We start from the raw sequence: 72,089 nt of genomic DNA, 5'->3' as shown, positions 1-72,089 counted from the left end.
GCCAACACTCAAATATATGCTCCCTACAAGAAATGTACTTTAAACATAATGATACAAATACATTAGAAAGGGTAGAAAAAAATATGCTGACACAAGTGAAAAGAAAGTTGAAATAGCTAAATCAGAGTAGAGAATACTACTAAGAATAAAGAAGATCATTTCATTATGATAAAAGGGCCAATTTATCTAAAGGACATAACAGTTCTAAACATTTGTATACCCAGTATCAGAGCTTCAAAATACAGGAAGTAATAACTGACAAAAATTATCAGAAAATTGAAATCTATAATTAGTCAAAGATATCAATATCCTTCTCAGGGATTGGTAGAACAAGTATATAGAAAATCAGTGAGAATACAGATTTGAAGACAATCCACCAACTTGATCTAACTGATGTTTTTTTAAAACACTGCATCCAAAAACAGAGTACACATTGAAAATTTACCATGGTAGACCATATTCTGAGCTACAAAACAAGGCTCAACAAATCTAAAAGGGTTTCATTCATACGAAACACTCTTTTCGGATCATAATGGAATTAAATTAGAAATCAAAACGATTTCTGGAAAATTCACAAATATTTGAAAATTTAATAACACCAAAGGAAAAAAAATCAAAATGGAAATTAATATTCTGAACTGAATGAAAACGAAAACACAACAAAATGTATTTGTGGGATGCTGCTAAACCAATATTTAGAGGAAAATTTATAGTATTAAATGCCTATATTTGTAAAGAAGAAACGTCTATCTAAATCAATGATCATGACATGAACGGCCTTCAACATAATTATGCTAAATGAAAAAAGCCAGGCAAAAACGATTACATACTATATGAGTAACTTTATAACATTTTATAAAATTCTAGAAAATACAAAATGCTCTTTGGTGACAGAAAGCAGATCAATGTTTCCTGGGACCTGTAAGAGGGCGCGAAGGGATGATAGGAGGCATTACAAAGGTGCATGAGGAAACTTTTGGGAATGAAAAATAATTTCATTTTCTTGATTGTGGTGATTCATTCATATGTGTATATACATGTAAAAACTTCACAAATTTTATAGTTTGCGTAAGTGCAGGGTTTTTTGTTTTAAAAATATATACTAGAAAAAAAATAAAAAATATTTAAAGTACATGCTAGATATTAACCCAGGTTAATATAGGAGGGGTGCTGATATGTGAGGATGGAGGACCCAGGCAACAAAGTAGAATAAAAAGACTAAAGAAAGGCATGCATGACTTGTTAGTATGCAGGAATTTACATAAAATTGGAAATGCATAGGTGTTAATGAAGAAAAACATTTACTCATCCATTTTGTTTTGAAGGAGTCCAAATATGCTCCTAAGTGTCCCATAACCTCCTGAAGGGCTGATAACATAGTAATAAAACTGGCATAGCTTATGGAGTCCCTTTTATGGAACAGACACTGTGCTATATGCTTTGCATATGTATCCCCCCATTTTATTTCTACTGCAACTTTATGAGGTAGGTATGAATATTATCCCTGTTTTCCAGGTGAAGGCATCTGCTAACCAGCCTAGATTTTTCTCAGTCACTGGCTTCCTACTTCATTCTACCACCTGTTCAATGCTTTCAAAGAACTATCTATGTTTATGAATGCTAATCCCTAAAGATTATATATGTGCCAGAATACAAAATGACCCACCATCCCACCCCCAAAGCAAAACTTTATTCTTAATGAAAAGATTGTAAAAGTAAGTAAAAAAGCATTTGGGCCAAATGGTATATCTAAACTATACAAGTGAATGGTTCAATGTCTATGTTCATTTCTTATGTTAGCTATATATCCATTTAAAATCATACATATGTAATAAAGTCAGTTTGAAATATAATCCACTCTTTTATTGCATAAAATAACTATATTCAAAGTTCTCATGTCAGACCACATTTTGAGTGAACTGATACCCTACCACTCAAATCGTCATCCCAAGACAATTCCCCAGGAGCCTATTAGAAAGGCAGCATCTCAGGCCCTACCCCAGATCCACCAAATCAAAACCTGCACCATTACAAGATGCCCTGATGATTTCTGTGCACATTCAAGTTTGAGAAGCACTGATTGAACAGTGATTCAGAGCCGATTGCTTTCATTTTTATTTAAATGAATGATGTTCCTCCAGGTAAGATCCTGCAGCAAGTCACCAATCACGTGACATTAGTAAAATTCTTTTTCCTTTATCTTGCAGGTAGCGATTCCTGACCACCACAGAGATGCTTACAACACCCACAAATTGCAATCATGAGCTCCTGCTGAGAATGACTAGGTCTGGGTTCAATGTCTTTGCCTCCTTTTCTACATATTATATAAGGTCCCCCTCCACACATCTCCCGTTAGCATGGATTGCAAAAGCTTCAGGCAGCAGTGAGTAAACCCTAGCTGCACCTGGGGAACAATGAAAAAAAAATACCACTGCCCTGCCTCCATTCCAAAAGGATTGAATCAAACTCTCTCATGAGGGGCCTGGATAATAACCATAGTTAAAGGAAATAAAGTAATTCTGGTGCAATTTGACTTGAGAATCAGTTGTACTTCCATTTGGCTGCATAGTAGGATCATGTGGGGAAAACACCAATATCTAGGCCGTACCCAAAAACAAATCTATCAGATTCTCTGGGACTGAGGCTTCTGCAGTCATCATTTATAAATATAACAAAAATCTTCAGATGATTCTAATCTGCAGCTAAAGTGAGCAACAAAGAGCTATTCGCTGTGCAAAAAAAACCAAAAATTAGAAAATACGTTTTCTGGAATATGAGAGACTTTGGAAAGACTTGGAAGTAAGAGGACTCCCTGAGGTGAGGGAAACACAAAAATTTGCCTGCTAGTTAGATATTTATGATAGATCACTTTATGTACCCAGAAAAATCTCTGGAATCAAAGTCAAGCTTATGAACTCTCTCAGGGGAACCAGGGAAGTTTGGAGACTTTCTAATTTCTACCCTCCTTTTCTGTTGATAGTTGTAACCACAAGCATGATTGTCCTTTAATCATAAAAGGAAAAGACAAGAAAGAAAGGTCACCTTGAGCCAGTGGGATGCGCTCGGTTTCCCTCCACCTGCCTGTCACCCGCAGCTTAATCTTCTTTGCCGACTCCAGAGCCTTGGCTCTTCCCAATAACAGCACCACGATTCTGATAATTCGGCCACCTCCTCCTCTCCTGCCTCTTAAAGCCCTGGCAATTAACCTCACGCCTCCATCCCTTAATTCCCATAGAGATGTTGGCAATTGTCATATCTCCGGATGAGCTCTGCAGTGTGGCCTCCAACGTTCAGTCTTTCCACAAATAGTCTCTTACCAGCATATCAAAGTTGATCTGTTGAAATCTGGACCATCATGCACCAGTGATGAATATTCCTAAGCATAATTCTTTTTCTGTTTTTAATGGAGACAGACCGTGTATTCATTTTCACCTAGCTTTTTGTCTGCGTTGTTGGCACTCTTTTTTTTTTTTTTTTTTTTTTTCCACTTGGGAAATGATGCCAGTGGCAGAGGTTCCAAAGAGCACAATCTTCAGAGCACCCATTTGGTCCACACTTTGTGCATTTGCCCATTCATTCATTAATTCATGCATACACCTTCATGGGGCATGTTCTCCGAGGCTGGCATTAGCTAAGTGTTCAGGCCACAAAGCTTAAAGACACAATCTCTATCCTCAAACAGCTTACCAACTCATGAAGAATTCAGACAGCCAAATCAACGATTATACTAAAGGATGATTTACAATGAGAGAAGAAAATAGAAGCAAAGTTCCATCAATTACAGGCTGTGTGACCCTAGGAAATCTACTTAACCTCTCTGTGCCTCAGGTTCCTTGCCAAGAAAATAGAACCATTAGAAGCAGATGCCATGAAGGTTGTAATGAGTGCTAAATGAGTTATTATTTGTGAAGTGCTGTTCACTGTGTTTGGTACATGTAAGTGTTTGCTCAAGAAAGTAGATACAAAGAAAGCTGCCATAAACAGAATACAGAATAGAAATAAAGCTGCATACATATTGTCAGTTAACTTTTGATAATGGTGCAAAGGTAATTTAATGAATAATGACTATGTTATTGAGCAGTCAACTCATGCCTGGTGTGCAGAGAAGGCCCTATTATGGCACCAGCTTTTGAGACAAGAAAAAACTTCACTGCAAGTTGACTGGCAAGGAGGTAGAGGCAACGCTGAAATTTGTCTCCCTGATCTGGAGGTGGGTCAAGCTCTATGGCGTTCCTAACTAGTCCCAGGTGCTGCCGATGCAGCCAGCCTGCCTGGCTGGTGATACTAACAAGAGGTTAAAGCTGTTTTTCATTGGCATGCCTGGGCTATATGATTGCAATTTTGGCCCTGTGCTATCCAAAACACCTTCAACAATAGTTACTCAGTTTGAGCAGGCCCTGCAACTTACGATTGTTTTTTTAACAAATTCTGTTGGAACAGTTGGTCATCACATACAAAAATAAGAGACCTTGACTTATACCTCAAACTATATACAAAACTCAACATGAATCATAAATCTAAATGTAAAATCTAAAAAAAAAAAAAAAACTGCTAAAAGGGAACTTAGGAGAAAAAAATCTTTATGACCTGGTACTAGACAATTATTTCGTACATAAAACACAAAAAGTACAAATTATAAAAGAAAAAATTGATAACTTGGACTTCATCAAAATTATAGGCTTCTGCTCTTTGAAAGAATATTAAGAGAATGAAAAGACAAGCCACAGCTAGGAGAAAATGTTTGCAAATTACAAATCTAATAATGGACTTGTATCCAAAATATATCAAGAATTCTCAAAACTCACCATGAAAACAGCCATATTAAAAAGCGAGCAAAAGATTTGAATAAACGCATAACCACTGAGGAGATATGGATAGCAAATAAGCATATTAAAAATGCTCGACATCATTAGTCATCAGGGAAATGCAAATGCAATTTTTTTTTTTTCCAGTTAAGTTCTTGCTCTGTTTCTCAGGCTAGAGTGCAGTGGTACAGTCTTGGCTCACTGAAGCATCCTCCTCTCAGGCTCAAGTGATCCTCCCGCCTCAGCCTCCTGAGTAGCTGAGATTATAGGCATGCACCACCATGCGTGGCTAATTTTTAAGTTTTTTTTTTTTTTTTTGTACAGACAAGATCTCACTCTACTGCCCAGGTTGGTTTTGAACTCCTGGATTCAAGTTATCCTCCCATCTCAGCCTCACAAAGTGCTGAGATTACCAGCATGAGTCACTATGCCTGGCCACCACTGACAATTTTAAGTGGTTACAGAGAGGTGAAGTGGCTGGGACTGTCATCCATTGCTAGTGGGATGGTGAAACAGCACAAGCACTTTGGAAAATAGTTTGGCAGCTTCTTATAAAGTTAAAGATGTACTTAGCATAGACCCAACAATCTCACTCCTATTTTACAGGAAAAACAAAAATGTATGTCCCAATGAAACCCTGTATGCAAATGCTTAGAGCAGATTTATTCATAATCTCCATCATCTCCAAAAACTGAAAGCAAACCAAATACCCATCAACTCATGAATTGATAAAGAACCTGTGGAACATCCATACAATGGAATAAAAAGCAATAAAAAGAACAAACTATGGATACCTCCAACAACATAGGTGAACCTCAGAGGCATTAGGTGAAGCAAAAGAAGTTAGACATGAAATACCACACACTGCTATATGATTCCATTTCTAGAACATTCTGGAAAAAACAAAAGTACCAGCTCAGAAACCCATTGGTCAGGTGCTCTCAGGGCCTCGTGGTGTGAAGAGGGAAGGGGCTTAACTGCATCTGGGTGTGAGAAAATGTTTAGAGGTGATAGAAATATTCTTCATCATGAAGGTGGTAGTGATTACATGATTGTAGACATTTATCAAAACTCTTAGAACTGCAAAGAGTAAATTTTATTATATGTAAATTATGTCTTGATAGACCAGACAGAAAATACTTAGAAAACTAAGACAGACTTCTTGTAAAAAAAAAAAAAAAAAAAAAATTAGGCCAGTGGCTCACGCCTGTAATCCCAGCACTTTGAGAGGCCGAGGCGAACAGATCGCTTGAGGTTAGGAGTTTGAGACCAGCCTAGCCAACATGGTGAAACCTCATCTCTACTAAAAATACAAAAATTAGCCGGGCCTGGTGGTGTGCACCTGTAATCCCAGCTACTCGGGAGGCTAAGGCAGGAGAATCACTTGAACCTGGGAGGCGGAGGTTGCAGTGGGCCAAGATTGCACCACTGTACTCCAGCCTGGGTGACAGAGCAAGACTCCATCTCAAATAAATAAACAAACAAATAAATGTGGTAAAATGTAAAACATTTACTATTAACAGTTTATGTGTGCTTAGTTTGTTTTTGTAACGTTTACACCACTGTACATTTGTCAAAACAAATAGAATTATCCACTTAAAAAGAGTGAATTTTACTATATGTAAATTATACCTCAATAAACCTGTCTATAAAAAAAAAAATAAAAGAATGTTCTACTGAGAACTAAAGAAACCAGAAACTATCTCAGGAGATTTAGCAACTGGACAGAAGGCTTGCATTTCATTAAAAGCTGAATAACTGTTTGTGGCTGGAAACTTACAATTTAAATCCCAGCTACAAAGCCATGGAAAATTCACAGGTTTTTCCTTTTCAAAAACAAGAAAAGAAAGTTGAAATGTTTCACATTGCTTTTTAAGAAACATACTTTTGGCCTAATAGTGTCATCCTTAGGCTGACATTCGCATTCCCCGAGCAGAGCTGACTAGGAAAGTGGTGAAGAGAAAGTAAAATAAGCCAATATTTTACTAGGATTTTTAAAAAGAAAAAACAGTGCTGTCTGATGTTGTCAGAAAGGCTTCTAGGAGGTGGTGCTGCTTGAGCTGGGTTTTGAAAGATAAGCAAATGTTTATCTTTTAGGGATTATTGTTTGGTGGAGGTCGTTGGTATATGACTTGAAATTTACCCAAAAAACTATATATTGAACACTTACTTCGTTAGTCATTATACTCAGACAAGGTCTCAGCCTTGGCATTACTGATTTGGGGCTGGGGAATTCTCTGATGTCAGGGACTGTCTTGTGTGTTCTGCGGGGGTAGCAGCATCCCTGTCATTACCCACTAGAAGCCAGTAGTAACACTCCCCAAGTTGTGGCAACTAGAAGGATCTGCAGACATTACCAAATGTTCCCTGGGGTGCAAAAATCAACACCACTACCCACGGAGTCAGTGGTCTGGGGTCCTGGGGACAGAAAGATGAATCAGGCTTCTTACCTAGAGATGTTGACGCTCTCATTGAACGTTGAAAAAAGTAAATAGAACTTATTCTAAGTTGATTTCACTTTACTGGCTATTTTTAGTGTGTGTTGGTGGGGGGACGGGTGGGTGGATGTGTACATTTTAAATAAGGAAGACCAGTATGGCATGATGGCTAGGCATGCAGGTCCAGAGACAGGCTTCCAGGGTTTAAATCTGAGCTCTTACTGTTTCGTACATGTGTGATTTGAGGCATGTCACTGAACCTATCTATGCTCCAGTTTCCCTGTTTGTAAAATATGGGGCAGAAAAGAGAATCTGTAACAGAGACTGTTGAAATCATTAAACAACCAAAGACTGAAAGGCACAGCATCTGACACATGGTAAAAACTCCGTAAGTGTTATTGTTGCTGTTAATTTCTCCTATTTTAAGGCTAAAAGCTCCTTGAAAGTCTGTAATAAGTTGTACATAATGTGCCTTAAGTATGGAAGATGCTTCATAAATATTTGAGGTAAAAGAGAGCAAATGCATAACTAAAAAATGTTAGCTGGTTGTAAGTTTTCCCACCTCCAAAATAGTCACAAGGTACCCACTAAGCAGAGTGGTGATGAGAATGACTTGTGAAAATCTTTGTACTCAGCATGGTACCTGATACTCATAAATACATGCTACATTTTAGTTGTTATTATTAGTGTTATTTCACTGTCAGTTATCAAGAGATTATCAGTCCAAGAGTTCTTAACAGAATAAGGTTTCTCTGGAAAACATTTGCAGATTCTGAGATTATTTTTTCATAGATCTGATCTCTCAAAAGTGCCAAAAACATTCCCATGTGATTGCCAAGGTCTGCAGGGAGCTGCATACCTGTGACATCATTAATTTAAGAGGGAGATGGTATTAATTTAAGAGGTGGGATCGATGGCAACCGTTTTGGCATTAAGTGAAAATGCCCGCCCACTTAGACCATCTGTCTGTTTATGTTCTGGATTCACTGAACACCATGGAGATGAAAGATTTAAAAAAATGGAAAAAAAAATCTGGCTACAAACGTTGGTGTCTATACGGAGACCTGTCTGTATAGAGAGCTGTCTCTCAACCCAAGTATGTTCTTGACATGTCTAGAGGTCCTGAGTTTCCTTATCTGAGGGTGGGGATGGAGGCAGGAGCACAGATGGAAGGGTGGATAGAAGTATCAGTGAGGACGGTTGGCATCTTTGCATGCTGTGGCCTCTCCGTAGGGCCCCAAATTTCCAGTTGAAGTTCTTCATTGGAGTGACTCATTCAGTAGCACTGGTTTTTAGGTTCATATTGCCCGAATTCAACTCTTAGCTCCACCTCTTACTAGTTGCGTAATCTTCATGAGTAGCAAGTTCATCAAAAGATTCCCTTTCCTTTTCTGTAAAATGGGGATAACACTACTACCTTCCACATTTCATTGCTGTTGCTCAGTTATTTGAAAGCCAATCCCACGCTTCATGCCATTTCATCCCTGTGTACTCCAATATACATCTCTAAGCAAAACTGACATTTTCATATATAATCATATTGCCATTGTCACACTAAATATTAATAATTCCATCATATTATCTAATATCCAGTTCATAGTTAAATGTTTTCACCTATCTTGAAGGTATCTTTTTGCAGCCAGCAGATTTATTACTTGAAATATCCAATTAGACAAAATAATGAAGTTGGCAGCCTTATGTCATTCTCCAGAAGTAAAAAGAAAATGCAGAGAAAAATACCTTATTCTCTGAAATCCAAAAATATAGATGCCCTGCCTTAGAACACCTGGTTTCACCTCATAGATGTGCTGTCTCCTGGTGACTTTTGCAGTATCTTTTTTTTTTTATAAGTTCCGGGATACATGTGTAAGATGTGCAGGTTTGTAACAGAGGTAAATGTGTGCCATGGTGCTTTGCTGCCCCTATGAACCCATCACTTAGGTATTAAGCCCCACATGCATTAGTTATTTATCCTGATGCTCTCCCTCCTCCTGCTCACACCCCAACCCTGACAGGCCCCAATGTGTGTTGTTCCCCTCCCTGTGTCCATGTGTTCTCATTGTTCAGCTCCCACTTATAAGTAAGAACATGTGGTGTTCGGTTTTCTGTTCCTGCATTAGTTTGCTGAGGATAATGGCTTCCAACTCCATCCAAGTCCCTGCAAAGGACATGATCTTGTTCCTTTTTATGGCTGCATAGTGTTCCATGGTGTATATGTGCCACATTTTCTTTATCCAGTCTATCACTGCTGGGCATTTGGGTTGATTCTGTGTCTTTGCTATTGTGAATAGTGCTGCAATGAACATACGTGTGCATGTGTCTTTATAACAGAATGATTTATATTCCTTTGGGTACACACACAGTAATGGGATTGCTAGGCCAAATGGTATTTCTGGTTCTAGCTCTTTGAGGAATTGCCACACGAAGCTCAAGATGATCACTTTCCAGCACCACGTCCAGGTCCCATGTGGGCCCTGGAGAGCCATAAACAAGAGTTCACCTCTGTATACCTGGTATCTAGCATAGCATCTGCCACACATGATAGCTAGTTAGGAAGTTAGTTTATTTAACAAATAAACTAAGCACCTATGTGGTCTAAGACTGCTAGAGATACAACAGAGGACCAAACAATTAAGATCCTTCATTCCATGGAGCTTAGGTTTTCGTGGAAGAAGAGAGACAATAAATTAACAAACAAACAGATGGATGCCAGATGGTGATAAAAGCCATGAAGAATAAAGGAGGTCAAGGAGTGGAAAGTGATGGAACAGGGGTGGGGAGATGTTAGGGAGGGTGGCCAGGGAAGGCCATGCTGAAGTGACATTTGAGCAGAACTTGCATGAAGCTAGGGAGGGAGCCATGTGGATCTTAGAGATAAAAACATTCTAGCAAAGTAAATATTTTTAGTTGAAATCCTGTGGCAGAAGCAAGCTTGGCATATTCAAGGAAGAGTAAGAAGGCTTTGTGGCCAGAGCAGAGGGCACACAAGGGAGAGGGCTAGGAGGTGAAGTCAGAAAGGTAGGCAGGGCCAGACCATCTAAAGTGTGCATTAATAAACTTTCTCTGTAAGGGGTTAGATAGGAAATATTTTAGGCTTTGTGGGCCCCACAGTCTCAGTCACCTCTACCTAATGCCACCATAGTAAAGGAAAAGCCGGCCACAAATCATGTGTAAACAAATGGATATCGTTGGGTTACAGTAATGCTTTATTTTAAAAATCAGTGGCAGGCCATATTGGGCCCTTAGTCCATTGTTTTCTGACCTGTAATGCAGAGCCTTATAAGCCCTGGTAATTAGTTTGGATTTCACCAGAAGCGCAGTTAGAAGCCATTGAAAGATTTTGAAGAGGAGACCACCATGGCTGTTCTTGACACACTGTAGACAAGCAAGAATGGGAGGCAATTAGAGGACTATGTCATGTTCCAGGCAAGAGACAATGGTGCTTTAACTGGTGGCAGTGGACAACACAATGAGCAATGCTCACACTCGAGGAATATTTTGAAGGTCAGACATAGCATTTGTTAATGATCAAATGTGGGGTATCAGAGAAAGAACGATTGACTGGTTAATGAAGACAGGATAATTTATCAGCTTCTGAGAAGCAATGGAATAGCCGCAAGAGTTCAGCAAAGGGGCTGAAGAAGACAGAATTTGATGGAAATGTTGAAGGATTAGAAAGATCCCAGGGAGTTAATATGGCAAAGTAGTTGAACACAATGTATGAATCAGACCAGCTATTTTTCAGTCCTGAATTTACCACTGCTGTGTAACTTGAGCAGGTTACCTAACCATCCTAAGTCTCTGTTTCTTCTCCTGAAAAATGGAGATAATAATCAGATCTTCTTTAAAGGGTCTTTGAGTATTAAATAATTTCAAAAGCACTCTACGCAGTGTCTGTGCAAATTGGCACAATTGCACAATGGTCTGTTGGCACATTCAATGTTTGCTATCACGATAGAGGGAGAAAAGGTGTCAAAGAATGAATACAGATGGAAAATTCTACATGTGTGTAAAGAGTAAAATGGGTTAAATTAAAGCAGTGCTTCTCAAGCTTATTGAAATGCAGATTCTGGTTCAATAGGTGTGAAGTTGGATCTGAAAATCTGAGTTTCTAACATGTTCCCAGGTAAAGCCATTGCTGACTTAAAGACCACAATGTGATGCTTAAATTTTTTTTATTTATTTTTTTTTTTGAGACAGAGTCTCGCTCTGTCGCCCAGGCTGGAGCGCAGTGGCGCCATCTCTGCTCACTGCAACCTCTGCCTCCCAGGCTCACACCTTTTTCCTGCCTCAGCCTCCTGAGCAGCTGGGACTACAGGCGCCCGCTACCACGCCCAGCTAATTTTTTTGTATTTTTAGTAGAGACAGGGTTTCACCGTGTTCACCAGGATGGTCTCGATCTCCTGACCTTGTGATCTGCCCGCCTCAGCCTCCCAAAGTGCTGGGATTACAGGCCTCGTGAGCCACCACGCCCGGCGTGATGCTTAATTTTATGTGTCAACTTGACTGGGCCACAGGATACCCAGATAGCTGGTTAAACATTATTTCTGGTGATATCTGTGAAGGTGTCTCCAGAAGAGATTAGCATTTGAATTGGTGGACTAAGTAAAGGCAGATGCTCCCCCTACCCCCCAACATGGGTGGGCATGATCCAATCCATTCAGGCTCTGAATAGAATAAAAGGTGGAGGAAGCTTGAATTTGCTCTCTGCCTGCCTGCTTGGGCTGGAACATTGATCTCCTCCTGCCTTCAGCACTCTTGCTTCTCAGGCCTTCAGACCCAGACTAGAGTCTATCCCATCAGTTCACTGGCTCTCAGGCCTTCAAACCATACCACTGGCTTTCCTGGGTCTCCAACTTGCAGACAGCAGATCTTAAGACATCTCAGCCTCCATAAGGTTAAGTCATAAGCCTGTAGTCCTATTTGTAAATTTTCCGGCTCTGGCCGCTGTTTTCGGAGTAGAAAATAAAGAACACTCCTCGCACCCAGATTATGATCCCTAAAGATAATTTCCTATTATAAGGAGTTAGAAATCCTTAAAAGAAAATAGATCATTCTAGGATTAAGGCAGAAATGTACAAGACTATCCTGAATTAGTTACCTTGTTATACTAAAAAACAAAGAAGCTCCAGCCAGGAGTGGTGGCTCAAGCCTGTAATCCCAGCAGCTTGGGAGGCTAAGGGGGGTGGATCACTTGAGGTCAGGAGTTTGAGACCAGCCTGGCCAACATTGTGAAACCCTGTCTCTACTAAAATTACAAAATTAGCTGGGCGTGATGGTGCACACCTGTAATCCCAGCTACTTGGGTGGCTGAGGCAGGAGAATCGCTTGAACCTGGGAGGCGGAGGTTGCAGTGAGCCGAGATGGCGCCACTGCTCTCCAGCCTGGGCAACAGAGTGAGACTCTGTCTCAAAAAAAGGAAAAAAAGAAAACAAAGAAGCTCCGTGTGACTAAGTAAGATCACGAAGGAACTGAAGGCCGGAAGAGGGAATCTGTTTGCTGCTCACATTCCCAGCAACTGTGCAGCAAGTCCTTCCTGAAGTGAGATCTGGGTGGTACATCTCTATGTCAGCCACACAGATGAAATCATAAAGATGCGGAGGGCTGGAAATTCTAACAGATAAATGACCTAGTTTCTTCAATAAACGAATCAGAAAAAAATGAGATGATTAAAAAGGATAAGAAATATATCCACCAATTGCAGTGTATGAAAATGTTTGACTCTGATTTGAAGGAACATACTGTAAAAATCATAAGCTAATCCTACAAGTGTGAACTATGACTAGATATTTGATAATATTATCAAATATTATTATCAAATATCTAATTTATTATCAAATATCTAGTCATAGATATTTGGTAATATAAGAAATTATTATAATTTTAAGGTAATATTGTATTTATGTTTTTAGAAAAGTATATTGAAATACTTACAGAAGAAATAATATGATACTTGAGACTGGCTTCAAAATACACTGAAGTGAAGGAAATGGGGAGGAGAGAAAATACAACTGGACATGAGTTGAATATCATATTTTGGAGGCCAGGTGATAGCTACACAGGAATTCATTATTGTATTCTCTTTGTTCTGTAAATGCTTACCATTTTCCATAATAAAAACTGTAAGAAAAATACATTAAGAGTTTCCAATGATTCTTTGAAGGTAAAATTGCCTGGGTTTGGTGGTAGACTGGATGTTGGGAGCAGAGGCTGGTGAGACAGGGGATCATTTCCAGGCTTAACCTGAGTAAGTACAACGTGCAGCTGAAATCTGGGGGTAGGGAACTTGCTCAAAAACTCACTCCTAGGAATCCTTGAAAAACTAAAAGTAGAACTACCATTTGATCCAGTAATCCCACTACTGGGTACCTACCCAAAGAAAAATAAGTCGTTATATTAAAAAGACATATGCACATTCATGTTTATAGCAGCACAATTTGCAATTGCAAAAATATGGGAACCAACCTAAATGCCCATCAACTCATGAGTGGATAAAGAAGATGTGGTATATATACACCATGGAATACTACTCAGCCATAAAAAGGAATGCAACTTGGATGATGCTGGAAGCCATTATTCTAAGTGGAGTAACTCAGCAATGGAAAATCAAACATTGTATTTTCTCATAAGTGGTAGCTAAGCTATGAGGACACAAAGGCATCAGAATGATATGATGGACTTTGGGGATCTGTGGGGGGAAGGTGGAGGGGGGTGAGGGATAACAGGCCACATATTTGGTACAGTGTATACTGCTCAGGTGACGAGTGCACTGAAATCGTCACCTGATTTCTAAAATCACCACTAAAACTCAGCCAGGTAACCAAAAATCACTTGTACTCCCAAAACTATTGAAATTGTTTAAAAACTCACTCTTGGATTTAAAAATTTTGAGATGCCTGTGATAGTACTAAAGGAAGGTGTCAAATAGGTAATTAGGTATGACTTTGAAACTCAGAAGAGAAATACACCTGGGAGATATAAATTGGGTGTGTCAGCATCTACGTGGTATTTAAAGCTCCTAGGCAAAGTGTGTAAGAAAGAAATGAGAAAAGAAGCATCAAGACATAGCTCTAAATAACTTCAGTTTCTTCTTACATTCCTGATCTTCATTTTTCTCACATTTGAATTCTCAAGAAGTTGCAGAAAATCAGAGAGTTACCGTGTGTATACCCTTCAGTCAGCTTTCCCCAATAATGACGTATTTTACATAAATGGAGTACAGTGTCAAACCAGAAAATTGACATTGTTATTATACTATTAACTCAAACATTGGCTTTATTCAGATTTCACCAGTTTTTACATGATGATATGTGTGTGTGTGTGTGTGTGTGTGTGTTTGTATGTCTATGAAATATCATGTATGGATTCATAACACCCCTACTTTTTAAGATCTAGTAGTATTTCAAGGAAATTTGAAATTCCTTTCTGATTATTTAATTCACTCAAAGGTTATTTTGCAAAAGCTATTTGAAATCCAGTTTTTATAAGTCTTTCTTACAACTACATTAGAAACAAAACATAACACCAGCTTCAAGATTAATTCGCATCTGAGTTTTTAGTTCTGAAAAACAAACTGGGTGCCTAAATTACTTTTGTTTCAAAAAACATTTTTATTGTTTTGCTCTTGAAGTAAACCAAGTCTCTCTCATGTAAACAATGGGAATTTCTTGTTTACCATGACACACCACATGTATGCTACCTGAAAAGTATCTTCAGATTCCCTTTCTCCAAGCTTCAGAAACACCAAACCACTTCTGACCACCCATGACATTTCTACACGTGGAAGTTCTCATAAAAGTGAAGGGGAAAAGGGAAATTTCAAGAGGTCCAGGCAACAGCCACCACCTGCATTTGTGACTTTTACAATCCAAACAAGCTCATTTCAAGTCCCACTGTGGTTACTCAAGCAGTGATTAATAAAGCAGTGATTACCTTCAGTAAAATAAATAGCAGATAATAAAGGAGATAATGAAGAAGATTTAAAAGCGAGAAAAGGAGACATAAGATGAGGAACTGAGCCAGCATGCTCATTACCAGTTCCAAAAAGAGGCAGAAAACCCCGCTATTATAATTACAAATAACTTTTTCGTTTTCTCAAATGAATGCATTCTTCCTAGATATTGCTCTCCTAGATATCCAATTAGACAAATGACTCTGTGAAGCATCTTAAAACCCTTCCAAAGTTTTGAGTGCTTAAGAAAACTCAGTATAAATATCCAAAAGATGAGGGTACATCTGTGCCTGTACGTCCTGGCTCATCTTATTTCTTAACAGCTTTGTATTTCTTGTTTATTTTACAAATGGGCTCAGCCACACAGCACACAGACAGATTCTTCACGTGTGCAGATCTGAGTCCGAATGAATTCTGTTCCTTGAAGAGAACTATTTGGGGAAAATGAAAACTTAGTGATAATAAATTAAATCTCAGAAATAGATGTTTATATTCAGACCTCATTTTATCTCTTTCTATATATGTCTTTTTCTCTCTCCTTTCCAGTTTCCTCTCTCATCAGCTCACCTTTGACCTCCAAAGATACAATTACTGCTTTTTGCCCTAAATCAATATGTCTCACAAAAAAAAAAAAAAAAAAAAGGAGAATTGGTGTTCCTCATGGACTCTAAATCAATTACATTAAGCTGTGTAATACAAAGCATTCACATCCTGTTTAAAAGTGTTGTTTAAAATGTTTTCTGGTGTAGTTGAGTCTTGACTAACTAGAAAATGTAATAAAATATGATTGCATTTTGTGAGCTTGAGCCAATGATTTCTTGGTGTACAAGTAAAACAATTATATATATGTGTGTGTGTGTGTGTGTGTGTGTGTGTGTGTGTGTGTATACCCTCATGATCATCTGTCCTTCTTGGGAAATATTCTTCATGGTATCAGAGACATTGTGGGGTCAGAGGACGTTTAGATGCTTTAAGACCATCATTGTGATTGCTGTTGCATTCCTGGCCTTTTTGTTCATTTCTAGGGTTGTGTTTAATGCACCTGATGGATATTGACAATACGGAAGCCATACATGCTGAACTATGACTCCTGTTTTCTCCTCTGTCCACCTCTATAGGACTCTTCATACCACCATTTCGAAGCGTCTTCTTTCTCCTGCTTCTTCCTCTTCTTGTAGTTAAATTCACATTTTAGCTGGAAGGACTTTTGATTTCCTAAGCTCTTTCTGGCATTTTATGCTCTGTTAAGGGTTTTTCTTCAACTTTAATGCATTTCATTAGGGGGATAAAATAAAACAATCCTTTATGAATAATTAGTGACTTAGGAACAAGCCTTTAAGTTAGTGAGAAATTCACTGTAAGGTAGTGAAGTGAGAAAAATACACTAAAGCACATACTTTGATGCACTTTAAAGAAATCATCATAGACTAATAATATGGTATCTCAAAGGAACAGATCAGACTGACAGGAAAATTACTTTTCAGGAAACAAGGCAGTTATGACATTTATAGCAACCTTTATAAAGGTTTGTAGCACAAGAAGAAGTAGAAATTTGATTCCCTTATTTCCATGTGCCTCATAAGTAACCTCAACGGAAAGGAAAGCGTGCACACCTTCAAAAAGAGGAACACATTTCCTTTCATTCCCAAGCATAAAGATAAATGAATAACTTTCTAGCCACTGTTACTCTTTTTTTTCCTCTAGAAAAGTCAGACTTTGAATAGAATCAAAACCATACTCACACGCAAAAGTGAAAAATGGTTGGGTTGCCCTGTATCAGTCCATTTCTACAGCATTTTTTCATCTCTATAAGTCCTTTTTCTATAAAATCAAACATAATCTTTTCTTTAGTCACACAGCCTTTGTGAATTCATTGAGATATTTCCCAGTTGTTTCCTTTCAATGTGTCAAGATGTTTTATACGTACAAAGCTGTAAAGAAGACCTAGTAAAATTAAGAGTCATTTCTTGTTTTAACCAGAGTTTTGCTCTTGTTGTCCAGGCTGGAGTGCAATAGCATGATCTCAACTCACCACAACCTCCGCCTCCCAGGTTCAAGTGGTTCTCCTGCCTCAGCCTCCTGAGTAGCTGGGATTACAGGCGCCGGCTACCATACCTGGCTAATTTTGTATTTTTAGTAGAGATGGGGTTTATCCATGTTGGTCAGTCTGGTCTAGAACTCCCAACCTCAGGTGATTCGCCCACCTCAGCCTCCCAAAGTGCTGGGAGTACAGGCGTGAGCCACCACACCCAGTCAAGAGCCATTTCTTTAGTAGGTGAAATCTTCAGTTCTGTTTCTTTTTTTACTCTCAAAGTATATCCAGAAGTTTCCAAATGTTAAAAAGTCTTTTCAAATGAAATCAATAATGAAGTTGGCAGGTTTTTTTTTTTCTCCCTCAAATAAAATCAATGTTGTTAGCTAAAGAGAAAAAAAAAATCAATCAAATTTTGAAAAATAAATGCCTATACAGACCACATTGGGATCTTGTAAAAGTATTTGCTTTATAGTCTTATCGGTTCTATATTTGCCTAGAGATTAAACTGTCCTGTAACACAGTGCTCTGAGTATAGAGGTATAGTGGGCAGGCTCTTAAGGTGGTCCTCAATGTCCTGCCTTCTGGTCTCCTGGTATTCCTTCCTTTGGGTAATCCCTTCCGTGTGACTGTGGGCTGGACTTACCAGCTTGCCTCTAGGAAGAGAACATGGCAGAAGTGATGGGATGTAATTTTTAATATGAGGTTACAGAAAACCTGTGCTTCCCTATTGGGTGCTCTTTTTCACTCTCTCATGCATTGCTTGCTCTAGGGGAAGCCACGTGCCATGTCGTGAAACAGACCAGTGGAGAGGCCCATGTGAGTAAGCTTGGACACAGACCTTCTGAGATCTGACAATGGCCACATATGTGAGCTGTGAAGCAGACCTTCCCACAGCTGAGCCTTGAGATGACTCTGCCCTTGGCTGACACCTTCAGTACAGTCTTGTGAGAGACTCTGAGCCAGAGCTACCCAGCTGAGCTGCTCCTAGATTCTTCACCTGCAGAAATTGTGAGACAATAAATGTGTGTTGTTTCTAGCTGCTAAATTTTGGGGTGATTTGTTACACAGCCATAGATAACTAATACAAGATGTAACTGAATCCCTTGTGTGACATCCAAGATGTCAGCTGTATAACAGATTCAACTATGAATTGTGTTGTTGAAACCTTAAATGTGGTTATTCATTGAATTGGTTTCCAAAGTGATGCAGTTTTGCTAGGTATTCATTTCCTTCTGATGCCAAGAATTTATCCCATTTTTCACTTTTTTCAAATGAAAGATAAATATAGGAGGAGAGAGAGCTGTAAAGCACTTTAAAAGGTTACACAAAAAACTAAGAGATAATAATAAAGCCTACATTTCTTCAATAGGCACAGTCCCAGAAAAGTGGTCCATTCTTTTTTTGCAGTTATATATTTTTTTAAAAAGGGCTTGCTAGGATACCTTGTTGTAAATGTTGAGTTATATAAGAAAGCAGACTATGAAAAATAATGATCAAAAGAGTACACAAGGCAAAAGCAAGAATGAAAATGAATCAAGGCTCATATATTTACTCTCTGTAATGAACTGGATATCAAACATGTAGCTATTTCAAGGCTTCAACATTTTGTAGTGAGCTCCTGACATCAGTTCACACTTTCTTGGATAGTAACCCACTCTGCTCTAGTTCATGGGTCAGGATATGGCTCTTTTACACCTCCGAGAGAAGAGCACATGACCTGGTCTCAAACCACCATATCTCGCTGATATGAATCAGATATGGGCATGTGACTAAGCCAGTCCAATCAGAATGAATCTTTAATTTTTTAAGCTCTACAAGGTTTTCATTCTTTCATGTGGCCCGAACTTGGAAACAAATAAAGATGGAGCTACTGAAATCATCTCTCCATGATGACAGAAGGGTATGGACTGGAGATGCTGGGCACTATTGCATGTAGTCTTAGGATAAAGCTAGCACAGCAGATGGTAGGAGGAATAAATCCAGATGACATTGTGTGAGCCGAAATCCAGCCTGCCTGAAGCCAATCCTGTCTCTGAATGTTCAGTTATGCATGACAATACATTTGCTTCTTAGCCTAAGCAAGATAGAGGAGAAATTTTTGGCTGGCTGTTTGTCTGCTTTGGATCACAGTCAATAGAAAGTATCCTGATATCTTTAGATCCAAACATTTTTATATGCTGGCATTTTCACTTGAAAGATATCCTAAAAAGTTTGAGTGCTTTGGGTCAGCTTTCACCAAAACCTCATAAAATCTTTGTTATATGCAGGATGTGCCACTGCCAGCCAATGCAACAATGGAAGTGTATCTTTAATAATAATAATAGCAACCACATATTGAGCACTTAATATGTATTTAGTACTGTGCTAAGATATTATATATGTTGTCCCATTATTCTTCATTGTTCTAAAAGCAAGAAAGTAAAATGATGAAAACGCAGACTCTAGAACTCAAATGGCTCAGGTGTGAATCTTTTCTCTGTCCTTTTTCACCAGTGTAATCTTTTAAAAAATCTATATGCCTCAATTTCCCTACCTATAAAATGAAGGGTGATGCTACTGTCTTCATCACAAAATTATGAGAATTAAATGAGTTAATATTGATAAAGTGCTTGGTGTAGAGCTTAGCACACAGAGAGCATTGTGTGTGTAAGCATTTTTTATTTCTTACAATAGAGCAATGATACAGGCATTGTCATATTCATTTTCCCAATAAGGAAACTAGTCTTATTTGGAAGCCGTGTTGTATCCCATTAAGATGGCCAGTTTAAAATTTAGTTCTAGTCCTAAAGCAAAAAAGCAGTGAAACTAAGGACTCTGCCACTCTCATCTTTATATCCTGGACATTACCTAGCACATTGTTCTGCCAGTGATCACTAATAGGATGCAGACAAAGTAATTGAAAAGATATCTACAAAGAATGTCAAGGCAGCCAATGGAACAAAGAATACTGGCTTTAGAGTCAAGAGCCCTGGACATCGTGGTAGCTATCTATTGCTGTGTATCAAATTTCCCCCAACTATGGAAATAGAGTAACTTACAGCTCCTGTGGGTCAGAAATCCATGTATCACTTAGCTAGGGGCCTCTAGAGCTTAGGATCTCTCACAAAGCTGCAATCAAGGTGTCAGCCAGGGTTGTGGTCTCATCTGAAGGCTCCAATTCTGGGCTCATTCACATAGTTGTTGTTGGAATTCAGTCCCTCTAGGGCGATTGGGCTGAGGGCCTCTGTTCTTTCATTGCAATGATGGATGGCCTCCCTCAGTTCCTTGTCCCATGGGCCTCTCCAGCTGACTTTATTACAGCAAGCATGTGAGAAGAGCCAGAGAGAGAAAGAGAGTGTGTATGTGTGTCAGTGAAAGAGAGGGCAAGTAAGATGGCAGCCACAGTCTTTTGTGACTTATACAGAAGTGACATCCATCACTTCTGCTGTGTTCCATTCATCAGAAGCATGTCACTAGGTCCAGCCCACATTCTAAGGAAGAAGGCTATACAGAGGCATGAATACCAGGAGGCAGGGGTAAGTAGGAATCAATTTAGAAGGATACCTACTGAAGACATGGAATTGAAGTTGACTCTTTCTTGCTCTTTGGCTCTGGCAGGGTTAGACATTCTGGGCCTCAATTCTCCAGTCTGTAAAATGTGTACTAAAATTCCCCAAGATCCCTTTCAGTTCAGACATGATTCCAGGAACCCCTGAAAAGGAACACAAAGCACACCCTAAAGGAGCACTTGATTTCAAAATGGCTCTACCAGCTCACCTGCAAAAATGAAAACCGTATAGTTACAATTCCCCCTTTCACTAACATCACGTCTTACAGCCACCTGTGTCAAGGAAAGCCATAGTGAGAAAATGCTAGAATGTGCCATTGGCTCCACTCCTCAGCCAAGAGGAGATTTTAGAAAAAAGGGGCTGTGCAGTTATAAGCTGGTTTACAGCATTTAAGAAAAAGGGAACACGAGTTTCCAAAATTTAATTGAAATTGGGAGTTTTATTAGTTTACCCTGAAGTGTCAATAAAAATGGTACACAGCTGATGGTTTTCCTGTGATTCCCAACAGTAGCTGTCTTGAGGTTAATAATCTTTCTGTTTTATGGAATTATTGGCAAACTCTCCGGTGGTATTTAAGTTTGTTTGGATATTTTCTTGACCATTATTTTTTTTTTAAATCTGCCTATTACTGTTTTTTTCATCTTTTGAAGTGACTTCATATTTCTTTCCTTTTGTGCAATATTCTGCATTTTCTTTTAACCCATGATAGCAACTGGGAAAGACATAAACTAAAAAAATCACATTTAAAGCATTCGTTGATGTTGTAAAAAAAAAAAAAAATCCTTGCCGTAGATTTATTTACTTTTTGTGTAGGTTAAGGAAAGGGATTCTTCCCATAGGTTGAAGATAGAGATCACATTGTTAAAGAGTGTTGTTTGGTTAAAATTCCAAATGAAAGATGAGATTTTCCTTTTTACTATTTATTAAACGGCTTTGTTCAGCCCTCACTGGTTTCTACTGAGGCTCAGATTCCCCTGTGAGTCGGTGGTCTGTGAACTGGGGTTTGCCGATGTTTGTCATCTGTTCCTCAACGTCATGTTCTTCTTAATGTCTTTTAAATCTTTGAATGATTCAGCAACATTTAGAAATTGGGAAATTTCACACAAAAGAAACTCAGATTACTGGCTTTTCTTGGGCAGTCAGAAAGCTTGGCCAGTCTTGCCCACATTCCACCACGGCAACAGCTGGCTGAAGCCACGGTGCTGTTTCCTCCTCTTGTACGACACATCTTTGCCTGTCATCACCGTTTCCCCCACTGCCAAGTACTCTAAAAACCATAATATCAACATAAAATGAAAGACAACCTAGAAATTGCTCTTCCATAAAAGCCACAGCGACTTCATTATTGAGACAATCAGGGTGGGTATAACTGTGGTCACCTAGAGAGTTCTGCCCCGTCTAAGCAGGACAGCTGTGACCAGCCCACCCTGCCTCATTCACTGATGTGAGCCCCACAGTCATCAGAGACATCTGGGTGAGATCCAGCCATAGCACTTCTGGTCTGAAAACACCTGGGGTCAGAGTAAGATTATCTCATTCGGGCTGGGAGCGGTGGCTCACACCTGTAATCCCAGCACTTTGGGAGGCCGAGGCAGGCAGATCACGAGGTCAGGAGATCAAAATCATTCTGGGCAACATGTGAAATTCCATCTCTACTAAAAATACAAAAATTAGCTGGGCATGATGGCACATGCCTGTAATCCCAGCTACTCAGGAGGTTGAGGCAGGAGAATCACTTGAACCAGGGAGTCAGAGGTTACAGTGAGCCAAGATTGCGCCACTGCATTCCAGCCGGGTGACAGAGCGAGACTCCATCTCGAGAAAGAAAAAAAAAAATTATCTCTGCACCCATTTTCTTTGCACTGATGATGGCTTTCCTGTTGGTTTTACATTCATCTGCTCTTCTATTACTGGGTCCTGAGAGCAATTCCACCCACCATTCTTGACAGAATGGAAAGGCATGATATTGTCTTTGTGCTGTCCTGGTTTTGCATTAATAGCAGCCATAACACCAAAATTAACCCATATGTAACACTTATTCATTGTCTTGTGTGGCACATAGCCATGGTTAAGTACACATAATGAAGATGTGTAAGTATCCTGTTTTGTCCTCCATAACATATGTCCAGTATACTACTTCAGTCCCCTGTTCTTACGTGTTTGTCTGCTTTTAAAGACCTCCATAAAAGATTGCAAATACCAGTTACTAGCTAAGAGCCATTCAAATCCCATGGACAAATACTATGTAAGTTGTTTGTGGGTTTTTTTCCCCCTTCAACGCTTTTTCAAAGGCCTTCTAGCAGGGTTCAGACTCTAGGCAAATAGGTAATTTAAAACTTTGAAGGAAACATGTATTCCATACCATGGTTGCTGCTATCAGTCTCAATATGTGTTTAGATTGGCTCCAACTGACTACTTCTTAAACTGAGACTAGAATTGTATATTTTGAAAGCCTGAAAGCATGCTTCATTATTTACATCAGGCCTATTTAAATTCGAGCATTTCATAACATTTCATCAATTACTTCTCCTCAACCCCATTCCAAATCAGATAAAATCACACAAAATAGCATTTCCATGAATTGCAGTCTCTTAGTTTTTCTGGATCATTTTATGATTTTTTCATTAAATCAAAAACTCTTCACAATCACTTGAACCCAAATGACATTTCACGCCGTTGGCTAAATCTTTTAAGTATGGCTATTTTTAAAAAAAAGAGCAAGTATAATCTCTTCTCATCAACAAAGAATTCGTCTTCAGTTGTATTTTTCAACCACAGCCTCTTCCACTCCCCGGAAGAAACCCACCATCCTCACCTAGCACATGACAGTCTCATCTGCATTGCGGCAGGGCCTACTTCCCTATTAGGCACAGGGGGCAGAAGGCCTAGGGCCCATGGTACCTTAAGAGCCTGTGAAAATGTTTAGTTTCTTTTAAAATCAGAAAGCAGAGTGAATATAATCCAGCCTGGGTTACATTTGTCTGTCCCAAGGCAGTCATAAAATATGCTTTTTAATATTTGGCTTATGAAAGAAGGGGCTCAGGAAGGCAAAAATACTCAACACCCATGAAAATCACAGCATGGTGCTGCATTTACAGTAACTATGTAAGTCAGTTAGAATCAATTTGAACAATAGAATTCACAATCAAAACTACATAAATGCAATGTCATTTAGCTATATGGCCTTGAGTCACCTCGTTGAGCCTCTATTTTTATTTTCATGGGACTGATCGTAATAGATGATATTTATTGAGTCATTACTATGTCTTAGGTCTTATGGGTTAATGCTCAGCGTCATCTCATGCAATCCTTTGGCAAAACAATGACAGATGTGTCTTGTGCAGCACTGTAAGAAATGACTAACAATAATTGTCAGGATACTGTGAGGTTGTGCAGAGCTGCACTTACCAGCAATGTAGCCTTGGGCAAGGTATTTCCCTGCTTACAGCCTTAGTTCTTAATCTAAAAAATGGGGATAATAAAAAAAAATCAAGATTGTAAGCTCTGGGGAGGGTGACTTAGTTAAGGTCACGTCAAATTCTCTGCATAGTGCTGGTGATTTTGTAAATGTTCCATATAAATGGTAGTTACTATTAGCCTTCACTAAGCAGTGACCTTTCCCTACCCTCCACTGTTTCTAAACTTCGTATAAGTGGAATAATACAGAATGTACTATTTTGTGTCAGGCTGCTTTTACTCAAAAACGTGTCTGTGAGATTCAGGCATTTTGGTGTTTTTTTTTTTTTTTTTTAGTCATAGTGAGCTGTTCTTTTTTACTGCTGTGTTGTATTCCACTGTATGACTAGACCACAATTTATGTGTCCATTCTCCTGTTGATAACATTGAGGTTGTTTCCAGGTTTGGGCTGTGAAGAATAAAACTACCAAAGTAGTCCCCTCTTATCTGCAGTTTCACTTTGTGAGATTTCAGTTACCTGTAGTACAGCACAATAAAATATTATTTTAGACAAAGAGATCACATTCACATAAATTTTATTGCAGTATGTTTTTATAATTGTTCTATTTTATTAATCTCTTACTGTGCTAATTTGTAAATTAAGCTTTATCATAGGTATGGATATATAGAGAGATATATAAATGGTGTATATATAGGGTACTATCCACGGTTTCAAGCATGGTCTTGGCACATTATCCCCCTTGGGTAAACCGGGGCTATTGCATGAGCATTCTTTAATGTGTATTTTGATGGACACACATTTTCATGTCTATTAGGTACATATCTAGGAGCAGTATATTAGTCTATTCTCACACTGCTATAAAGAACTACCTGAGACTGGGTCATTTATGAAGAAAAGAGGTTTAATTGACTCACAGTTCTGCAGACTTAACAGGAAGTATCACTGGGAGGCCTCAGGAAACTTACAATCCTGGCAGAAGGCGAAGAGGAAATAAGCACGTCTTACCATGGGTGACTAGGAGAGAGAGACAGCGAAGGGGGAAGTGCAACACACTTTTAAACCATCAGATTTCATGAGAACTCACTATCACAAGAACAGCAAGAGAGAAATCTGCCCCCATGAGCCAATCACCTTCCACCCTATCCCTCCCCCAACATTGGGAATTACAATTCAACATGAGATTTGGGTGGGGACACAAAGCCAAATCATATCAAGCGAAACTGCCAAATTCCAGTGTAGATTGAGCACTGTCGTGTGCTTGATTTCGTGGTAGGCAGGGGCTGGGAAGATAGGAATAAGCAAAGCATTACCATGGTTCCTGATTTCAGTCTAATGAGGAAGACAAGTCGATAATTTGCAATGATCGATATAAATGTAATAGCTGTGCTTGCAGCAAAGGAGAGGCATGTGGAACTATGAAAGTATACCTGGGGCTTTGACCTGGTAAGGATGCAGGTCCTATGACCAAAGGGTAATAATAAACCTGGGGAACTGGAATAAGGCCGGTGTGGTTGGTGTGCAGTGGAAAGGGGAAGCGGAAAAGTAGGTAGGGTTCAGACCAAGCAGGCTGTGTTAGGTGTTTTCATTTTCACTACTCTCACTAAGGGGGAGAACATTAATTTTTTTTTTTTTGAGGGTGGTGGGGGAGGAGGTGGTTATCAAAGAAAGAGTAACCTAATTAGATTTGTAGTCTGAGAAAGATTATCTGGCTAAAAAATGCATTGAAGGAGATGTGTGTGAGTAAGAAGGGAGGCTGGGAGACCCATCAGAAGACACCAGCAATAGTCCAAATGAACACTCACTGCCTCTTAGCCCAAGGTGGTAGAGACATGGATGGGACAGGTGAAGCAAACCAAGATTCTTGTACATAAGTTTCAAATTTTTGCATGAGTGTAACAGTTCTTATGCCAGTATCAGCTACTATAATTTGGACTTCATAAGTTTGAGTCAAATGATTTAAAACAATTATTAATAGATTATTAATTAACTGCAAGTCCTCTTCAGGTCAATTATTATCCATCAGTATCACACCCTGAGAAAAGCTTAATTCAGTTTCCTAGTACACTTGCTCATCTGTGTTACTATAGGTTTTGTCGAACTCTACTAACAATTCCAGTGTTACTCCAAGTTACAATGATTGTGAATGTCAGAGGTATTACAAAACTCAGCAGAATTTATTACTATAGAGTTCATTGTCCCTTCCCAATAGAACCTATCCCTTCCCAAAATCTTTCTTTTTTTCTTTTTCTTTCTTTCTTTTCTTTTCTGTTCTTTTTCATTTCTTTCTTTTCTTTCCTTTTTAATTTTTATTTTTCTGAAACAGGATCTTGCTCTGTCACGCAGGCTGAGTGCAATGGCATGATCATGGCTCACTGCAACTTCGACCTCCTAGGCTCAGTCAGTCCTCCTGCCTCAGCCTTCCTAGTAGCTGGGACCACAGGCATGTACCACACATCCAGCTAATTTTTGTATTTTTTGTACAGACAGGTCTTCACCATGTTGCCCAGACTGGTCTCGAACTCCTAAACTCAAGTGATCCGCCCACCCCTGGCCTCTATATCTGGCCCCCAATACTATTGTGCACAGTGGTCAAGTTCAGAATTACAGGTGTTCTGTGGGTATAATCTGATACCTTTGCTATCTTATAAGGCTGAATTAAAATGGGTTCCTAGGAAGAAGGGCCTTTTAATTTAATTCATAGACAAAGGCCATCACTATTCTGCTCTCTAATTCCTATTTGAAGAGAAATTCTGAGTTTGAAGTGACCTATAGACCGTCCTTGGATCTAGGGAGATTGCAAGAAGATTCTTCAATATTGCAATAGAGTGGTTGGGAGGACAGACTGGAAACCCCACGGTTTGGGTTTGAGTTACGGCTCCTCACTTAGGGGCTTTGGAACTTTGGTCTGGGCCTCTGTGTCCTCATCTGTAAATGGTCATGCTAATACTAGTTTGTACCTTGTAATGATTAATGTGTGTGAATACTTACCTAATGCCTAACTCAGGGTACATAAGAGTTCTATGGATGTTGACTGCGTATTATCGGCCTCTTTCTAAATTATTTCTTTGGATTTAGGTTAACTGTTTAATTACTACAAGAATTTGCCATATGAATTTTGCTCTTGCCTTTGAAGTCATTGTTAAAGTTAATGTCTAATACATTGCTCAAAGTCAATGCCTAATGGGTTTTGGTTTTTTTTTTAAGGTTTAGGCCTCTGAAAGATGTTTTGTCTCCTGTGATATTCATATATACCACCGGTTTCCATGTATTATTACTCATTATTTTTCCTTCTCTGTCTTAGCTACATAGAAGTTCAGAGAACATTAACCTGAAAGGTGGACTCTGTGACCAACTTATTCTCCCTTTTTTTCCTAATCTATTAATGTTATATTTATATTTTTATATATACACACATATACATTTACATGTCTATATGAGAATCGATCTGAAATTCCTTTGGATAAGTAACAAAACACAAATAAACTCACCTAACAAAATAAATTTCAAAAGTACAATTTGTGCGTTCATTAACACCCATTTGCTAAGTAAGCTGCAAAACTTGGGGCAGGTTGTTTAACGTCTCTAAACCTTTCTCTACTTCTGCATAATGAGGGATGATAAGGAATCTACTTTAAAGGGCTCTTGTGAGGAAGGAATATATTTTTAAAAAATCACAAGAGTGACAGCCTACAATAAGCACTCAAAGCTAGTTGTTAATGTCACCATCACTAGAGTTATTCCCTTATACCAGAATGGAGGATCAGAGAACTTAGTTACCAGAAAACCCTACATACAAACGGATGCTAATGACGGTTGCACAATTTTCCATACTAAATCTCTAAGCCAGCTTTTAACTTTTTGGGTATTGCTGATTTTCTACTTTTAAAACTGGAGAGTCAGCCCTGCGCGGTGGCTCACGCCTGTAATCCCAGTACTTTAGGAGGCCGAAGCGGGCAGATCACCTGAGGTCAGGAGTTTGAGACCAACGTGGTGAACATGGCGAAACCCCGTCACTACTAAAAACACAAAAAAGTTAGCAGGACGTGGTGGCGTGGGCCTGTAGTCCCAGCTATTCGGGAGGCTGAGGCAAGAGGATCGCTTGAACCCGGGTGGTGGACGTTGGCAGTGAGCCAACATCACGCCACTGCACTCCAGCCTGGGTGACAGAGGGAAACTCTGTCTCTATACCGGAAAAAAAAAAAAAAAAAAAAAGCTGGAGAGTCACAATGATCCATTTTATGTCAAATGACTAAAAAGTAGTTGAATGCAATACAGAAGTATCAATAACAATGCCACAGTAATGCACATTTTCCTAGTGTTATACAAAACTTGTTATACAAAACTTGTTATACAAAAACTTGTTATTGTAAAGATTTTTATGCACGTAAAACAATCCATAATAAACATATTGACTATCAATAACTATGGACCCATGACCCAACTTAAGAAATAGAACATAAAGATTATTGAAACCTCCTCCTGTTCTTACCTCCCCCAACTATATCTTCCTCCTACAGTTCATCACTGTTCTACATTTTTTTCTCTACCATTTGTTCCTCAAGAAAGAGTTTTTGTCAAATATACACCTAATTCTGTGTTTACCCAGTCCACTGTTTATATAAGCAGTATAGCAACCCTTTCCTTCACACTGACGTGCTCCAACTATTACCTCTTGTCCATTGACCTTTCCATCATCTTCTCTCCTGGATCCTTCCCATCTACTCTGTGTATTCATGTGTTCCTTAGTCTTTTTTTTTTTTTTTTTTTTTTTTTTTTTTTTTTGTTTGGTCTTTTTTTTTTTTTTTTTTTTTTTTTTTTTTTGATTCGGAGTCTCGCTCTGTCGCCCAGGCTGGAGTGCAGTGGCTGAATCTCGGCTCACTGCAAGCTCCGCCTCCCGGGTTCAGGCCATTCTCCTGCCTCAGCCTCCCGAGTAGCTGGGACTACAGGCGCCCGCCACCTCACCCGGCTGGTTTTTTTGTATTTTTTTAGTAGAGACGGGGTTTCACCGTGTTAGCCAGGACGGTCTGGATCTCTTGACCTCGTGATCTGGCCTGTCTCAGCCTCCCAAAGTGCTGGGATTACAGGCTTGAGCCACCGCGCCCGGCCGTGTTCCCTAGTCTTTTTTAAAAAAAAAAAAAAAAAAAAGCCTTTCCCTCTGCACCACAATGGCATTAAGTTATGGTCTGCCTCTGCCTCTTTCCCACCACTGTTAACTTTCTTGTAAAAATACTTCTCACTTGCTGCCTCCAAGTCTCACACCACCTACTGCTTAATCTTTTATAATCTGTTTACTACCAGCAACCAGAATGCTTCTAGCTACACTTGATCCCTAAACTGGATGGGTCAGTTCTCTTTGATGCTGCCCTTTCTTGTTACCCTCTTCAGCACTATAATCTGCATTAAGAATTCTCAGTTGGTGCTCCAGTCTCTTCTCCCAACACCACCCCCACGCCCTCCAATCCCAGAAAGACGGAATGGTTTGAACCCCATCGGCTCTTTCGCTGAGTCAGAATCACCTGGAGTGCTTGTTAAAACCCTGGGCCCTGTCTGCAGAGATGCTATGAAGTCATCTTTGAAGGCAATGACCATTATGTTGCTCAACATCACTGCCCAATGGGGGAATTCTTTATCAGGTTTTAGTCCTGTGAAAAACTTGGCATTTCTAACAAGTTCCCAGGTGATGTTGGTTCCATGGTCACACCTGGAGAAACGCTGAACTAGAGAATTTTTAATGTATTTTTGATCCTTAGCACCTGATGTGTTCAGGCTTTTTCAAACCACACCATTATCACCCCCTGAGAATCACTGGTGCCTGATGGGAGGGAGCTGATACCTCAGGTGTGTGTGGAACTCAGGTGTGTGTGGAACTCAGGTGTGTGTGGGCTCAGATGTGGGGGGAGCTGAGGTATGGGGGTCTCAGGTGCGTGTGGAGTCTCAGGTGTGTGTGGGGTCTCAGGTATATGGGAGCTCAGGTGTGGGGAGATCAGGTACATGGGGACTCAGCTCTGTGGAGAGTTCAAGTGTGTGGGAGGGCTTGAGTATCTGGAGGCTCCAGTCTAAGGGCCTCAGGTGTATGGGGGCTTAGTTATATGTGGGACTCAGATGTGAGGATCTTAGGTGTGGAGAAACTTAGGGTTTGGGCCTCAGGGCTATGGGAACTCAGCTGTGTGGGGGGCTCAGGTGTGCGTGGGGCTTAGGTATGCGTGGGGTTCAGGAGTATGGGGCTCAGGTGTGGGGGCCTCAGGTCAGGGGGCTAGGGTGTTTGGAGCTCCGGTTTGTGTGTAAGGGGTAGGGGTGGGTTAACTCTTTTTTTGAAGGAAATAAGGATCTTCTTAGTCATCAAATAGAGCTCCATCTTCTCAGCTCTTCTTGGCTTGGCCACTTTGTACTGTTTGCTGTTGTTCACACTCCGTCCTGCTTTTCAACATTCTCATCGTGGCTTCTGGGATTCCACACTCTTGTGGATCTCCCATGACCGTTGCAGCTTCTGTCTCCTTTCATGTTTCTTTTTCCTCCCACTTGCATTTCCCCCACGTCCTTCTTCGTGGCAAGCTACCTTCGCTGTCCAATGCACGGCCCCAGGGGTCAGCAGCAGCAGTGTCATCTGGGACCTTGTTAGAAAGGCAGCATCTCAGCCGAACCCACACAGAGCCAGACTCTGCAGTGTCACAAAATCCCCCGGTGATTTTTCTGTGCGTTACATGTTAAGAAACACTTCTCTAGAATGAAAGGGTTCTCAAATATACCTCCCTAGTCCCGCATATCCTAAGCTTCAACACGCTTTTCCAGTTGCCAATTACATGTCTCCACGTGGCTGATGCCCTGGGAAGTCCAAGTGCTGATGCCAAGCTCGTGTCTTTCTCTCACCCTCCCCCTCCTCAGCCCTGCTTCCTGCAAACCAGACACTTCTTTCTTTCCTGCCTCTGCTTACACTACCAGCGGGCATCCAGAGATTACAAAGCAAATACAGACAGGCACCACGCAGGTAATATTAATGAGGGTAGTGGGCTAGGCGGGGACTGGGGTGAACTGGAGACAGCCTGCTATGTCTAATGCGTGAGCAGCTGAAGACTGCCTTTTAGAAATATGGTTTCAATGTTGCCAAACTGTGCATTTTCAAGTGAGATCTCTGGGTTTTATTGTGGCAACAAATTCAGGGTGGTTTTTGTTTTGTTTTGTTGTTTTTGTTGTTGTTGTTGTTATTAAACTATAGGAGCCAAAGAAAACCTGTTGCAAGCTGTACTGGCCTGTGCTCAAAACCAAGTTCTCTTTGGGTTTCTCCTTCTATCTTCACCTTCATTTCCCCAATCATTGACAAAATTTGTTCATTTCACTCCTTCTCTAAGTCCTGGTATATCTTCAGCCAACTGATTCGGCGCACCAGAGAAGGTACAATAACATCCAGTATTTCTACCTCTGTCTTTCTGCAGTAAAGCCCACCTAACAACTGACAAATTATTAAAAAACACTGCTGTAATCAAGTAAATTACCTTTCTATTCAAAACCCTTCAGAGACCCCCTGTCAAAACCCTACCTCAAATGGCTTTTCCATCCCCTAGCTTTCTTACTTAGCCATGCTTATGACTAGAGCCCACAGGCTTGGACAAGGATCATGGTAGTTGTGGAGATGGAAATAATGGATCTGAGAGATATTGAAACAGTAAAGTCAGCAGCAAAGCATAGCCGCTCATAAGACTTCTACCACTTCCTGTGAAAAGCCTGCAAAAGATGTATCCTATGGTCCACCTGAGTCTGCAAACTGGCAGAGTCTCAGGGTCAGATTTGTTGTGCAATTATCTTTTGTGTAGCCTGCACTGCTTTAAACAACAAATAGTGGAACAGTCTAAAAAGAGTGATTGCACATACAAATCAGTATTCCTGCTTAAAAAAAAAAGTGACAAATCCAGATCAAAACTTCCCTCTGTGGCAACTACTGGCCGAAGCTGACGTTTCTTCCTTTCCCTTCAGATACAGTGTGTGCTGTTCACCAGTCTTCACCTAGCCCAGGGAAGTTACTATTCACAAAAAGAAGCAAAGCCTTTAGAAATGAATTTAAAATGGGAATCAAATATTTGTAATGTTCTAAAGTGTCACAGGTAAGAAAATGAAGTTAGGGAAATCACACCCTTCCATCCCACTGATGTTAGATATTTGGGTTTTTGTATTAGGTTTTCTTGATAATATGCAGGACAAAATTTGAAGTCCCATTGAATTACATAGTTCAGTCTTTTGGCCCATGTCAGACGAGTGTTCGCTGTTAACATTTCTAAAGGGCTAAACTTTAGTCGCCCTCCTATCCTAGATCTTCCACTGGGGATCCCCAGATCCATCCATTCCCCCGCTCTCCCGTGCCCTGCAGGCGACTGACTTCTATGGACCACCTCCGGACTCTGGTTGGGTTTGGCCAATGGTAGAACAGAGGTGGATTTTGGAGGGAGAGAGAATGAAGTCAGGGTGTCTGGTCCCCTGGCTCTACCACTGCAGGGATGACAGGCTGGCTGTGTTCCTCCCCAGATGTAGAGCAACATTCCCTGGGCAGGGAGTGAAGTGGGCAGTTGCTCTTTCCCCTGGCCTCTAAGGGTACAGAAGGACCCTAGTGGTTACCCGGCACCATTGTTGTTTTGGATAGTTTCCTCAAATTATTCTATTTCCTGCTGCAACTTGACTATTTCCCCAGCCTCACTCCTATAACTGAACATTAACCAAATGGATGCAAGAAAAAAATATCCTTGGTAAGAGTCATTTTCTAGAACTGGAATATCACTATTTGGGAAGATTTTTGCAGCAATTTAAAAATTTGCCTTTGGCCGGGCGCAGTGGCTTACGTCTGTCATCCCAGAACTTTGGGAGGCCGAGGCGGGCAGATCACAAGATCAAGAGATGGAGACCATCCTGGCCAACATGGTGAAACCCTGTCTCTCCTAAAAATAAAATTAGTTGGGTGTGGTGGCACACACCTGTAATCCCAGCTACTCGGGAAGCTGAAGTGGGAGAATCACTTGAACACAGGAAGTAGAGGATGCAGTCAGCTGAGACCGCACCACTGCACTCCAGCCTGGCGACACAGTGAGACGCCATCTCAAAAAAAGAAAAGAAAAAATTGCCTTTATAGTATTAAGAATTTTAGAAATTATATAATCATCTATCTTTAAGCCTGAATTCATGTTTATAAACATTGAACCAAAAAATACATACGCAGTTTAGCCTTAAAAATTAAAAATATTTCCTCTAAAATTATGTATATTCAATCCTAACAATCTCCTCACTTTTGTGTTAAGATCCTTCCATTCACATTTTGGCACATCAGTGCCATCTGCTGGAAAGTTAATACACAGGTTTCCCAAATCCCAAAATGTATGTCTTTTGTGGGGTAGTGGGAGGAAATGTACCCTTTATTTAAGAAATAAGTCTTACTTTTAAGTACACAGCTGTTTAACTTCCACATCTTTATCAATATAAACCCCAATTAATTACAAAGCACCAAAAATCTAAAATTAAACCAAAAAAAAAAAACACTAAACATTTCTTTCTGCACATCTCTCGGTTTCTAAGATGTTTTTCTGTGGTTCTGCCCTGTTTGTATAAAGGGCACATGTTTAAACATTACCCACTCTTTTACTCAAATCTCTGATATTAATAGGTATGTAAAAAATATGTTAAATATGTATGTTTAAATATAATATGTAACATATTTAAATAAAATATATACATATATATTTTGAAGTCCGTGACAAAGCTTTAGTTGTGAAATAAGCAAGGATGCAGGACTGTACATCTTTTTGTCGTGTTTTCCCCATCATTAGACAGCAATTAAAATCAGACAGAAACAACATGACACAACTGTTAAATTTTCTTATGTGAAAATTGCAACAACAAATGTTCTAAATAATATAGAAACAGGAAAGATTGCTTAACTGATTTTAATGACACGAAGCTCCTAGACTTGATATAATCGTTATGCAAAATACATAGATGAATACTGTCTTCTTTTAAAAATATAAAATAAATAAGCAGACATGTGAAAATAGGCAAGTTTCCATTAAATAAATGAAAATTTAAAAAAAAAAGTTTTGCTTTCCATGTCATTTGAAGAAGGAAAATTATCATTTTAAACAATATTCAAGTTTATTAAACAAATAAAAAAATATTATAAAATGTTTAACTTTCATCAGCTTCAAGGTTTATGTTGCTCCCAAATTTTGCATACAACTGAACTTTCAAATCTGCTAACACCCGCTGAATTGATTCCACTCTGGATTCTAAGGCATCAATTTCTTCTTGCAAATTTTTCTGGAAAAAAAATAATTTAAATTAATTCTATTCAATTGGATGATTTCTGAGCATCTGTGTCTGAAATAATATTTGGGAAGAATTTTAGGTCAAGAACCTTCTAAACTTGGACAGGCAGCTAAGTGACACTGATAATTAGGTCTAAGTGTCTGAATGCGGCCATTTTGAATTCACGGTCCACACTTGCTTATCACAGAATAAATCAAGCTTGTTTTCTCAGTTTCTGCTGATCCAAAAAAGAGTAAAAAATTAATTTCTAAATTATTTTCTAATAAAGAAGCAAATACAAAGACTTCTATAAACAGTTTCTCCTGGGCCTGCTGGCTTCTAACCCAGCTTTTTCCAACAACAAAAATAACTATGAGACTACAGGAAATGATAGAAACTCACACCACCAACCACCAATAATGAAGAATAACAACTTAGGATCCAAATCTGGCAGAAATTTGCACTGACTTTGAGACCTCTGGGGCTACACTTTGGAAAAGAGTGGTAAAAAGTGCCTCATTTGTAAGGCAGAGCAGCTTTGCTCAGTGAAAAGTCAGATATTTTTCTAAGTATTTGAGGTGGTAGACATGTTAACTATCTTGATTTAATTATACACATTGTATTAATAAATTATAACATCACGTTTTACCCCATAAATTTATACAATTATAAATTGTCAATTTATAATTAAAAATACAATTCCAAAGGACAATTCTCTCTACCTACCTATCTATAGATACTTAGCCTCTTCAATTCTAAAACCAGTTTTGTAATGTTAATGCTTCCCTCATTAATAGATTAAATGTTAACATATATTCTTTGTTTTAAAAAAAAAAAAAAAGTCATAAGTTCCTTCCTGGCTAGGATCAAAACAATTTTTTTCCCTAAACATGACAAAAAAATATGAAATCATACAAACCAAATACCCACTAACATTAGAAACAAAAGAATATCTAATATTGACAGTGTTGCTGTTTTAGAAATCTAGCCAATGGTTCTCAAAGGGTGGCCCCCAGACCAGTATCAGGGACAAAATCACCTGGGAACTTGTCAGAAATACACACTCTGGGGCCCTTACCTCAGCCCTCCTGAAAGAACTTCTTTGGGTTGGGCCCAGCAATCTGAATTTTTAACAAGCCCTGTGGGTGACTGTGATTTTTATGTGTGCTAAAAGTTTGAGAATCACTGTTACAAAACAAGAAATAGAAATAAGACATATGGCTGCTAGAAAGGGATAAATTCTAAATTTCTATACCGAGAAACCCTGGTTAATAAGTAAAATAAGACACTAGAAAGTTATTTTAATATCACAAGTCCAATCATCTCTCTCTTTTCCAAAAATCTCTGAAGGCTCCTCTTTGCTCTGGGACGGGAGTGGGCAAACTATAGCCCACAGGCCAAATCTAGCCTGAAGCTTGTTTCTGTCAAGTTTTATTGGAACACAGCCATGCAGATTGACTCATCTTGCTTTCATACCAATTACGGCAGAGGCCGTGCAGCCCACAAAACCTAATATGTATACTTCTGGCCCTTCACAGAAAGTTTGCTGACCCCTGCTAAGACAAAGTACAATTTCTTCAACTCAACTGACTGGAGTTCTCCAAGATGTGGCCACAATTTCAGGTGCTCCCAAATCTCCAGCAAATACATCTTCTTGCAGGTCTATGTTTGCACCACCGTCATCCTATGGCCGTTTATACATGCTGCTTCTCATGACTAGAACACCCTCCGCCCCTTTCTGGCTAATAGCCACATATTCCTCAGCTGCTATCTGAGCACTTTCCCTGGGAGCCCTTCCCTGACCCTTGATGTCCAGACTAGTATAGATTCCTCTCCCTATGTTCTTAAAGCCACGTCTATCCTCACACCACTTTCTACTCATTATCAGTTTTGTTTACTTTTCTTTCTTTCCATCTAGACTATATGCTCCATGCAGGCAAGGGCTAGGCAGGTTTTGTTGTCCCCAATTATCCCCAGTACAGGGCAGAACCTGATACAGAGTAAGCACTCAATTCATTCATTCTAGAATTCTAGAATGAACAAATGAGTAAAAAAATAAAGGTTCAGCCGGGTGAGGTGGCTCACGCCTGTAATCCCAGCACTCTGGGAGGCCGAGGCAGGTGGATCACAAGGTCAGGTGTTCGAGACCAGTCTGCCCAACATGGTGAAACCCTGTCTCTACTAAAAATACAAAAATTAGCTGGGCGTGGTGGCGGGCGCCTGTAATCCCAGCTACTCGGGAGGCTGAGGCAGGAGAATTGTTTGAACCCAGGAGGCAGATGTTGCAGTGAGCCGAGATTGCGCCATTGCACTCCAGCCTGGGCGACAGGGCAAGACTCCATCTCAAACACTAAAAAATTAATAAATCAAGGTTCAGTATCTATCTCTGCATGGGGCAGGGGATTCACAATAGCCACAAAAACCATGAACTATCTGGGAATACTTCCAAATATTTTTTAAATGGTTAAACAAATAAAAAGAACAAAAATCACAAAATTTGACCAAGAAGAAAAGATTTAAACATAAGGGAGACATACAACATGCCTGCATGGAAAGACCCAGGAGTAAATGATAGTTCTTCCCCAGATTCACTAAATGTGGGTTTCATTCATACGAAGTTTTGCTTTTTATGACATTTGAAGAAGAGCGACTATCATTTTCAGCAATCAGGTTAATTAGCAAAAGCATTAGGAAAGGTTTAATTGCCGTCAGCTTCTCATAGACAAACGATGGGACTGTCCCTGCCATATAGTTAGAAGGCATGTGAACTGAAAATTTCATACCATGTATCAGATGTCTCAGATACTATCAGAGAACTCATATGCTGACCCAGTAATTATACTTCTCTATTTCCTCACAACAATTTTCTAAATGTGAACAAAGATTTATGCAGAAGAATGCTCACAGTAACATTACTACAGCAAAATACTGGAAACAAATTAATGCTAACAATAAGACCCATGACCCCAGTTGATAACCATCAACATGATATTAAACAGTCATCAAAAACAATGTTTTGAAAAGGCCTGTGTGCCTGGCTCAGAGCAGGCTCCCAATGAGTATCTGCTGGACAAACAAACATTCAACGAAACCGCAAAAATGCTCCTCCTGGAACATTAACTGTCCAAACTGGGAAGCAAACTACATGGAGAGAGGCAGAGAGAACATAAAAGAAATACAGGAAAATGTTCACTATGAATGGTTACCTCTGGGTAGAGTTACAGGGGATTTTTCTTTTCTGCTTCAATATATGCTATACCTTCTAAATACTTTGTTTTGAGCAAGGTCCTGGAGTCAGAAGACCACTGTCTATGTGTCACTTTGAATAAATCCTGTAACCTCTCTAAGCCTCTATTCTTTGTCCCTAAATTGGGATAACAGGTCATTGTTAGGATTCAATAAGATCCTGCTGGCAAAGCATTCAGAGCATGTCTGGGACTTAACAAGGCAGGAAGTATTAGCTATCGCTAGCATCCACTATTTCCCTACATCTACAATGACATGTTCTTTATAATGATATAAATTCTAATTTCAGAATTAACTTTGAACATACCTTTGCTTCTTCTAACATTTCTTGTGTTTCTTCTTGGGAATGGCTAATGAAGACATCACCAATTTGATAAGGTATCATTAAGCAGTCATCATCTGCAAGCATGATGTCATCACAAGCATCTTCTAGGTTTTGGAGTTGTTTCTATAAATGCAAAATGGCAAAGAAAATGTATCCAAAGTTCTCTGACACAGGCTAAAGGCCAGTTGTAATTTGGGGACAGCAACTCTCTGAGGGACCCTCTCACAAAGGTATTATTACCACATTAGAATTTCTAAGACTTTAATTTGTAACTTTTTAGAGGACATTTCACAAGCAAGCAGCTAGAGCTATCTAACGCATTGTCCTCTGGATATTTTCAGATTGCTATAAGCACCCTGTGGTGGACAGCAGGCACCTATGGTCACTCAGAATTTCTTCTATTTTAACAATTTTCAACTTTGTGAATTCTGCCCTCCTACAAAAACAAAACCAAAAAACCAACCTACATTTCTCAGCCTTGCTTGCTGATAGGGTGCAAGTAAATCATGCTGGTAATGAATGCTCTGCCAGCATGCATAAGTGATAATAACTTCAATTCCACCAGTCAAATGCACTTGAGCTGGATTTCAACTCAAGGGAGACGGCTGGACACGGGCCCCGATTTACAGGGGTAGGTGGCACTGGCAGCAGCAGCTTGGTGTTCCTAGGTCTGCAAGAGTGGCTTCCTCATTGGGAAGACAGCTGACTCTGGGATCAGTGAAGGCAACAACAGCTGCTCCATCGCCAGCCAAGTTCTCCAAGACTTGTTCCTGGACCCTCGGTCTAGACTCAAGTTCCTCAACAATTCTGTAAGTTATCGCATATCCCTTTAAAAAAATGACTTTATGCTTAACTAGAGTGAATCGCATTATTCATCTGCAACAAAGAGCCCAGAGAAATATATATTCACTTGTTAACTGAGTTCAGTTTTAGTAGCTATAGTACAAAAAAATTTTATTCTTCTAATAATTATTTTCAATACCTTTTTTACTTCTATTTCTTCCTTCAGCTCTGTGATTCTACTTGTATTCCGTGCAAATTTGTTTATCTTTTGTTGATCTTCGAAAGTAACATTCACATCTTCTGCAGCCTGAAAAAAGTGTTTTTTTGTAAAATTTTAATGGAGAAGTTGTAAGTTAGCTTTTTATATTTCTCAGCAATAACTCAATAAGCTACTTGCACTCATAGTCAAGAATCACACGAAGTACAGAATTTAACAAATGCCTTATTCTTTGCTCCACCAGCTTAAGGTTTGTTCATAAATCTATAAACTTTTCTGATACTCTATAAAATAATTCCTAAGCTATAAAAATATTGCAAATATAAAGAACAATTAATAAGTCCTTTTAAAAGGAAAGAAAAAAGCCAACTTTTGGCCCAGAGCAGAATTTCTCAAGTTGGAGCATTCTTTCACTAAGATGACCCAGGGAACAAAAAGTTACGTGGTCAAATATATTGGTAAATGTCTCAGAGTAGTGTTTTTTTCCTTAGAGCTAAAACTTGCATGAGCTTACTGGCTAAAGGGTCACTACATTTCAGTGGCTATACTCCATTCATAGCAAAAATTATGTCTATAATGTAGGATCTGTTTAAATGTCTTAATAAGGTCTACTTCACTAAAAAATGAAGAAAACTGAATGTTTAGTATTTAAAAATTAATATTTAATGTGATTAAATTTACAAATTTGCAAATAAAGAGTACCTGGATAACATAAAGTACCCATTAAATAATAAAAAAAATAGGTAACACTGATTGAGTTTACTATGTGCCAAAACTTCCTATAAGTACTTTATTATCTCTGCTAATCCTCCAATCCATCTTATTAAGGAGGATCACCAGTCCTATTTTACAGATTGAGAAACTGAGGTACACTTTATATAATGTGCCCAAAGCCACACAGCCAGTAGGTGGTGGAGCTTGATTTCAACCCAGGGAGACTGGCTCCAGAGGTCGCACACGTCCACGAGTTCTCGGAAACTGAATGCGAACAGGGGTCTGTGTGAATGTGCACGTGTGTGTGTGAGTGTGTACACAGGCTTAGGAACATTTGGAAGAGGCAGCAGGATGTCTGCTTTCATCAGATTTTCAAGGAGATACCATATATTTTTTAAAAAATAAAGCTAAAAAATAAAAGCAGACTCTCCTTAGGGTTTCCCTTCCATTTATAACATGAAAACCAGAGCACCTGATTCTAGTTTAAAGGAGGAAAGACACTTGTGTGTGTATAAAAATAGTTCATACTGAAGAACTACTTTTGGTTCTTTCGCAATAACAGTAATGAGCTCACAACATCCAGGTCCATCCCTGACCTGGTCTCTCGTGACCATCGACTTAAAGTATGCGACCTTTTATTTCTCAGAGGTTGAAAGGCCGTGTCGAGCAATACAGAGCTCAGTGGTCAGAATATCACATAGCCCTCCCCTTTGTCAGGCTCTCATTCCACCTCAACAATCCAGAAGATAGCCAGAAAAAATTATTTACATCACACTCTGTCTAGCTTTGAGTGTTCAACCGTATGCATAATTTTGATGAATATGGAAGTTGGGGAACACTGAGCTACACTCAAGAAACCAAAGTCTGTATCTTGGCACACAAGTCATTTTGCCTAAGTGAGAACTGTCAGTTCCCTATGCAAACAAAGAATTCTGAAGAATTCCTGTTTGCCTGAAGAGTAGATGCCATTTGGTTAAATACTGAATCCCTGAAAACCTTAGCAGGTGTTTAGAGATGCATTTGTCACAGTGAGGGCTCAACAGAGCCATTCACATGAACAGATCCAGTGCAGGACTGCCTGGCACATAACTGAGGCTAATACATGGTTTCTGAATCTGAACCTAAATCATGCTTGATCAAACTCATAAACACATAGTTTCCAAAATGTGGTAGAGAGAATTTGGCTATTTGCTTTCTGTCTTTCCAAAGCAGGTATTTCCTGTTGTAGCCCCACCAAACCACAGCCATCAGCACAGACCTGGCCCCTGGTATCCAGATCCTTCTGGTCGTTTTCCCACTGGGGTTAAAGGCTAAAGTTGATGTGTGAGTCAAATACACTGCATGCCGCCCATGGAGTGCTGTTTACAGCAGAAGGTAAGATGTCAGTGCCTTTGATGGCTAACAGAGGCTTCTGTTTTAGTCTCCCTGTCCTAGAATATTCCTACATTTCTTGAAGCTGCATTTTGGCAAGAAGTGGGTAATTTTATTTATTTATTTTTTTTTTTTTTGAGAGAGTCTCACTCTGTCGCCCAGGCTGAAGTGCAGTAGTATGATCTCGGCTCACTGCAACCTCCGCTTCCTGGGTTCAAGCCATTCCCCTGCCTCAGTCTCCCAAGTAGCTGAGATTACATACACGTGCCACCACACCCAGCTAATTTTTGTATTTTTAGTAGAGAAGGGGTTTCACCATGTTAGCCAGGCTGGTCTTGAACTCCTAACCTCAGGTGATCCGCCAGGCTCTGCCTCGCAAAGTGCTGGGATTACAGGCGTGAGCCACCACACCCAGCCAGAAGTGGGTAATTCTTAACTAGGGGAGGGTCAATGGACATTGACAGGTCAATTTAACCCGAGACTGTATGCACAATGGCACGTATAGTATGTGCATTCTTCTGGAAGGTCTTCATATCCTATAGTATCTGAGGCAGCACACAGAGTGGTGGAAAGAGTCAGGCTGGAATCCAATCCAAGCAAACAGGAATCTTAGGCAAATTACCCAATTCTTTGGAACCACCTCAGGTTTCTTATCTGTAAAAAGAAGCTAGTTCCTACCTTACAGGGTTGATAAAATGAACATGTGGGAGAAAGCTTAATGATGGAGTCAGTCAAATGATAGCCAAGCATTTTATATCCTGAATATTGCTTATCAAAAATCATTACAAAGAACAGATCCAGATCTAGAAGGAAATTCTGCTAGGCCAAAGAGAAATACGCCTGCTCGAGATCCAAGGTAAAAATTAAAATTCCCAGGGCTCTTTTCTTGAGAACTAGTATCTTATGGGATTAGAGGAGGAAACAGAACCATACTCGGTCATGCTCCACACCAAGTCTAGGTATTACTTGGAGTCTGCACTGACAGCTGGGTCCCTAGAAATAAATTCTGGCCAATTTCAGTCTTTTATTTTTACTTTTAAAAACATATCTACCAAGTCTGTATGATGTAAACTTTTGCTTTGTATTTGTACTCAACAACTAACTTTTTTTTTTTTTGGTTTTTGTTTCTGAGATGAGTCTTGCTCTGTTGCCAGGCTGGAGTGCAGTGACGTGATCTTGGCTCACTGCGACCTCCACCTCCTGGGTTCAAGCGATTCTCGTGCCTCAGCCTCCTGAGTAGCTGGGACTACAGGTGCACACCACCATACCCAGCTAATTTTTGTATTCAACTTTCATCCATGCGGTAGTTTATTTAACAATTACTGTTTCCTATATGCCATGACAAGAGAGCCACTATCCCACCTGGCAAGCATACATCCTGGTGGAGGAAGAGAAAAAAACAAGATGAACGAGATAATGTTCAATGGTGACAAACGTGATGATGAAAATACAATAGCTTAGGAGAAGAAAGTTTTGGGGGCCTGGGGAGTGAAGGAGGCTTCTTTAGATAAAGGTCAAAGGTAGCCTCTCTGAGGAAAGAACATTTGTATGTAGGATAATCAACAGAAATCAAAGTGCAGATCTCCTTATGGTCAAGAACTGGATCTTAGAAGGCAGAACTTTAGAGATGAGAGTACTGAATCATCTCATCTAAACATTCTCCCCAGCAAAATCATGACCAGTTGAGAGATAACGATGTGTTACAAATGTAAAGTACTCCAGATTGTACATGATTTGCTTTTCATTAAACTCAAAGGGCTCTCTCTCCATGTTTCACTCTCACTCACTGGCATACACGTATGTTTTCTCCCATTGAGGGCAAAGGGGAAAAGCGTACATGTAAGATAATCTATCGGGAATTGTTCATAACACTGGAAACATCTACAGGAGGACATTACATCTATCATGTGACTCTCAAAGGCTTCAAAGTTAACGAAGATCTTTTATATTTTGGCCACCACCTACCCTTCTACAAGTTCTTTTCCCATCATGGCTCAAACTCTCTTCCCCTGATTATCTGCCATCAGGCCTTCCTTGTATTAAATGTACTCAGAGTCTCTGCAGATACTCCTCTCTAGAATGCTTCATTCTCTATCCAACTCTCCCTTCCTTTCCTTACATAATCTCACAGATCTCAACTTAAATGGCACTTTCCCAGGAAAGCCTTCTCTGATCTCAAAACAGACCTCATTTTGGCCCTCATTTCGGCCCTCATTTCGTAAGTACTTTTCCTTCACAGTTCTCACCAGAGAAACTAGTTTTCTGTGTGACTATGTGAGTAATGCCTGCCTCTGTCCTGGAACATACGTTTTTTGGGGCTATAAGAATAAGGGGAGAAGAACTTCCTCACTGGTCACCGCAGTTGTCTCCACTTAAAACTGAGACTATGCCATATTACATGCCCCCAAAAATTTACTGAATCAATGAAAGGGGAAAAAAAAAGTTGATAATTAGAAATTTTGCAATCAAAATCCAGGGTTCAAATCATTCTTCTGCCATTTCCTCTTTGACCATTTACTTCACCTCTCTGCACTTCAGTTTCCATACCTATAAAACGGAGTGAACCACAACTAGTATCTTCCAAGGAATTAAAGGCCATACCTAATACCAGAGGGCCCAATTTCACAAACTAGAGGTGAAGTGAATCTCACCAAGTTTCATACTTTTTTGAATCACCATGGCCCTGGACCCTATTCTGGAACTCAGTTAGAATTTTTGGATGGCAGAATAGTAGGGTGAGCAACACATCTTGAGTTGGCTGGGGCGGTTCCCAGTTTTGGCAGTCCCTCAATTTCATATAAAACGGGGCAATGGGTCACCCTACACCAGGCACAGATGGCATAGACTATGTGGTACTGGATACGGGTAAAGCAAAGGAAGTTCTAATGTGGTTTTAAAAGTGGAATGAACGCAAATCCCTCCAGCCAAGAGATTCTCATGGAAGACCCCCTATAGCAGTTTAAAACACAGACTCCGGAGTCAGAATGCCTGTGTTTAAATGCTAGCTTTGCCTCCGTGCCTGTTTTCTCATTTGTTAAATAAGGATAAAAACAGTATCTCCCCTAAAGTACATAAGATAAACAATACACGCAAAAAAAAAGAAAAAAAAAGTACAGTTATACCTAGCACACTGTAAAGCTCCCCAAATTGTCAGTCGTTATTTCCTTCCCCCTCTCCACTTTTCTTTTTCTTCTGTCTAGCTATCTTTACACATCTGGGAAGCCACGGGATTATAAACCCGACATGGAAGTTTAGCCTGCTTAGTGGTTACATAGGTGTGCTTTGAGAAAAACCAAACCAAACCTGAGTTCGAACTCCAGCTCAGCTTCTTACTAGCTGAGTCACTTTGGGGCCCCTAACTGCTCTGTGTCTAAGTTTCTCTACCTGCAAAGTGGGGAGGAACCCATTGCACTTGCTGAGCTGCGGGGAGGATAACGGATAAAGGGCCGGCTGCTGGGCCGGCAGATCGTCCGTCTTCAATAAATACTGGTTTTAGCCTGGAGGACTCAGGGGCATAGAGCGTGGACATGGGCAGCTCCGGGTTGGACACGGGGGCTCTTGGGCCTGATAATCCGGGGATGCAGGAACCTGCTGTCCCCCTTATGAGCTGCGTAACCTGAGGCAGGTGACTTCCCATCTCTGGGCCTCAGTTTCCTCACCCGTAACCACGGTCCCAGCAGCAGCTACCCATAACCAATGAGACTAATGCGATCATGCCGGTGCAACGCCCGAGTCAAGGCCAACCACACTCAACGAGACCTTCGACTTCCCACACCTTAGGGGCAAGGCTGGGGCTGCAGATTCCTCAGACTCCCCGGGGGCACCCTCGGCATCGCGGGAGGCGGCCCAGGGCCCTCGGAGGCTCCCGGCCCCAGCCCCGGCGCCCCGCCTCGGCTGGCCAGGTGCCTAGGAAAACGCTCAGGGCGCCAGGCGCGGGCAGGCCTTGCCGCGGGGCCGCTCTCAGGGCCTCGGCCTCGGCCTCGGGTCCCACGCCGGGCTTCGGAGCTGCGCACCCCCAGCATCCCGCGCCCCAACCTCCGCGGCCGAGATTCGGCGCCACCCGCGCATCCAGAGCCCCGAGCGCCCCACTCACCGCCTTCTTCATGGTGGCCGCCATCTTGGGACTGGACTACGGCACGCGGCGGGGAGGGCCGCAATGGCGCGCTTCGTCCTCGAGCGTTCTCTCGCTCCCGGTCGGCCCAGAACTCCCCGCAGAAATACAACACTGTCTCCACATTCCCTCCTCTTGGACTTTTGGCTAATGATTCCAAACGGCTGGGACGTAGGGAGGAAATGTGACCTGGAAAGACTTGGTACATGCCAATTAAAGGGACAGGCAACCCCCGTGGGCCGACATAAACACGGGGGTGTGGCGAACGGCTCCGGCCGCGGGCAGCTGGGTGCGCGTCCCAGGGTGCGCGTCCCTCAGCGTGGCGGGGACCAGCTGGGGCAGAATCAAAGAGGAGGCTGGGGGAATTTTTCTGCATCCGTCCCACAGACTTGCATTGAGAAAGCTGACCTCCCTGTAAAAGAGCTAGGAACGAATGGCCTTGGCAAATAGGGTGTGAGACTTACGTGCCATGATAATTCAGGTGGTGTAAAGGAGGAGGCGCTCCTATCTTTTAATGTAATTTTTTTAAAAATTTAGATTCAGGGGGTAGGTGTGCAGGTTTATTACACGGATATATTGCATAGTGCTAAGGTTTGGGTTTCTAATGATCCCGTTGCCCAAGTAGTGAACATAGTACTCCCTAGGTAATTTTTCAACACCTTTCCCCTGCCTCCTTCCCCGTGTTTGGAATCCCTAGCATTTGTTGTTCCCATCTTTATGTCCATGATTACCCAGTGTTTAGCTCTCACTCGTAAGTGGGAACATGAGTGGTTGATTTTCTGTTCTTTGTTAATTCACTTGGGATAATGATGTCCAGCTGCATCCATGTTGCTGCAAAGGACATGATTTTGTTCTTTTTTATGGCTGCATAGTATTCCATGGTGTATATGGAGCACGTTTTCTTTATCCTATCCACTATTGATGGGCACCTGGGTTGATTCCATGCCTTTGCTGTTGTGAATAGGCAATCCTATTAATTAATTTACAGCAATATTACTGAACAGTTACTGTATATTCTGACACTTGTATCTCCCAATTAGTAATTTTTTTTTTTTTTGGCCTTAGGATCTCTTTGTACTCCTAGAAATTATTGAGGACTCCAAAGAATTTTTATGTGGGTTATTTATCGATATTTGCTGTATTAGAAATTAAACCAGAATTTTAAAAATGTAGTTATTAATTCATTTAAAATAATATAAAACTCCATTCCATTGTAATAAAAATCACACTTTAAAAATACCTATATTTTCTAAGACAAAAACAAATTGAGAAGACTGTCATCGTTTTACATTTTCACTGATTTCTTTAATATCAGGCTTAATGGAAGGTTAGATTCTCATGTGTACTTCTGCATTCAGTCTCTCCAAATATACTGTTTAGTTGTCTAGTTGTAGGTATGAAAAACCCCAGCCTCACACAAATCATGCAGTTGGGAAAGGGAGGCCCTCATGGATCCCTGAAAAGGTCTCAGGGACCCCCGACGTTCATGGACCACAGCTTGAGAACTGCCCCTGACAAGCCACCTCCTTTCTCAAAGTCCCAATTTCCTCTTCGGTTCAATGAGGGGAATGAGACCTTACAGCACCTTGTGCTCTCCCCACGGAACCACCTAGCCCGCCACGGGCATTGCCTGTTCTCCTGACTATTCTGGGCTCTCCAGGCCCTTAGTATTGGGACTTTCCAGTGTGTAGCTTATATGTGCTCAAAAAAGTATTTGTTGAATAAAAATGTTTTTCCAGGGTTAAATTTTAGCACAGGGTCTGGCGCATAGGATATGCTCCATCAGTGACACCTGTTTATTCCAGAGCTCAATGTAAAAGCACCGCAAGAAACAAATGGTGGAGAGGGAGACAGAAATAAAGGGCAAAATTGTCACAAATGGTACCAAGTGCATGAAGGAGATAAATGAGGTGCTGAGGCAGAGCACAGAGGGGAGGGGCGGGGGCCGGCTCTGGAACTGGCCTCCAAGCTAAGAGAAAATGGGAGGCCTCAGCATGGGGAGAGGAGACGAAAGTGGGCCCCAGGGATGAAGGGCTGAGAGGGAAAGAGCCTGGTGAGACATGATAGAAAGGACAGAGCAGCATGGAGCGAGGCTGGGGTGCAAGGCAGGGGTCAGATCTGAGTGTGTTTTAGACCTTGGTAAGGCCAAACCGGGGGAGGGAGAGAGAAAGAGAGAAAGAATTCTGACTTTTTCAAACCTTTATTGAGAAATGGCTGAGTTGAAAGGTGAAGAACAATGGAGCATGAATTTTGAGGAAGTGTAATTGTATGGTGGGGACCGAAAGTAGCATAGGGGGTTTCAAAGAGAGAAGCACTTCAATCCTCAAATTCATAGATCTTAGGACCAGAAGGGACCTCAACCTTCATCTATGCTAACCTTTGCCTTTCGCTGAAATATATAATAATGATAGTTGTTATGGTTTGGCTGTGTTCCCACCCAAATCTCTTCTTGGATGGTAGCTCCCATAATTTCCATGTGTTGTGGGAGGGACCCGGTGGGAGATAATTGAATCATGGGGGTGGTTTCCTCTATACTGTTCTCGTGGTAGTGAATAAGTCTCATGAGATCTGATGGTTTTATGAGGGGTTTCCCCTTTCTCTTGTTTCATTCTCCCTGTCTGCCACCACATAAGATGTGCCTTTTGCCTTCCGCCATGACTGTGAGGCCTCCCCAGCCACGTGGAACTGTGAGTCCATTAAACCTCTTTTTCTTTATCAATTACCCAGTCTTGCATATGTCTTTATCAGCAGTGTGAAAACGGACTAATGCAATAGTAATAGTAACATATAAAACTGACATGGTACATATTCTGTGACTTGCATGTTGTTAAATGTTTTAATCCTCCCCATACCACACAATATTGTTATCGACCATTTTACAGGAGAAGAAATAGAATTTCAGAAGGATAAAGCTCACTGGCCAAGGCTACAGCAGCCAGGAAGTACCAGAGCCTGGGTTTGAACTCTTGGCGGACCTGGCTCCAGAGACCACTCTCCTAAGCACCAGCATTTGCACATCACTACAAGTCATGTATAAAGTCAGCTGTGTCCCGGAGTGGGTAGCTCATAGTGGACATTGCAGCTCCTGTCACCTAACTTGCATGAGTAAAGTGTTTAAGACTCATTAAAGGGCGTACTGGAGCCAGACTGCCTTGGTTCAAATCATACCTCCACCACTTTCTAGTTTTGGTGTTAGACAAGTTACTTTCATGGCAAAAATAATGTCTCTCTAATAGCGTTGTTGTGAAGAGTAGAAGAGATAATACATGCAAATAAAGTGCATTGTGAGCTCTCAGGAAATGTTAGCTATGATTACTTTCTCAGTTCAGCCCTGTTGCCTCTGAAATTCCTCTGCCCAAGTTATGATCTTTCAAATCTCCTCTTAAAGAACTCCCCTGGCTCAGTATTACTGCTAACTACCCCCATAGCCATTATTAATGTGCTGCCTTTTGAGACTGTAGCATCCATTTCAGATGTGTAGAAGTTGGAAAGCATCCTGGGAGAGAAGAATGACAATGGTTAGAAGCCATCCTAGTTGGAATTTTTAAAGCAGAGCCCGAGGCAAAGGCTTAGATACTGCTTCTTCATTAAGGAGTATAATCCCAGGGCAGCAAGAGCAAGGAAAAAGTAGAATGAAGCAGGTCAGGGACGGCCGCAGAGCCCATACCAGGAGACCTCACCAAGCTGACCTTTTGTTGGTATCAAGCACGACTGGTTGCTCCCTCTCTGGGGACTGTCCTGTAAGAGGCTGTGATAACCAGGACACAGGAGAGTTCAGCTGGGGAGAACTCTTATCTGCCAGTTCCTGCCTCCCATTCAAAGGCTGGCCCCACGGGGACCTCACTCCCAGACACTTCCAGGTTGCTCACTGAGGCTCCCATACTTTTTCTTACCTCAGCCTTCCACAGGGAAGCCCCCAGGTAGAGGAACAAGTGTGAGGCTGTGAGCACCAGGCAACCGGAGCGAGAGGCAGCCCTGCTGGGTTCTGCACACCTCAAGTCTGCACACCATGGCCAGTGTGGAGCTGGTCACTGTGGGGGCTCCTGGGATGGAGCAGGTGGCCAATGGCAGGTGAGGACAAAGACAGGTTAAACCAAGAGGCTTTAACATGACACATCCTTAGGTGCCGTCTGACACAGAGGCCCATAAAATCAGCTAAGAAGTTCAGATTATAATATACTGAAGAGTCATTGAATTAAATTCTTTTAGGACTTCAAAATTACATGGGACAAACCACAGAATGAGAGAAAATATTTGCAAACTATATAATTTAATATTTAATTAAGAAATAAGGCAAGAAAAAAGGGATTAACAGCCAGAGTATATGAGGAGCTCAAACAACTCAATAGGAAAAAAAAATCTAATAATCCAGCTTAAAAATGGGCAAAAATTCTGAATAGACAGTCTTCTAAAGCAGACATACAAATGGCAAGCGGAGATACGGAAAGGTGCTCAACATCGCTGGACATCAGAGAAATGCAAATCCAAACTACAATGAGATATCAGCTCATCCCAGCTAAAAATTGCTTTTATCCAAAAGACAGACAATAACAAATGCCAGAGAGAATATGGAGAAAAGGAAACCCTCATAGGCTGTTGGTGGGAATGTAAATTAGTACAACCACTGTGAAGAACAGTAGAGAGATTCCTCAAATAACTGAAAATAGAGCTATCACATAATCCAGCAATGGCACTACTAGGTGTATAACCCCCAATAAGGAAATCAGTACATCAAAGAGATGTCCGCATTCCCATGTTTATTGCAGCGCTGTTCACAATAGCCAAGATTCAGCAGCAACCTAAGTGTCCATCAACAGACGAATGGATAAAGAGTCGGTGGTAGTGTAAATTAGTGCAACCATTATGAAAGACAGTGTGGTGATTCCTCAAGGATCTAGAACCAGAAATACCATTTGACCCAGCAATCCCATTACTGGGTATATACCCAAAGGATTATAAATCACTCTACTATAAAGACACATGCACAGATATGTTTACTGCAGCACTATTTACAATAGCAAAGACTTGGAACCAACCCAAATGTCCATCAATGATAGACTGGATAAAGAAAATGTGGCACATATACACCATGGAATACTATGCAGCCGTAAAAAAGAATGAGATCGTGTCCTTTGCAGGGACATGGATGAAGCTGGAAGCCATAATTCTCAGCAAACGAACACAGGAACAGAAAACCAAACACTTCACGTTCTCACTCATAAGTGGGAGTTGAACAATGAGAACACATGGACACAGGGAGGGAAATATCACACACCAGGGCCTGTCGGGGGTAGGGGGCAAGGAGACGGATAGCATTAGAACAAATACCTAATGCATGCAGGGCTTAAAACCCAGATGACAGGTTGATGGGTGCAGCAAACCACCATGGCACATGTATAACTATGGAACAAACCTGCACGTTCTGCACATGTATCCCAGAACTTAAACTAAAATAAAAACACAAAAGAAAATGTGGCACCTATACGGAACGGAGTACTATTCAGCCATAAAAAAAAGAATGAGAGCCTGTCATTTGCTATAACATGGATAAAACTGGAGGTCATTATGTTAAGTGAAATAAGCCAGGCACAAAAAGACAGACGTTGCATGTTCTCACTGATTTGTGGGAGCTAAAAACCTTAAAACAACTGAACTCATGGAAATGGAGAGTAGGATGGTTACCAGAGGCTGAAAAGGGTGTTAGGGGAGGGGGAAGTGGGAATGGTTAATGTGTACAAAAGTTAGTTATCTAGAATGCATGAGATTTAGTATTTGATAGCACAACAGGGTGACTACAGTCAACAATAATTTATTGTACATTTTAAAATAACTAAAACAGTGTAACCGAGTTGTTTGTAACACAAAGGATAAATGCCTGAGGTGATGGATGCACTATTTACCCTGATGTGAACTTTTTTTTTTTTTTTTTGACGGAGTTTTGCTCTTATTGCTCAGGCTGGAGTGCAATGGCATGATCTTGTCTCACCGCAACCCCTGCCTTCCGGGTTCAAGTGATTCTCCTGCCTCAGGCTCCCGAGTAGCTGAGATTACAGGCATGCGCCACCACGCCCAGCTAATTTTGCATTTTTAGTAGAGGTGGGGTTTCACCATCTTGGTCAGGCTGGTCTTAAACTCCCAACCTCAGGTGATCCATCCACCTCGGCCTCCCAAACTGCTGGGATTACAGGTATGAGCCATGGTGCCCGGCCCCCGATGTGATTATTACACATTGTATGCCCATATCAAAATATCTCATGCACCCCATAAATATTTATGCCTACTATGCATCCACAATATTAAAAATAAATACATAAATGTAAATAATAATAAAATAAAATCAGATTGGTCCAAATGCTAATACATGTGCTGCTGAGAAACCCTGAGAAGCCAGCCTCATGCAGGGCACTTATTCATCACCATGCCTCTTTAATATCCAAGCGCCTGGTTAACTAGTCACTGAGCTGAGAAATTGCACCAGGAGACGTGGGCTCCAGAGACAGAAGGGCTGGGGGCACTGTTTCCTCTAACAGGTGATATGGAGGTAGGGGATGGCTGGGCTGGATCCCTTTGGCTGGGCTGAAAAAAGCCATGGCTCCAATTGGATGCTCGATGAGTCTTTGGCTACTCCGTCATTATCACGAGACGGTGAACACTTCTCCAAGCATTAGTTCCCCACACAGGCCATGCAAAAACAAAGAGAAAAGGCACTGGGCAGAGAGTCTCTGGGCACAGGGAAGTGTCATTGAATCTGGACAGAGGACAGTGGTGGCTCCTGGCAGTCTTGGTGCTGACTCAGCTCCCTCTGAAGCCCCTGGCTTCCCCTTGCCTCTAAGGTTTTCCTTCCAATTCTATTTCTTACTGTTCTTGTCCCTCTCCTCTCCCCAGACCGTGCTATCCTTTGAGCTAACTCTCTCCTAGCAGAAAAACTAGTTCTGCAAGTCCGCATGGTACAGGGACTTTCAAGTCTTCTGTTGAGCATCTTCTCATTTCCTGATGTGGAGCATTTCCGACCTTTGTTTCTGGTCCTTTCTTCAGCTGGGGACTGTCCCTGGCTCTCCGGGGAGAAGCATGGCGTACAGGTGGAAGCATTTGGATCCTGCAGGTTAGGGAGGAGAATCAACAATGACCATTTGAAAAGACTTTCCCTTATGCCAGGTTGAAAACTGGCCACCCACTGATTGGATCCAAGCTATGTGTTCTTTGACCCGTATGGTATTTTTCTTTACTGGAACCAATATTTGAGATTTTTAGTTTTGCTTGAGCTGGTACAATCAGCGTCCTGGTGACATTGCACCTGCGTTTCTGCATGATGGGCAGCTGCTGGCGCTGCTTCGACCTGGCACATTCAGCCAGCAGGCTTTCTTCCAGGCATGGCAGACCCCCAACTCACAGAGCGCACACAGCTACATGTAGGGCACCTGCCCATCCGTGTGCTCACCTGTCAGGCCCTCCAGGTATATGAACTTGTAACTCCCAGCCTTCTGTTCTAACATACCTAAATGAGAGCATTTATGTGTGTGTGTGTTTGAAATTTGTACCATGCTAGGTGCTATTGCAAGTAGAAAAATAAAGCAGACAAGGTGCTTGGCATCATGAAGCTTATGGTTGACAAACATACGATCAAAATCATAGCACCAGAAGCTGCAACCCTGGGGTGAGTCCAGGGGAGAAAAAGCTTGAATCTGGCTGGAGTGGTCCCCAAGGACTGTGGAATCAGTGGTATGTTGCTTGGACCAAGAAGGGCAGGTGCTCAACATTGAGGATATAACACTGAAAAAAACAGACAAAACTCTTTGTCCTCATGTAGCTTACATTCTATTGATAGGAAAAAGATCATAACCAAAACATATAAGTAAATTATACAGTATGTTAGAAAGTGTTATTAGTATAAATGCTATTAATTGCTCCAACAAGAATCATGCAATTATAATAAAAGACTGTGTGACTACCATCACGAACACTCCATGACGAAGATATAAGGACAGAAATGGTCAGTATATTGACTGGAAAACAGAGAGAAAAAAAAAAAAAAAAACCTATTTGAATTGGTATGTAAGCTACAAAATTGTCCAGACCTGTCCCAGTTTAATTTAGATGTTGTCACAAAGCGATAATGAGATTATCACATCATTTCCTGGCAGTACATGCCTGGGTGCCCTCCAAAACCTGCAACACCTGCTCCAGGTTCCTGGTTCTGATTTAAAAAGGAAACCTTGATCAGATTCACCTTCCATGCTGGCCATGAGGAGTGAGCAGCAAGAAGGAGCAAGCCCCAGGATCACGCAGCAATTTGGTTTGGCGCCTGCAGAGGGCACCCGAGGAACATGACAATGTTCCCCAGACTTGAACCATTCAAATCCACCTTCCAAGTATTTTGCACTTCTTTTGAATCTTACTGTTCTGGGTAACGTTAAGTATTGTCAGTTTGTATTTAGCTAAGCAATTTTGCAAATGGTCTTTCCATAACCCTGTTTGAAACATGTCATTGTTTTCCCATTGCACTTAAATTTCTTACTAGGGCCTAGCCTCCCTCCCTGACCTTGTTTTGGACCATCTTTCCCCTCACTCACTGTGCTCCACCCTCTTGGGCCTCCCTTCTGTGAATGCTACATGCTCCCGCCTGCCTCAGGGCCTTTACACTTGCTTTTCCTGCTGCCTGTGATGCCTTTCTCCTACTGTTCAGCCAGCTACATTCTACAAAGACTCAGCATCTATGTTACTCCATCAAGGAAGCTGCTATGATTTGAATGTGTCCTCCAGCATTCATAGGTTGAAATTTAATGGCCAATGTGGTTGTATTATGAGGTGGGGACCTTTAAGTCTGAGGACAGAGCCCTCAAGAATGGGATTGGGTCCCTTATAGAAGGGCTTGAGGGAATTCGTTTGTCTTGGTCCATTCTCCCACTGCTATAAAGAACTGCCCAAGACTGGGTAATGTAGAAGGGAAAGAGGTTTATTGATTCACAGTTCCACATGGCTGGGGAGGCCTCAGGAAACTTACAATCATGGCGGGATGTGAAGGAAAAGCAAGACACCTTCCTCACAGGGCGGCAAGACGGAGAGTGAATGTAGGAAGAACTACCAAACATTTATAAAACCATCAGACCTCATGAGAACTCACTCACTATCGCGAGAACAGAGTAGGGGAAACCATCCCCATGATTCAGTCACCTCCACCTGGTCTTTCCCTTGACAATAATCCCCATTTCCCCATAATGGGGATTATGAGGATTACAATTTAAGATGAGATTTTGGGTGAGGACACAGCCAAACCAAATCAGGGTTCATTCTCTTCTGCTCTTCTACCAGGTAAGGACATAGCATTCTGCCCTGCAGAGGACACAGCAACGAGGTGACATCTTAGAAGGAGAGACAGGACCTCTCACCAGCCATCAAACCTACAGGTGCCTTGATTTTGGATTTCCCAGCCTCCAGAACTGTCAGGAATAAATCTCTATTGTTTATAAATTACCTAGACTCAGGACTTTAGTTGCAGCAGCACAGACGCACTAAGACACAAGCTTTCCTTAAACACCCATCTCCCAGACAAAAGCAGCATCCCCTGCCCCCTAAAGCAGCTTTCTATGCCTCCCTGGTATATTCCCTTTTGAATTTTATGTCCCTGTTAAAACTGAGGGACAGAGATTGTAATGGAGGAATGAACATAACTTGAGACATCCTAAGTTGACGAGTTATTCCCAAAGTACAGAGAATAAAGATTAACCCAAGAATTTTACTTCTTGTGAAAAGAACAAATTACAGAAGCTATTTTTGACAATAGTGGGATTTTTTAGCCTATCCTTAAAGTAAACAAAAGTTTAGAGTTAATCATAACATATGTATACTATTATTATACATTATTATTATACATTATGTATATTATACATGTATACATGTATAATATTATATGTATATGTATTATATAATACATTTGTATTATATAATAATACAAATGTATTATTATACATTATTATATATATATTATTATACTATTTTTTAAATTGTTCCTGCATCCAATGGTGACATAAACACACTGGCTCCTATAACAGAGTGAGATTTCATTTCTAGATAAAGATGCTACCTCGAGGCAAATTGAATGCTCAAATCTTTCTACAGGTAAAATATTGTTTTAATAAAAGGCACTTCCACATTTGTGTTTACATAATGAGCCTCTTCCCATATTCGGTCAGGTGTTGCCTGGGCAGACTGAAGGAGAGCTGAGGTCCTGGCTACAATGAATTCCATTTGACCTAATAAATGTTGACTCGCCAGTGTAATCACTGATTCTTGTAGCAGTGTAGGACATGGATCCTAGGAGAAGATTGCAGTATTTTATGAGCTGCCACTTGCTAAGCTCAGGAAGAGCTCTCCTGAGGAGGAGAGGCAGTCCCTAAATTGTCACTGGCATTACAAAGAGGCTGTATTTCTATTAAGCATTTAATATATACTTTAGGTTCTTAACTTTTGCAGATTCATTCAGTTCAAACTATAGATATAATTTTCATTTCGTAGGTGGGAAAATAGAGGCTCAGCACAATTGGGTAATGTCTCTAAGTTTCTATACCTTATATAACTGTTATCTGATAAAGATAAGGATAGAAATCCTAGTTATTCTCATCTATACCATATTTTCTCATTCTCATAAAAAATTAAATACTTTACTTCTCAAAAATAATTCTGCCTCATTTCCTTTAGAACTAACTTTGTTCAAACAAATTTTACTACCACCCAAGTAATTATGCTATCTAGTTATGTTCGTGAAACAAGTCTACCTGTATTTTTTGCATAATTTGACAAGATATATAGGACAACATAGCAGTGAAAACTTTTCTCCTTTTTAAGATCCCACTCCCCAAAGAGGGGGGAATCGTATTAAAAGGACTTGAATAATGCATACATAGGAAATCGATCTATATAATGCATTATTTTAATAGGTTTATATCCAACTGTAACTCATTATTACAGACTTTATTTTATAATTGTCTCTTTGCTGATGGGGAATGGGAATTTGTATTTATCAGACTCCACATTTGATTGGCTGCCCAAGAAGAATTAGTTCTCCTGAATATGTGGTGCTTGCCTCCCAACACCCATTTCCTGCTCTTCTAGCAATAGCCCTAATTTCAATGTAAGGATCCTCCCCTTCCTCCCAATCAGTCCATGTGACCTGGGTGGACTCTCATACCCCCTTAGTGATGGAGCCTAAGAACAGCCTTCAGTCATTCAGCAACTCATGGTCACATGACTGTCCAGGGATAAGCACAGAAACAAACTGAGGCCAATCAGAGCCTCAGCTTCTGATTCCAATGGGAGTCAGAAGCCCTCTCTTCCTATTTGCTGTGAAGCTGTAGAAATGGAAGCTCTAGCATAGTGGCTGGCATCTTGCCATATCAGGAGTGAACTTATTTAAAAATGGGACCAACACAGAAGTGAAACTGAGGAACAGGGAGAGATAAAACAGGGCCTGATAAAAAGCATTCCCCTAGTCACACGGAGAGCTAAGCCAGCCCTGCCCTTGAACTTTTCAATGACTTGAGTCATCGAATTCATTTGCTTAGGAAAGTTTGGCTTAGTTATCTGTCACTTAAAATCAAAAGAGTGCTCACTGATACATCATGGCTACATTAATGTCCGGACAGAGCCTGAGACAAGGACTTGCTGCAGGGAGTTCGTTGTGGGAAGTGATCCTGGGGAAGCCGGAGGAAAAGTGAAAAAGATGAAGATAGGAAGCTGTTCCAAGGGCTGTTACTGGGCTGATGACCCTGTGGGCCACTGGAGCTTACTCCTCCTGCAAACCCTCTGGGGTCTAGCATGTGTCCCTCAGAATTGTCCTCACTACAGAGACAGCATTTATCCACCCAGCCCCATTCAGCCAAGGTTTGGCCCGGTGGGTGTCCCCTGCACTTCCAGGTTTGATCCTGCCCTGGAACCTGACCTCAGTAGTAGAAAAGTCCCAGGACATGAGGTACTACTGAGGTCAGGTTCACCTGGCCACAGCTGTTTGTCAGTTCAATGCCAGAGCAACAAGATAGGTCAGGAGGACATAAGACAAGGCATCAAAGATGCCCAATGCTATTAAAATTCATTATCAGCACCACACATTGGTTCCCTATGATTAGACTTTATAAATTTTGATAAAACTGGACAAGAACAGGGTTGAATCTGATGAAGCCTAACCAGAACTTCAATATCGATGTCTTTCACACACGATACTTAGGACCAAAGAAGTCCCCTTAAGGGAATTTTGTGTATCATAGTCTTGGCGAATTGTTCTGCTGCAAAACTGGGTCAGATCAGCTGCATGCGGGGAGGAGAGTTTTCTCTAGAAGTAAAGGGATGGCCCCTGCTGTTACTCATTGCTGGAAAAATCAGCCTGAAAACAGCAAATGAGAGCAAGAGAGATGAGCCTTAGGTTCCGGTAAAGGAACGCTCTCACCGTAACCCAGAGTTTAAGGGTAGGGTAGGAACGTGATCCTGGCCTTGGCCTCTGACTCATTCATGCAACACATAGTTATTGAATGTCATCAGGAGCAACCACAGATGGTGAGGCCCGGTGCAGAACGAAAACTCAGGGCCCCTTGTTCAAACACCAATAAGAATTTCAGGATGGCAACAATGCGGGGATCGTGTGAGTGCGGGATCCTATGTGACTACACGGGCTGCATGCTTGCAAAGTCCATCCTGTCACCTAGGTGTCACTTATTGTGCTAGGTTCTGGGCATACACTGGCAAGCAAAACCGATATGGCACCCGTACTCAAAAAGCTTAGAGCCTAGCCTGGGATGTATATGGCTCCCTCCATCAGTCTCCTTTCCCAGATACCTTTCACAGCATGAGCACTCACTATAGTGAGCTTGATTCACTATTATGTGTGTGTGTATATATATTATATATGTAATGTTTACATAAATAATATATAATTAAATTAAATATATATTTACTATATATGCATATATACTTATATAATATTTATATATATTTGTTCCATTTGTTTATATATATAAATATAGATATTTATTATATATTTGTTCCATCCTTATTCTCTCTGGGGCACTCACCCATGCTATACCCTCTGCCCTCTGTAACTATATCAATAAACTAATGTTTATATATTTACATTACATAAACATATGTAGATAAAATAAATCTATAATTATATATTATATACACATAAAATTGCTCATGCAACTTGTTCCCTAAGCCCCTGGAGTACAACTGAAGAATCAGTGATTACATTGGTGGTTCTAATGCAGAGGTGGCAATCTGGTGATTTTGAAAACTGTCAGATATGTCTCCAAGGGGAAGCAGGGGGCTCTCTGAGGGGCAGCTTCCTATGGGATTGGCTAGTATAATTTTAACTATCAGCATTAACTGGAATGTCCAAGAGAGATACCAAAAAAGTTAGATTTACCCACCTGTTTGAGAAAGAAAAATGCCTAAGCAATTTGAGCATTAAGAATGTGAAAGCAAGAACGTTGTTCAAACAACCCACAGGTATTTGAATGATACTGGCTGAATATCACTCTGTTTGGGTCTGTTTTTTATAAGCCAAATAACCATTTGTTGAGGTTAACTTGCTTCAATGTTGAATGTTAATGCACTCTTCCCTCCACAGGTTTTTACCTGTCATATCTAGAGTTTTCTAGGAGCCACACCATGTATTCTGGAATAAGTCTTTCCACTTCATTGGCTCCAGATTTTGTCATGGTGTGTCCTTCACTACCTCTGCCACTTGGCCAAAAACTTCCTGTAAGACCTCAGAGACAAGGCTTAGCTGATAGAATTAAAAGAAAGTTCAACCAGAGAGTAACTGACAGATACTGAGCAAGCTTAGACTTGACCTCAAGCCATGGAAGAGGCGTGTTTCCTCATTGTCTGGTGATCTTCCACCTTAGCAACAGGAAACTCCACCTCTAGCACCGGAAGCTGTTCCAGGGCCTTTGTGCCAAACTGACTTCCAAAATCCATTGAGTCTTCATTTATTATCTGGAGATTGGTCTGCTTCTAAAATGATTAGCAGAATGTGTAGGATTTATGGTTTGGATCTGAGACCACAGGTCAATCACACTGTAATCCATATCAATCATTTTCTCAAAGTATAGTTGTCCAATTTTAATAAATGTCATCTGGAAGCTTGTATTCTAGCTTCTAAATCTACTTTTGAAGCTAGAATACAATTCTACTTTTAAATCTCTCCTTTCAAGGAATTCAATTTCTTGGAATCCAATGCTTCCACTGGGTGTCTTTGCCTGCAAGCAATTGAAACACATTCAAACTACTTTAAACAATGAATGGTGATTTGCTAAGCAATACATGGCGTGTCTTATGGAACCTTTAGCAACCAGGATTCTATTTTTAGGAAATCAAGTAGATTCCTTCGTGTTAAGGCAATTGTACTTTTAAAACATTTCTGCAAATTCTTTGACATCCTCCCATCAAAAGCCTACTGCCCTTCCTTTGAATATGGACTTACCTGGTGAGTCCCCTCTAACCAAAAGAGTGCAGCAGAAGCAGAAGTTGCCATATGACTTCTAAGGCTGGGTTAGAAGAGGCAATCTAGTTTCACCTTGTTCTCTCTGGGGGTACTCACCCTTGGTGCCCACCTTTTGTGCTGCGAGGAAGCCCAGGCACCCAGCAGGACCACATGTCAGTGTTCCAGTCAGTGGTCCCTGCTGAGACCCCAGCTCTCAGCCAGTATCAACTGCCAGACCTGAGTGAGGAAGCCTTAAAGTGAATCCAGCCCCAGCCACCAACTCTCTGCAACTGCACAGGAAACCTGAGTGAGGAGATGGGAGTCACTCCCAGCATGAGGAGGTATGATAATAATAAAAGACTATTGCTGTTTCACACCACCAAGTCTGGAGTGTGATATATAACCAGACACCCAGGTAGCAATCAGGACCCCAGTATCAACTACAGAAGTGGAAGGGCACTAACTTGCTGTTCCCACTGCCAGCAGCCAGAGGATGGGTACATGACCTGGCGTCGATGGATCCGTGGCTCTTAATTCTTTACAGCAGGATCCTCTGGTGGGGGGTTCTGGCCGTGCATCAGTGGTGGGTTTCCGTTTTGGAATCCTCCCCACATCCCAAGCTTGATCACCCAGCCACACTCTTGCAAGCCTTTGCCAAATGCAATGCATTCTCTATAGATGAGGATAGCCAGGGCCAGTTTCTGTTGCTTACAACTAAAAAAAGTCCAAATTGCTACTTGATCAGAAAGTGCCTCTGGAAGAGACTGCAAATGGAAACCGTCAGGACATCAGACCTTTGCCTCATTTCTCCTGTCTGCTGTCTGCTCAACTGCTTCAATCCTCTTTACCTCTGCAAACCACCTTCCTCTACTGGCTTCAGTTATGTGTGGAGCAAAATGGTCTCCCCCAGCTTCTGAGATCAAGAGACCAGATCACACGGATAAGCTGGATTTTTCTCAAATCCCAAATCAGTGCTTAGGAGTAGAAGTCTGAGTGGCCCAGATTGGATCAAGTTCATCTATGGCCAAAACCTAGTGTCATGCTGTGTCTGCATGGCTGCCAAGGGCCCGGGCCTGTGGGGCGAGAATAGAAGTCATTTCCAGAACGCGTGAGCAGTGGTGCAGTTCCTCACGAACTGGGGAAACAATGCCAGAAACTTCCACTTCATCCCAGATGAGACTGTTACCCTAGAGGGGGTTTTTCTCTGTGATCTTCCTGCTCTCTAAAATGTCATCCCAGATACCTTACCTGCCTTTCCACCTCTACGTACAACTTTTCCCATGCTCCTCCTAATGATTTAGCATATCTTTTTTTTTTTTTTTTTTTTTTGAGACGGAGTCTCTTCTCTTTCACCGTGCTTATGTGCAAGCTTTCATCTCTGGCTCACTGCCAGCTCCACCCCCGGTTCATGCCATTCTCCTGCCTCAGCTCTCCCGAGTAGCTGGGACCACAGGTGCCTGCCATGACGCCCAGCTGATTTTTGTATTTTTTAGTAGAGACAGGCTCACTGTGTTGGGGCCAGGATGGTCTTGATCTCCTGACTGTGATCCACCCGTCTCGGCCTCCTAAAGTGTTGGGATTACAGGTGTGAGCCACTGCGCCTGGCCCATGTAGCATATCTTAATCAATGCATGTTTAATCCCTTCCTGCTTTTCTAGAGCTTCCATAAGTGACTTACTTCCTGTGAAGCATTTCTGGGGCCTTTCATATCTGGCTTTTCACACTCACTTACTTGTCTTTCTTGTGGGATTCTTTGAGCAGTGATTCCATTCCGGGGAAGTTCTGTGTTGGAGTCTGTAATTACTGTCCTGTACCTGGCATGCCCCTCTGTGTGTGCTTCACAAGATTGGCATGCAGCAGAGGCCACCATCTTATAAATGTCACAAATGAAAAGTTTGTTGACAAATAAAATAGAGGATAGACCAACTGGGATTGATCTTTTGTGCCTTCATTCATTGTCCTAGTTATAAATTTCCTGGGGCCAGGCATGGTGGCTCACGTCTGGAATCCCAATACTTTGGGAGGCCAAGGTGGGAGGGATTGCTTAGGCCAAGAGTTCAAGACCAACATCGGCAACATAGCGAGATCCCATCTCTACCAAAAATATATATATTTTTTAAATTAGCAGGCATGGTGGCACACCCCTATAGTCCCAGCTATTCAGTCAGCTGAGGCAGGAGGATCGCTTGAGCCCAGGTGTTCAAGGCTGCCGTGAGCTATGATCATGCCACTGCACTGCAGCCTGGGCAACACAGCAAGACTTTGTCTTTAAAAAATTAAAATAAAATATCCTGGTTCATTTTACCTGATCAGAGTCTCGCACTTTTGCCCCAGCTGGAGTGCAGTGGCACAATCTTGGCTCACTGCAACCTCCACCTCCCACGTTGAAGCAATTCTCCTGCCTCAGCCTCCCAGGTAGCTGGGATTACAGGCATATGCCACCACGCCCAGTTAATTTTTGTATTTTTAGTAGAGACGGGGTTTCACTATGTTGGTCAGGCTGGTCTCGAACGCCTGACCTCGTGATCCACCCACCTCGGCCTCCCAAAGTGCTGGGATTACAGGTGTGAGCCACCGTGCCTGGCCAATAATTGGTCTATTTCTATCCCTGGGGCTATACCCATTAAGAGAGCAGAGGCGCATAGAAGGATACTGTAGCTGGGAATATGGTTGCAGCAACTTCAAAGAGTTGCCAACTTTTTACTTTGCTAAGGATGGGAATGAAATCAAAAAAGTCTAAATCTAAAATTAACAACATGAAAGCAAAGACTTTATACCATAAAAGAAAAGGGCAAGAATAGAATTTAAAAACAATCTTTTCCAATAAAGTCATATGGATAAACTTTTCCAACTTTTAAAATCCCAGGCCACTGAAGTAGGAGAAAGGCCAGTGACCCTTTCCAATGGGCCTGACTTTGGGATTTACGCCAGGACACCATCTACTTTTCCGGAGTGTGGAGTTTTAAATGGGGCCAAAGAAGATACTGATTCCGTTAGAATTCTTTTCTCCTGCAATCAAAGAAGGGAGAACCCCTTCTGGTTTCCTGCAGAAGACAGAGCATGTTCTCACATCTGAGTACCATGTCCTCCTGTGCCAGCAAGTTTTGGCCAGAAGCAAAGAGAGCCTTATATCACCTGCGTGCATGTGCCAGGCACTCTGCTAAATAGGATACACACAACAACATTTCAAGACTGGTAATATTCTCTCTTTTTTTTTTCACCAATAAGAAAGTCAAGACTGCGAAAGGTAATGCCGCCCGCCTATAGTTACAGAGGCTGATACAATCTGGAGCTATGATTTGAATCCAAGTACATCAATTGCCTAAGTCCACTTTCCAAACCATTGCTTTTCCCCGAAAGATTTAAACAAGGATTTTGACAACCAGGTGACATACACATTTTCACTTTAGAGAAAAATTATTCTATAAAAGATGCTAGTTTTATTTTGGACCCTAGACTTGAGACTTCAGAAAATATAAACGGCCCTTTTACCTGAGTCATGGTAATAGTGTTATTGAATAACACAATATCTGAGTCACTTGGATTCATGTAAAAAAAAAAAAACACACAGGAAGTTTTATTTGTGATTTACTGGTTTTGAAATCAAGTCACAAGCTTGGGCATGAGGATAGTATTATTATTTTTGTTGGCAAGATGAACTGATTGTGAGTGTAATATAAGTAAAAGTGATGGAATTGACATTCCCAGGAACATTTTCAAAGGTTAAACTATGGACTCATTCATCACAAGTCTTCAGAACTTGTAACGAAAACTTCTTCCTGTGGCGTTCCATAAAATGACTATTTATCTGAAAGATAAAAGATAATTTCCCTTTGCTATCATCTCTTCAGATACTTTTCAACGTCTGAATTTTATTTCTCTACATCCATATGCAGCCTTGGCCTTGTGTAGGTGGAGTTCTCATTGAGTTCCATGAATACTGAGACTCCTCTTCCCCTAAAAATACCTCCTGATCCACTATTAATGCCTCAGCTTCTCTTACCAGGAATTTCACAGTTAGAGACAAGGCTTCATTTGAGGATACGCCTGTGAGAGAAACAGATTTAGAATGAAAACAGTAAGGAATTTCAGATTATTTTATGAGAGTTGGTTTTGAAAAAAGAAAAGGTAAGTGAGCAAGTATGCATCAGAGGTGAAGATAATACGTTAATAGTCGACTTTTACAGCGCATTTACTACCAGCCAGGCACTGTTCTAAGTGCTTTATATGAATTAACTCATTTAACCATTTTCATAACCTTAGGAGGCAGGTATTATCATAATTTATATATTTTATAGATGAAGAAACAGACACAGAAACACTGAGCAATTTGCCCAAGGTTGTATAGCCAGAAAGCTGGAAAGTTAGATTTAAACTCAGGTGCTCTGGATTAAATCAACCCCTTTTAACCATTGCACAGACCAAGCCAAGGAGATGAGAACTGCTGGATAGAGGCAAGAGTACCACAAAGGGAAAGTCGGCGCATAAAAAACAACTTCAGACTCTGAACTCTATGGGGGATATCCTGCCAGCTCTGTGTTAAGGTCTGAAAAGAAAATGGACCATTCTCTTATTAATTTAAAAAAAAAATCTGGACATTTAGAGAGTCTTTGTTAAAAGTCTGTTTACCGTCAGGGCTCAGCGAGTCCCGGAAATGAGCAGCTCGGGACGCTTTGAAGGTTTAAGAGAAGATGCCCTGAAACATCTGGGAAGAATACCGCCTCTTATTTATCATGTGGTTGCAATGACCACGTTTCTTGTTTATGAAGAACAGATGTCTTTGGTGGTTACGCAGCAATGGAATTTGTTGATGAATACTGGGGAGTCCGTAGAATTGATAAGAAGGCTGGACAACCAGGCCTGAATAAATAGGCAGGCATCTAGGGAAATGAGGCAGCCAAACTGCGGCCAAAATTACACCAAAGGGAAAGTCTGGTTTGATTCATATTCATGGACAGTATTACAAGCAATAGCAGACTGCTGGCACTGGACGCTGAAAGCTGTAGCTGCCGCCACCAAATACATCTGAAGTCTGCAATGTTTCTTTGCACACTGAACACCTCCAGACAGAGCAGGGGATTAGCTGAGGTTAGTCACATGATCTCTAGCCATTGGCGAGCTGAGAGCCCAGAGTTTTGAGCCCCTTCAGCTTCCGGAATTGGTGCCAATGTCTCTGTTTTAGGATTTCTCTAAATACTCTAGGTTCAAATGTTGGTCTGCGAAGGACTTAAGATAGATGTGTATTTTGGAGTTGTATTTGTCATCTAAATGTAAAGAAAACTCAATAATCAACAAAGGTATGGAAAGATACTATACTCAAGATGGAAAATGGGGGATTATGGTAAGAGCCGAATAAAGACAGGATTTAAATTCTCTACGCTCAGAATTTTCTTATTTGTAAAATGGTTGTCAACATGGTATTTATCTCATGACTTGTGAAGATCTAAGGAGATGGTGAGAGCTTGGAAATTCACAACTTTAAAAAATTAAATCAAAACATTAGAAATGCTATTATATATTAATTCCCCATTTCCACTCGAAGCAGAACTAACATGAATGAAGTTATATAGCAGGGAAAGTGCCTTAAAGTAGGATAGACTGAGAGAGATGTAGTGTTGAATTCTGAAGGACACCCAAATAATTGCTCTCCCTCTGAAACTGCATAGAAAATTCCATTCACACATTCTTCAAACATCCTTGAAAACGTAACACCGTAGGCACTTTTTTCCCTAAAGCTAACCAGGTGGATGTGACCCTTGGAAGTTCCTTCCAGGTGCATGCTTTTCAAGATATTATATAAACATTCCTTTTAGTAATCTTCTCTTAGGCTGGGCCCGGTGGCTCACGCCTGTAATCCCAGCACTTTGAGAAGCTGAGGCAAGAGGATTGCATGAGCCGAGGAGTTCAAGACCAGCCTAGCCAACATGGTGAAACCCTGTCTCTACTAAAAATACAAAAATTAGCCAGGCTTTGTGGCGCACGCCTGTAATCCCAGCTACTCCGGAGGCTGAGGCATGAGAATCAATTGAAACCGGGAGGCAGAGGCTGCGGTGAGCCGAGATTGCACCACTGCACTCCAGCCTGGACAACAGAGTGAAACTCTGTCTCAAAAAAAAAAAAGAATCTTCTCTTCCTCTCTCATGATGGAGGCTTCTAAAGACATATACATATAATTATGATATAAAATTATACATATAAAAATGCCACCTGGCCAAAATTTCCACCACAAATTAACCTGCTCGAAACATCTACCATAAACATTTCTTATGAAACTCGGGCTTCAGTTAATTTAATAATTAGTAATTTACAATTAGTAATATGCTAATATTTATGTACCAATATTTATTCATGCTTTATATTCATGCTTTATATTCATGATCTTATTTAATTCCTGAAGCAATTCTGTGAAGTAAGTACAGCCATTTGTCAGAAGCCAAAATTGTGTCTAAGAAAGATGGGCTCACTTGCCTGGTCTCATACATTAAAAGCAGGTTTCTCTCACTCTGGTCTTAACCACTATTTATGGAAAATGTAACCAGCAGAACTACAGAGCAAGTGGAATTCTTGCAAAAAATCAGGAGGGTTTATAGCCTAAACCATTAAGGGAGGCTGTGGTTTTTGGGGGTACCGAGTGTATTATTCACTGTGACAGATTCCCTTACCTACCAGGGCTCAAATGCCAAGGCCCTCAGGTAGCTACCATCATCTTTTCTCCACAGTCGAGTATGTGCTGGAAATGGAAAGCTGCCGAATGTCCACACCATTGGTTATCAATGCATTCCGGCTTGGGCATTATTTAAATGTCCCGTGTGGATGTTTACTTTCCATCAAGTTGTGTAAGGGATGAGAACTCTGTAGGGAGTGAGTGTCCTTTGGTAATTAGCACCCTGCCCTGCCCCCAGTTATTGCTGAGATTCTTCTCCAAGGTCTACTGAAGCTGCCTCTATCTGTGCCACTGTGGGCTCTGGGGCTTCGGGCAGGACTGGGGACCCAAGCTCCAGAACAGGGCAGGAAATTCCCTCTTAAGCCTCCCTAACACTACAAAGGCCCCTCTGCTCAAGGGTGCTCCCACCCACCTCTCCCTTTAGCCCTTGACAGCCTGGGGAGCTGGGCCAGAGCTCACAAAGAGGGATGGCGAGTTCTCTGGCCACCACGCACAGAGGCCTCCCCTGCATGTGGAACCCACATCTCGAGGCACGATGGGTGGAATGAGTGTGGTTGACATCACTGGGTTCTAAAGTCCAGGCTCTGGACAGGCATCGCCATATTGGCCAGTGATTCCCAAACCTCGCTTCCCCTCGATTTCCCAGGTGAAATTCTGGTTTGTAGAGACTCCAGAGAGTCTCATGGAGTAGGTCTCAGGTAGGGGCTAGAAATCAGCGCTAATAAAACAAAACAACACGCTGCCCAGGTGATTCTAGGGGCTCAGCTTTAGGTCAGAACCACTGACATCCGACATTTGATTTGAAGAGAGATTTGGGGGAGATTTTCCTCTTAAAGGGTGGTGAGTAGCAAAGGTAAAAAGATCCAGCGTCTGTTCCCTAAAGAACACTTTTCACCAGAGGCAGGTCCCAGATTGTGAGGATACCACCTTCTTGCCACAGGATGCATACACCTTTTTGGGTCCTGCATCAGACCTTGAGAAGGGAGCCAACGAAGCGAGCCAGGGTTGGCCTTTTGAAGGCACGATGACATACCTCTCATCCCAGAAACTGAAAAATGCACAGATACCTGTGTTGGATTATTTTAATAATTTCTGCAGAATTAGAAGGCTATCTCCCCGCATGACACTTTCGCTTACTCGTTGGTCAACCCGAGCATGAGATACGGTCGGTTGTTCTTCAATTACAAACAAGCAAAGTGGGGATTGGGTGGGGAGGAGAGGCAGCCAGTCTGCCATGGGCTGCTGCTATGGGCAACACGGACTAATATTAGTACAGCAGGGTGGGGATGCTGCTAGGAGATTGAGAAATTCCTGTTTCATATTTTCCTGGAAACATAAGTTTCACTATCTTTTGGACTGAGAAGCACAGGTTATTACAGAAACAGGTTGGAAATGGTGTCACATACATTCTGAATCATGCGTGCCATTAAATCATGAGTGCGGGGGGTGTGCATGTATGGAAGATGTGTTTGTGGGAAGAGGTGCATGTAGGGGAATAGATACGGGGTGTGTAATGTAGGTGCATGTTCGTGTTGGTGAGGAAAGTTGCATGGAGGGTTGTGCATGTGAGGGCACGCACCACGGGTGCCTGGGTGCACGTGTGGATGTATGGGTGTGTGCGCCTGTGGGTGGGTCTGGGTGTGCCTATGCCTGAGGAAGGAGTGAGTGTGCTTTGTGGTTGTTAGCGATGTCCCACATAAAGGGAGCACATTGAGAATCTAACGTGGTAGTGGAAATTTGAATATCTGAGATTTCCATATGTAAGATAGAATTTAATCTTGCTATATGAGACTTTTGGAGATCCTAATCATGTTAACCTTCCATCAAGAATGAGGAGCACAGTTCTTGCCAGTTTATATCCTTTCACACAATCACAGCCCTGTTGAAAGACCCATTTTATCTCAAGTTTCTCTATGGAAGAGCTTTGCTGATGACAAATTCTTTTCCAGAAGGTTAGAGAGAAATCCAAATCCCTGAGAAATCTTGGGGCACTGAGCTGGAATTTTCCTGGAGTTGCCATCTAAGTGGCCTTAAATTAACTAGGGCTTGTTGTCAGGTATTTTTCACTTCTGAGGAAAGTGTCTGATTCAGTCCAAGCTTTTTAGCGTTGATGCATCCATTCAGTTTTCTTGTTGTCTGGGCACAAAAGGTAATTGCTGGTGACTGATACTGGTTTTAAAGACAGCCTAGGTAAATGGGAAAATTTGGGGATACTTTTTTCCAACTCTTTTCCTGGATTGGTGTCTACTTTTTTTAAAGGAGCGCCAAGCAATCCTCAAAACAAATCTTGCTTTAGTTTCCTTTTACAATATTGGATAAAGCACCCTTAGGGCATGCCGTTAAGAGGCTGCAACTAGAAACAAAACAAGAGGCCTGATGCTGTTCCCAAACTGCTGGATTAAGTGAAAAAGCAGAGGAGAGTTCCAGAAAGGCTAACATTTGTTCTTCTGGCTGAAAGAAAGATAAAGTGGATCTTCAGTGGGAGGGAGTAGCCCCAGAAATGTTAAATAAATGGCTAAACATAAAAAGCTATGCTTCGTGTAATTCCTGTAATTTTCTTAAAAGGACTAAAGCAAAATTCACAGCATTGTAAGCTTGGATCTATAATGTAAATAGAAGTAAAGGATATAATAATAAGAACACAAAAAAATGGGATGCGTAGCTAAAATTGTATTGTTGAAGGCCATGACATCTTTTGATTCTAAATGGGCTTGGGTACATGGTACATTCTGAATGCAAATTACTTGCCCTGGAGAAACAAAAATAAACAATTAAGAGTTGTAGCAAAGAAGCCAATCAAAGAAATAAAATGGAATGCTTAAAGATTTGATTAACCCTCTCGAGAAAGGCAAGAGTAGAGCAATATTCTAACAGCAGTAGTGCCAACAACAGAAGGAATAAATGGAAAACAACCCAGTTGGTATTTGTAGAACACTCCACTCAACAACTGCAAAATACGTTTTCATTTTCAGTGCTCAATGGCATATTCACCCTGATAAACTAAGTACTACATTGAAAAAATAAGTCTCAGTATATTTTAAAAGATTGAAATCTTCAAGAGTATGTTCTCTGGTTATGCTGGAATTAAATTGGAAATCAATAACAATACAAGATAAGATATCCATAACGGTGTCCAAATATTGGGAGCTTAAGAGCAAAACAGAACAAATAAGTAAAATGAGTATCATAGCAAAAATCTATGAAACAGTAAACAAATAATAGAGAAATTTCATAAAGTTGGATCTTTGAAAAGATGAGTATAATACATAAACCCAAGGTAAGACTAATGAAAACACACACACACACACAAACAAAAACAGTATCAGGAATAAGAGAGCAGATATAATTACAGCTTTAACAGACATTAAAAAGATAATAAAGACATATGATGAAGAATTATATGTCAATGATTCAATGTCTTAGAAAAAAATGGACAGATTTCCCGAAAAATCACACCTAGTAGAATGGCTAAAATTTAGAAGATCACATGGAGTGTTGGGGAGGATGTGGAAGGATCAGAACTTTCCCACGCTGCTGGTAGGAATGTGAAAAGGTACAATTACATTGGGAAACAGCTCAACAGTTTCTTAAACAGCTAAACACCCAACCACAAGAGGATCCAGCTATTCTACTCCTAGGTGTTTGCCCAAGAGTGGCGCAACAAGAATAGGGGTTACAGAGTCAGATGAGGCCAGTTATAGAAAATAGTTATTCTTTTTCATATTCAAGTCATGGGCATGCGTTTTAAGCCCTATAAGTTATGAATATTCTTTGGGGAAAGGCAGGGACACAGGCAGTCTCAATGTGAGCAAGGGTGATGGCTTAGGAGTCAGGGACCCCTGGGGGTTCAAACCACAACTGAGTGCTGTGTGACTTGGTGTCCTCCTGAGTTTCACGATCTCGGTTGCATCTTTCTTAGAAGTTTGGTGGGAGATTTAGGCGAGACGAGATGTGACTGGCATGTGGACTCTCAATCTATGTTAACTAGTCATTTCATTTTTCAGTACCTCAGAGTGGTTGGACACTTTGCTAATGACTCAGGCAGGACACGTGTATTAAACGTGCGTTCATCTCCAATAGAGATACCTAAAGGGAAAGACAAAGTAACAAATAGCTTGTGGTTGATTTGTGAGGGAAGCATATGTAATAAACACAAATAATACCAGATTGAAGCACGTGACATCAGATGGGCCATATATTATCAATTGAATAATAATAAGAGCTAATTTAAGTAAGAGCCTACCCTCTGCCAAGCACTGTGCTAAGTGATTGGCTTATATTATCCTACTTAATCCTTACAATAACGCTACGAGGTAAATATTGCTTCCCCCAATTAAAAAAAAAAATCTTCAGAGAGGCTCACACAGCTGACAAGGGAAAAAATAAAGGTGGCAGCCTAATCTGGAGCCCACATGTGTAGCCACCACATTATGCCTCAACACCAACAATTAAATATATTTTTGAAAAGCATACTAGATGGAATATCTATGTAAAATGAATAGAAATAAAGAAATAAAATACTGTTGATTTCAGGACTGGGAACTCTAGCTAGGTCCATGCATAATTGTGCTTCCTTAAGTTGCTTGAGGCCAGAAAGATTATACCCTTTCCTAGTCCTGGATGATTTTTCTCATCATTAAAAATAAATAAAATCCAAATAGCAATATATAGTTTAGAATGACGGTATCAGTCAGTGTTCTTCAAACTGCAAGAGGAGAAACCCAGATCAAAGTGGAATAAGCAACGTGAGGAATTTGCTGGCTCGTGTACAGGAAATCCAGAGATGGATGAATGACCCTGAACGATGGCATGAGGATCTGACATTCCCTTTTCTTCCCTGTCTTCCAGCTCCTCTCTTAGTTGTGCTTTCCTTTGTGCTGGCTTTGCCATGAGGCCAGCCTTCTCTACTTGGTGGCCCCAGCAAATCATGGGCCTCAAGTAACCTTCCCAGGGGAGTCTTCTGTTTCATAGTTGCTCCAGCAAAAGTCTCCGCATTCACTCTGATCTGACTAACCTGGAACATGAGCTCATCCCAGATGGATGCACGCAACTTTAGCCAAGAGGAAGGAATGTGTGGATTGGTCCTAAATCATGGGCTTTGCCTTGTAGGGTGAGATTAGCCTATGTGAACCACACAGCACTCAGAAGACGAGATGTTGGTTGCTGGGCAGGTAAAACCCAAGGAAGTTCATCACACAGACTCCAGCTCTGTTTCATTTTAAACACATGATTTGAGAGCAAGTAGATTTCTCAGGGACCAGAATAGAGGCTAGCCATGTGCTTTTAACCTTACAGGTGCTCAAGGGTGTCTGTGCTGTGTTTGGCTGATCAAATGGCCTTCAAATAACTTCTAAATGTAATCTGCAGTGTTTGAGAAACTGACCAACATTTACATTCTTCTTATGCTTAGCCCATAGAACCTTGTTGCACCTGTGAACTGGTGGAAATGAAGAAAGTAATCCTAACGACGCTATTCAGTTTAATTCTTATCTTAAGAGCTTCATGTCTATGTAAAGACTCTTAACTTTCACGCCTGTGCCACTAAACAAAATGATCTTGAAAAAATAAAACACCCCTGCAATACGAAAGCGTGACAAACACGAGCCATTTAATAATCAGGTTTAGAGGCGACAGTAGGGAATGCGACCTCCTTATCCGTAGAATAAATATTAAATATATTTGTGTGTCTGATCAGCATCCTTTGTGTTATTC

The 72,089-nt window shown here is 41.1% G+C and overlaps 1 protein-coding gene across 2 annotated transcripts; it reads right to left on the bottom strand.

The window, feature by feature from the left end:
• Window positions 1–33,851: 33,851 nt before the first annotated feature.
• Window positions 33,852–45,495, bottom strand: PFDN4 (prefoldin subunit 4). 2 transcript variants are annotated; one of them, XR_652211.2, is made up of 4 exons: window positions 44,905–45,042; window positions 39,027–39,134; window positions 38,027–38,167; window positions 33,852–34,485 (listed from the first exon to the last, which is right to left on the bottom strand). XR_652211.2 is itself a non-coding variant. In XM_003904594.3 (4 exons), the coding sequence occupies exons 1-4, from the start codon at window positions 45,244–45,246 to the stop codon at window positions 34,354–34,356; spliced, it is 405 nt and encodes a 134-aa protein (XP_003904643.1). In that variant the 5' UTR covers window positions 45,247–45,495; the 3' UTR covers window positions 33,852–34,353. The 2 variants fall into 2 exon arrangements, 1 of the variants encoding a protein (XP_003904643.1); XM_003904594.3 differs by lacking the exon at window positions 44,905–45,042 and adding an exon at window positions 45,223–45,495.
• Window positions 45,496–72,089: the final 26,594 nt, after the last annotated feature.

The sequence above is a fragment of the Papio anubis genome, chromosome 16, assembly GCF_008728515.1.
Source record: "Papio anubis isolate 15944 chromosome 16, Panubis1.0, whole genome shotgun sequence".
In the NCBI taxonomy this organism is placed as follows: domain Eukaryota; kingdom Metazoa; phylum Chordata; class Mammalia; order Primates; family Cercopithecidae; genus Papio; species Papio anubis.
The sequence above is the reverse complement of the archived record's forward strand: the minus strand, read 5'-3'. Positions and strand labels throughout refer to the sequence as shown.

Excerpts from the sequence above, each read along its gene's own strand:
- PFDN4 (XM_003904594.3), bottom strand. The coding sequence starts at position 45,246 with ATGGCGGCCACCATGAAGAAGGCG. Across the intron at positions 39,135-45,222 it reads CGGCCACCATGAAGAAGGCG|GCTGCAGAAGATGTGAATGT; the intron begins GTGAGTGGGGCG and ends CACTTTTTTCAG. Across the intron at positions 38,168-39,026 it reads AAGAAATAGAAGTAAAAAAG|AAACAACTCCAAAACCTAGA; the intron begins GTATTGAAAATA and ends TTGCATTTATAG.